At 41.5% G+C, this 53,746-nt stretch overlaps 3 protein-coding genes across 4 annotated transcripts; 2 read left to right on the plus strand and 1 right to left on the minus strand.

The window, feature by feature from the left end:
- The first annotated feature begins 12,196 nt into the window (after positions 1-12,196).
- LOC147854976 (F-box/LRR-repeat protein 3-like) lies at positions 12,197-22,299 on the plus strand. The gene is made up of 7 exons (XM_087331216.1): positions 12,197-13,098; positions 14,495-14,620; positions 15,059-15,163; positions 15,253-15,643; positions 20,944-21,073; positions 21,165-21,459; positions 21,559-22,299. Exons 1-7 carry the CDS (start codon positions 12,331-12,333, stop codon positions 21,805-21,807), a joined length of 2,064 nt encoding a protein of 687 aa, XP_087187342.1. The 5' UTR covers positions 12,197-12,330; the 3' UTR covers positions 21,808-22,299.
- A 6,858-nt stretch (positions 22,300-29,157) lies between these two features.
- On the plus strand, positions 29,158-36,221 carry LOC147854977 (putative glucose-6-phosphate 1-epimerase). The gene is made up of 8 exons (XM_087331208.1): positions 29,158-29,330; positions 31,728-31,802; positions 31,971-32,027; positions 32,166-32,326; positions 32,847-32,981; positions 33,088-33,190; positions 33,305-33,404; positions 35,844-36,221. The coding sequence occupies exons 1-8, from the start codon at positions 29,214-29,216 to the stop codon at positions 36,089-36,091; spliced, it is 996 nt and encodes a 331-aa protein (XP_087187334.1). The 5' UTR covers positions 29,158-29,213; the 3' UTR covers positions 36,092-36,221.
- Positions 36,222-37,044: 823 nt separating this feature from the next.
- On the minus strand, positions 37,045-44,438 carry LOC147854978 (Polynucleotide adenylyltransferase family protein). Of its 2 annotated transcripts, XM_087331251.1 has the most exons (15): positions 44,127-44,438; positions 43,077-43,207; positions 42,188-42,305; positions 41,432-41,484; positions 41,219-41,268; positions 40,857-40,955; positions 40,670-40,779; positions 40,463-40,590; positions 40,221-40,287; positions 40,058-40,141; positions 39,536-39,598; positions 39,316-39,448; positions 38,825-38,977; positions 38,635-38,732; positions 37,045-37,309 (listed from the first exon to the last, which is right to left on the minus strand). In XM_087331251.1, exons 1-15 carry the CDS (start codon positions 44,277-44,279, stop codon positions 37,205-37,207), a joined length of 1,545 nt encoding a protein of 514 aa, XP_087187377.1. In that variant the 5' UTR covers positions 44,280-44,438; the 3' UTR covers positions 37,045-37,204. The 2 variants fall into 2 exon arrangements, with proteins under 2 accessions (XP_087187377.1, XP_087187378.1); XM_087331252.1 differs by lacking the exons at positions 43,077-43,207; positions 44,127-44,438 and adding an exon at positions 42,558-42,953.
- Between the last annotated feature and the right edge of the window lie 9,308 nt (positions 44,439-53,746).

A 53,746-nucleotide genomic window follows, 5' to 3' on the forward strand; every position in this document is an offset into this window, starting at 1 on the left:
AAGCAAGGGCGATGACGAAGATGGGTGATGCTTCTAGTTGGAAGGGATTCAAACTGTCACGAACACACCAAGCGCGGACTAAGAAAAAACATAGATGATGGGGCTATGAACGTGGAACTTAAGGAGCTAGGAATGACACAAGAGCATGAAGACAGAGATGAAGAACAAGACAAGATGTAATGGAACAAGAATAATAGATTGATGTGTTAATGACTGGTGTGGAATCCCTTGAAAGGGACCAAGGAGGTTACAAATATTTATACAAGTTATGATATTGAATATCTCTAGAATATACCTGTCGAGATTATACTATGGCGGTCACATGGACCACACCCAAATTAGGCCCCTACCAAGCCCCATAATTAGAAGAGCTAATTGGAGCGGGAGAACACCCTCCACACTAAGAGTAGTCTATAAAATGTAGCTTAGAACGTAATGGAAAGAGAGCTATTCTTGAGAGCATTTCACATCTTGAGCATTTTACATCTTGGTGGAGAAGACGGGCAAAGCAACCCCAACTCACGACCCCAACAACACACGCCACGATACAACACAACAACAACGGCGGCAACGCCAACTCAATGAATCCGGAATTCCTCCAACAACAAATTCAAGACCATCAACCCACATCGCCAATCGACCAACTGGTTCAAGCCCTGTCCAACATTATTTTACAAGTTAACCACACTAACCAAGCCATGTTGTCATTTCTTTCAGCAAGATCCGAGCCACAACAAAATCTCCTGAACCCTTGAGTTCGCCCAAAACCATTCTCCGGCCTACCATCGGAAGACGTCCTCTCTTGGCTGGATCATTTCTAAATGGTGGCCAGTTACCACCAGTGGTCACACAGGCAATGGAAATGAAGACACTCCTCGAGAATATCGCAGCAACATGGCTCGTACAACAACCCGAAGAGACACGCAACGATTGGGATCTGTTATAGGCAGCCATGATTCGGAATTTTGCTCATCAAGACTCCCGTCAGACGGCCCTACAACAACTCGAGTCAATTGCCCAACAACCACACGAACCCATCACCCAGTTCGTGGTTCGGGTTGTGCATATCCTACGTCGGGCTGACGCCAACATGTCGGAAGACATGAAGTTGTTTTTCTTCTGGCCGCGTATCTGATATGACCTCCGCCGCTGTGTACACGATCAAGGCCCGACGACACTACACGAAGCCATCCTCACCGCCCAACACATCAAAGCTGCAGACGTGCACGACATGCACACACCAGGTAATCTCAATCACGATCATACAAACACTATGCCAGCCGCCACTCCCATGGACATCGACATCCAAAACGCGCAATTACGCACCAAGCATGCATTGCCCGAATGAGATAGCCAGGGACGCCCCAAATGTGTTGGGATTACGGTCCCTCCGGATGGGATGATCGGATGTCCGGGAATCGGGAGTGAAGACCCCGGCTACGGAGCCGGATGACAAAGACCCGGTTATGGAGCCGGATGATAAAGACCCGGTTACGGAGCCGGATGATGAAGACCCCGGCTACGGAGCCGGATGACGAATGTACCCGGAGAGAGATCCGGATGCGGGGACATATTTGTGAATATGTTTGCCAAGGGCCCTTGAGGCTATATTTGTAAATAGCCTGAAAGTCATATGTGTATAAATATGACTTAGGGCAAACAGTTTGTTGTTGCTCATTTTTCTGTTTTCCGCTTAGAGGGAGCGAAGTGAGAGCAGCCGAGAGAGAGAGAGAGAAAGGAAGAGGTCGACGCCTCTGTGTAATACCGCCGCCTGTGGCGAGGACAACGAGCTCAAGGTCGTCACCTTGCAGCTCGCCATTGTATATTCCCTGCGTATAGTGATAGTTGGAGTCTTGCACTCCCGTGGTTTTTCCCGTCTAGGGTTTTCCACGCTAAACCCTGTGCATTCGAGTCTCTCTCTGTGTTTTCAATTTACTACTGCATTGATCCGTGTTTCCTCGGTGAGCTGTGGCCGAGAGGTGAAGTGATTGGAAAGCGTCAATTTCAAACAATCTGGTATCAGAGCGACTGCAGTGCAGAAAATGGAAGGCGGCAGCAGCGGGCAGCCGGGGATGATGGTGCTGAATGCGCAGAACTACGCCAACTGGAAGATAAAGATGGAGGATCTGCTCATTGTTCGGGACCTGTATGAACCGATCGACAGGTCGGAAATACCCAAGGGGGTACTTGAGACGGAATGGAGGCTTCTGAACCGGAAAGCCGTAGCAACCATTCGGTAATACGTCGACGTGAGCGTTCTACAACATGTGGCGAACGACACCAACGCATATGAGATGTGGCGGAAGCTGTCGGGCCTCTACGAGAGGAAGAATGCGTTGAACCGGACCTCCCTGATGAGGAAGATAGTGAACCTCAAGTACCGGGACGGCGAGAGTATGGTGGAACACGTAAGCACGTTCATGGGATCCGTGAACCAGCTTGCGGCGATCAAGTTCCCGTTGGAGGATGCAATGCAAGCCATCATTCTGATGTGTACATTGCCGGAAAGCTGGGAGAACTTGGTGGTGACTCTCAGCACCTCCTGCACCGAAGATAACTTGTCCCTACAAACGGTAAAGACAAGTATTTTGAACGAAGAAGCGCGTCGGAGAGATAAAGAACCGGCCTCCGATCCGAAGATGCTGCTTACCGAATCGGATCAGGGAAGACAACGGAACCGGAGTCCGCAAAGACGGGAGAAGTCGGGGACCCGGTCGCAGTCAAGAGGAAGGCCCACATGCTTCCACTGTGGGAAGCCGGGGCACTTCCGGAAGAATTGTCGGCATTACCGAAAAGACAACGGAGCCGACGACACCGATTCGAAGAAGTCTTCGGAACGGAACGGTGCTTACCGGGGAGCCACGGACCGGAATGGTTCGGATCGGCGAGGGTAGGACCGGAAAGGAACGACGGCACTCGCGGCAAGTGAAGAGGAGATCATGCTCATCACCGAAGAAGGTGAACTAAACATTGCCGGCGATGAGACTACCTGGGTGGTCGATTCCGGAGCGTCGTTCCACCTGACCCCGGAAAGAAGATACTTCTCATCCTACACTACCGGTGAGCGTGGCTGTGTTCGGATGGGAAATGAAGGTACGTGCCGGATTGCCGGCATAGGAGACGTGTGGTTGACAACCTCAACCGGATGCAAAATGCTGCTGAAGGATGTCCGACACGTTCCGGAGGTTCGATTGAACCTGATTTCAGCCGGGAGGCTAGACGATGAAGGCTACACAGGTAGCATCCGGAACGGCGTAATGAAGTTCAGCAAGGGGAGCCTGATAGTGGCTCGGGCCCGGAAAGTCAACACATTGTACCTTATGAATGCCTGGTTGTGTCCGGAAGAGTTGAACGTGGCAGCCGACACTGCCGGTGAGCTGTGGCACAAGAGACTGTGCCACATGAGTGAGAAGGGGATGAAGAGGCTTGCAGAAGACAACCTTATTCCAGTGAAGCATGTGCACCTGGAGAAGTGCACCGATTGCCTGGCCGGTAAGCAGAACCGAACCTCCTTCCACTCAAGGCCACCGACGAGACGTAGCGCACCATTGGAGTTGGTGCACACTGACGTGTGTCAAGTAGAAACGAAGTCACATGGCGGAGCCCAGTACTTCGTGACATTCATTGATGATCACAGCCGGAAGCTGTGGACAACACCGTTGAAGACAAAGGACCAAGTGTTGTGCGTCTTCAAAGAACTCCACGCGAGAGTGGAAAGGGAATCCGGCAAGAAGCTGAAAGCGATACGAGCGGATAATGGAGGGGAATACCGGGGGCAGTTCGAGGAGTACTGTCGCTCGAAGGGAATCCGGCTCCAGTTTACTGTGCCGAAGACGCCGGAACTGAACGGGCTGGCCGAGAGGATGAACCGGACCATAATGGAGAGGGTCCGGAGTATGTTGGCGCATGCGAAATTACCCAAGGGGTTTTGGGCTGAGGCAATGTCGACGGCGACATACGTGATAAACAGATCACCCTCAGTACCTTTGGACGGAGACACGCCGCAGAGAGTGTGGACCGGTAGGGAAGTATCCTACCGGCATCTGAAGGTGTTCGGGTGTCTCGCATATGTGCATGTGGCAAAGGACCGGAGAGGAAAGCTAGATCCAAAGACCCGGCCATGCATATTCCTCGGTTACGGCGATGACGAGTTCGGCTACCGAGTATGGGACCCGGTCGGCAAGAAGATATTCCGGAGTCGTGATATCATCTTCATGGAGGACAAGACACTCGCCGACTGGGAGTCGGAGAAGAAGATGAAGAGCTCCAAGTCGACCGGTGAGGATCAACTCTACGAGGAGCAGTCCCGACCGGCAAGGGACCGGTTAGCACTCGAGGATCCGGCCGAAGACGGTGAAGAAACAGAACCGGCTGAGGAAGATGAAACTGATACCGGAACCGGCCCCGATCCCGAAATGGATTCGGATGAAGAAGAAACGGAGGAGCCGGTTACCGAAGCTCCGGAACGGAGATATCCTCTAAGAGAGAGAAGGCCCCCCCGGAGATTTCCGGAACCAGAGCACGTGTTGCTAACCGACGAGGGGGAGCCGGAGAGTTTTGAAGAAGCAAAGCTTGACACCCATAGCCGCAGGTGGTTAAGTGCCATGCAGGAGGAGATGGATTCCCTGCATCAGAACCACACATATGAACTTGTGGAGTTGCCGAAAGGAAAGCGGGCACTTCGAAACAAGTGGGTGTTCAAGCTGAAACCGGGAGATGCCGGAAAACCCCCGAGATACAAAGCCAGGATCGTGGTGAAGGGGTTCCAGCAAAAGAAGGGCGTCGTCTTCGACGAGATATTTGCCCCGGTAGTGAAGATGACCTCCATCCGGACGGTGCTGAGCATAGCGGCAAGCATGGACCTCGAGGTAGAACAGATGGACGTGAAGACGGCATTCCTTCACGGTGACCTCGAAGAAGAGATCTACATGCAGCAACCGGAAGGATTCGAGAAGAAAGGGAAGGAGCACCTGGTATGCCGGTTGAAGAAGAGCCTTTACGGACTGAAGCAGGCTCCCCGGCAATGGTACCGGAAGTTCGATTCTTTCATGACCGACGAAGGGTACCACAAAACGCAATCCGATCACTGCGTGTTTGTTAAGAAGTTCGAAGGAGGAGACTTTCTAATACTCCTCCTGTACGTGGACGACATGTTGATCGTCGGACGGGACCAGGTCAAGATACGGATGCTGAAGAAAGCGCTTCACCGAACCTTCTCAATGAAGGACCTGGGTCCGGCGAGGCAAATACTAGGGATGCACATCATCCGGGACCGGAAGAAGAAGCAGTTGTGGCTGTCACAGGAGAAGTACGTGACAAAGGTGCTTCACCGGTTCAACATGTCGGAAGCAAGACCGGTCGGGTCAACCCTCCCGGCAAACTGCAAGTTGTCCAGCAAGCAAAGCCCCAAGACAAAGGCTGAGAAGGAGGACATGATGAAAGTACCATATGCCTCTGCCGTCAGAAGCTTGATGTACGCAATGGTGTGTACAAGACCGGACATAGGATATGCAGTCGGAGTGGTGAGCCGGTACATGAGCAATCCCGGCAAAGAGCACTGGAACGCGGTCAAGTGGATACTCCGATACCTGAAGGGCACGGCAAATGTGTGCCTCCGATTCGGCTCCGGTAAGCCCGAACTCGACGGCTTTACCGATTCAGATATGTCGGCTGATGCAGATACCAGCCGGTCCACATCAGGGTATGTGATGACGTATGCAGGGGGAGCTGTTTCGTGGCAGTCGAGGCTGCAGAAGACGGTTGCGTTGTCAACCACGGAGGCGGAGTACATGGCGGCTGTTGAAGCCGGCAAGGAAGTGATATGGATGAAGGACTTCATTAGAGAGCTCGGTATCCGGCAGGAGGAGTACCGACTCTACTGCGACAGTCAGAGTGCCATCCATCTTGCGAAGAACGCGGCCTATCACTCCCGGACGAAGCACATCCACCCAAGATATCACTGGATCCGGGAAAGGATAGAAGACCAGGAGTTCGTGCTGACGAAGATCCACACGGACGAGAACGGGTCAGATATGCTGACCAAAGTGCTCACACCCGACAAGCTGGAAGCGTGCCGGAAGAGGGTCGGACTGGAAAGACATCCCATGCCGAAGTGAAGGGGGAGTTTGTTGGGATTACGGTCCCTCCGGATGGGATGATCGGATGTCCGGGAATCGGGAGTGAAGACCCCGGCTACGGAGCCGGATGATAAAGACCCGGTTATGGAGCCGGATGATAAAGACCCAGTTACGGAGCCGGATGATGAAGACCCCGGCTACGGAGCCGGATGACGAATGTACCCGGAGAGAGATCCGGATGCGGGGACATATTTGTGAATATGTTTGCCAAGGGCCCTTGAGGCTATATTTGTAAATAGCCCGAAAGTCATATGTGTATAAATATGACTTAGGGCAAACAGTTTGTTGTTGCTCATTTTTCTGTTTTTCGCTTAGAGGGAGCGAAGTGAGAGCAGCCGAGAGAGAGAGAGAGAAAGGAAGAGGTCGACGCCTCTGTGTAATACCGCCGCCTGTGGCGAGGACAGCGAGCTCAAGGTCGTCACCTTGCAGCTCGCCATTGTATATTCCCTGCGTATAGTGATAGTTGGAGTCTTGCACTCCCGTGGTTTTTCCCGTCTAGGGTTTTCCACGCTAAACCCTGTGCATTCGAGTCTCTCTCTGTGTTTTCAATTTACTACTGCATTGATCCGTGTTTCCTCGGTGAGCTGTGGCCGAGAGGTGAAGTGATTGGAAAGCGTCAATTTCAAACAAAATGTTTCTACTGCAACAACTATGGCCACATTCGACGTCATTGCCGAAAGTGGCAAAATCACCAACAGAAGCAGAACGTCCAATTAGTCGACACTACCTCCCTCTCTGAGCTCCCGGAAAACTAATGCGCGGGGTGCCGCAGGGAGAGCGGCCCCCGCACGTCCACGCCTCCACATCATCAACTTCTCCCGTTTCTCCCACGATCGAGCCGCCCCCGCACGTCCACACCTCCACGTCATCAACTTCTCTCGTTTATACCACGATCGAGACAACCCCGCATGTCCACGCCTCCACGTCATCAACTTCGCCCATTTGTACCACAATCACCCGCCTCCAACACACGACCCAAGAAGTTCTCCTCGACTCCGGCAGCAATTAAAATCAGCGCAGATTTAGTCACCCAATTACAACTTCCCACGACCCACGCACCGCCCATTAAAATCCTCTTCGGCGACCAACAACAGGTGTACCACTCACATATGCAAGTCATGTGCATGCTCACCATCAGTTCCGCCCAGATCCAACATCGTTTCTACATCCTCCCGCGCCAGTTGTTCCCAATCACCCTGGGCTGTGATTGGTTCCTCCATAGTCGAGCCTGTCTCGATTTCTCCTCACAACAACTCATCCTCTCCAATCACCTTCCGATCGCGCTCTCATTACTCCGCGAGATACCACCACATCAGCAACACACAGTACCTAGTATCACCAACAGAGCACATCCACGACATCCGACGGCTCCTAGCCACCTTTCCCTCGTTGTCTACACCACCTGCAAAACCTCCCTCGGTCCATTTTCCAATCCACCACACGATTCCTACAGGCAACGCCCGCCCCATCCACGCGTCTCCTCGACGTCGCTCGCCTCTCAACCACGAGCGCATCGACAACGCCGTCAAAACCATGCTACAACAAGGGATTATCACACCTTCCAAGAGCGAGTGGATCTCAGAGCCACACATGGTAAAGAAAGGGGATGGCTCTTACCGTTTTTGTGTCGACTTCCGACAACTAAACCATGTCACCACCCATGACCGATATCCTCTCCCTCGTATCGACGACCTCCTTGACCAGCTCGGCAAATCAAAGTACTTCACCTCCCTCGATCTGGCCTCGGGATATTGGCAGATCCCTATGAATCCTAAAGATGCCCACAAAACTGCATTCCGCACTAGGAAAGGCATTTTTCAGTTCACACAGATGCCCTTCAGCCTATCTGATGCTGGGAGCACATTCCAGCGAATGGCTAACGCCATCTTCGATGATCTCATCACCCGCCGCGTTGTCATCGTCTATCTAGACGATATTCTGATACATACAAGGACTTGGGTGGAACACCTTCAAGTCCTTCGGGAGGTCCTCACTTGTGTTCAACACTATCGATTGCAGCTGCAATGGAAGAAGTGTCGATGGGGTAGTACGCGCCTCCGCTTCCTCGGGTACGTCATCTCCTCCGACGGAGTACAGATGGACCCAGAGAAGACGGAAGCAGTCCAAAAATTCCCATGCCCCACCACAGTCAAGCAGCTTCAACGCTTATTCCTCAGCCTGCTCATGTTCTCTCTCTGCTTCATCCCACGGCTAGCCGACCTGTCAGCCCCACTACGCGCGCTCCTGCAAAAAGGCACACCCTTCCTATGGACCGAAGCCTGCGAATCCAGCTTCCTACAGCTCAAGCGAACACTCCAAGCCTCTAACCTCCTCATCCACCCTGATTTCACGAAGCCTTTCCATCTGCAGACGGATGCCTCCAATGTCGGCCTCGGTGCGGTCCTGCTCCAATCCGACGACAATGACCAACTACACCCGATTGCCTACATAAGTCGGTTACTTACCAAAGCCGAACAAAATTACTCGACAACCGAAAAAGAGTTGCTCGCCATCGTCTGGGCATTCCATCGTTTCCACCCATACCTACACGGATCAAATACATCAGTCGAAATCGACCATCAGCCATTGCTCTCCCTCATAAAGAAGGCTCATCCACCCGGCCGCTTACTCCGTTGGGCTTTGGCGCTACAGGATTACACATTCACGTTGCGCTATCACCGTGGTCCCCAAAACATCATCGCCGATGGATTATCCCGCATATCCTTTTAGGCGAACCAGGTCGCCTCTGACACAATCGATTTCCCCATATCCTCGTCCCAAATAGCCAACATGCAACAACACAACAAAAAAATCCAAGACATCTGCCACCGCCTACGAGCCGAGCCCACATCATCCCTCACCAAGCAATTCATGATCCAGGATAATGTCCTGCTTTTTTGCCAAGTAGGCAAGAAACCCCGGGTCTACATGCCTAAGCAATTGCGCATGTCTTACCTTCATTTCTTCCACGATCACCCGTTGTCCGGCCACTTGGGTTTTCATAAGGTGCTATACAAAATCCGTTGCAAAATCTATTGGTCGGGGCTACGGCACGAGGTCGCCTCCTACATCAAAGCATGCAACTTATGTCAGGCCATCAAATCACCTCAAGTGGCTCAAGGCCTCTTACATCCGATACAAGTTCAAGATCCATTTGAAATTGTTGGATGGGACATTATGGGCCCCTTTCCCGAGTCACAAGAAGGGAACAAATTCATCCTCGTCATAATCGAGTACTTGATGCGTTGGGCTGAGATGGCCACTATCCCAGATGCCAAGGCTATGACCATCGCCTCCAAACTATTGGAGAAAATCATCTTCCCCCATGGGTGCCCACTCCAAATCTTGTCCGATCGAGGACGCCAGTTCAACAGTGAGCTCCTACGCCTAGTTTCTACACAATTAGGAATCCAACAATTATTCACGTCACCCCACCATCCGTAGACGAATGGATTGACGGAGCGCCTCAATCGAACCTTAAAACAACAAATCTCGGCCTACATCGATCCGCTGCACTCGACTTGGGACCGGATCTTGCCCTTCGTTACGCATGCCTACAACACAACTGTGCAAAGCCTCCACCCACATTAGCCCATTTCGGGCCCTTTACGGAAGGGACCCTCGCTTACCCCCAGAAGTGGCAGTCCCGCAACCAATCACACGACTCCACTCTAACACAGTGTCTTGGTGGTCCCACCTACAACAACTCCAGCCCCTCCTCTGCAAAGCCATCACGAGCAACTTGCACCAAGCACAGCTACGCCAAAAACGACAACACAATGCAGGCCGCGCCAACCATCAATACCACGTCGGCGACAAAGTCCTCGTCTATTTCCCCATCCATCGTCGCAGCCTCAACGAGTCACTCATGCACCGATGGATCGGTCCCTTTGAAGTTCAAAAGCAAATACGCAACACTACATATCTGCTTCGTCGCGATCCGGCCGCACAATAACTTTTTTTTACAAGGGGGAATTGTGGCGGTCACATGGACCACACCCAAATTAGGCCCCTACCAAGCCCCATAATTAGAAGAGCTAATTGGAGCGGGAGAACACCCTCCACGCTAAGAGTAGTCTATAAAATGTAACTTAGAACGTAATGGAAAGAGAGCTATTCTTGAGAGCATTTCACAATACCATACAATATTTCTAGAATATACTAGCAAAAATATATGCTAAACTATACAATATTAAACCATATTCATGTTCACAAGAGTTTCCATAAGGTCTAACACAACACTATGTACTAGGTGTGTTATAGGTCGGAGGTTTTAATCTAGAATGTCATGGTCTAACACAACCACTTTATTTTAGAATCCCAATGTCATGGTCCTTCGGCTTTGGAGGTTCCAAATGAAGGGAGTTGTAAGGAAGGAGTTGGGAGAGATGTTGGTATGTCAGATATTGTGGTTGTTATGGATGAAACGAACATAGTGTAGTGCAGATAATAATAGAGGCCCCACTCCAAGGTTTTGGTCCTAAGAATGAGGGAAATCAATATATGGATATGAAAAATCAAAGTTTAGTGCCAACAAACAAGGAAAAAAACCATTTGGTAGGCCTAGTATCAATGTTGTTATTAATAAAGATTGACATTATGCAACAAGCAAGTCGAAGGGGAAATGAATGAATATGCTATATAATAGTTTGCCCACTACTCGTGATACTACTTGGCAAGGTAGTTCTGGAACAAGGGAGAGTTCTTGAAAAGCTCATTGGCAACGACAATTTAGAGATACAGGATTACCCCTTCAACTTCAATTTGATTAATTGGGACAGGTTGTAAATCAATTGAACCCTTGAGGTTTTTGTCATGTAGAAGGACCTAAACAAAAGTTATTTGTGGATGGGCCTCGGGATGTTGTGCATGAAAATTGACAAGCGACCTTGGAACATGCTTTCGACTAGTTTCATGGGTATTGGATGCTCCAAAGGAGCAAGAGCACCCATAACATTGTTGATTGAATGAGCAAGGTAGTGATGAGCAACTCCTCCTCTCACGCCATTGTCTTAACAACAGATCTTATATGAAAACTGACATGTGACTTTAGAATATGCTTTTGACTAGTTTCATGGGTATCAGATGCTCTGAAGGAGTAAGAGCACCCATACCATTGTTGATTGAATGAAAGTGGTCACATGGAATGTGAAAGGGGCATAATGGTCTCCTAACGAGAAAGTATATATGATTGGGGGGGGGACTTTGTTGAGTAGAGAATGGGATATATATTATTCTCAAGTTGTGCATAATGATCCTCAAGTTATGGGGTGAGTTTGTTCGTTATAGAAATCACTAATTCTGATTGATTTATGTCCCTAACCAATTATAGAATGGGATGTATATTATCCTCAAGTTGTGCATAATGGTATTTATGGGGTCGGTTTTTCGGTAATAGAAATCATTGGTTCTAGTCGGATTTTGTCCCTAACCATTTATAGAATGAGATATATATTATCCTCAAGTTGTGCATAGTGATCCTTATGGGGTCGGCGTTTTGGTTATAGAAATCACTTATTCTAGTTGGATTTATGTCCGTAACCATTTATAGAATGGGATATATACACATATACATATACATACATACATACATACATATACATACATACATACATACATACATACCCGCATTTTGCATTTTATACTAGATAGTAGATATTACTACTAGTGCTCTCTCCACCAATTAGCTCCTACCACACATCCTTAGAAAGCAAAAAGCAAAAAGCAAAAAGCAAGAGGAAACAAGAAAGCCTGCTTTTTGTACTAGACAGTACACAGCTGAGCTTTCCTGCCTCTCACCAATCAGCTCCTGCCACACATGCTTAGAAAGCAAAAAGCAAAAAGCCAAAAGCAAAACGCAAAAAGCATGTCTTCCCTTCTTGTGTGGGCATAAGTAAGAAAGCTCTCTTTTCTCTGGTCTGCCATAGCCGTTGTCAGAGCCCGTATCAAAGCTTCGACTAACCAGGCAGGCAGGGATGAGCAACTCCTCCTCTCAGGCCACTGTCTTAATCGCAGATCTTATACGAAACTCTAACCCCACTCCAAATTCCTGCACAAAACCTAACCATAAGCATAACCATAACCATAACCCTAGCTCAAGCCCTAAATCTAATACAAACCCTAAACCTCATTAAAACCGTAACCTTAAAATCCTAGCCATAATCTTGATTCCAACCCTAACGTTAACCCTAAGATGAACCCTAACCCTAACCCTAACCTTACCATTATTCAAAACCCAGGCCCAAGCCCAAACCTAGACTCTGACCCAGACCCTATTTTTTGTCCGAGTTTGTCAAAGAAGCTCTGCCTGCCTCGATCTCAACCACTGTTTCAATACAACACATCATGTGAGAGCATTCTAGATGTTTTCAATGACCACATCTTGCTCAGTATCCTACATAAGCTTGATGATCATTTTGATCGTCAATCATGGAGATTATGCTGCAAACACTTTCGTCTCCTTGAAGCTTCATGCAGGACTCGCGTTTCGCTGCTCCGTGTACATATACTTCCTTCAATGTGGCCTCTTTGTCCGCGTCTACGGCACATCAACCTAACACATTGTACGTTCCTATCAGATGAAAATCTCCATTCTGATGTTGCCTTAACCACCCGATCACGTCTCCAATCGATCAAGCTTGTGAAACTTCACACTTTCACGGATTCTGGTCTTCTTTCATTGGCTAAAGAATGCTCTTCTTTGGTAGAGGTCGACCTCTCTCAATGTTACCAATTGAGTGATTTGGGTATCATGGCCTTTGCACATATCAAGACCTTGAAAGTGCTCAAGCTTAATGGTTGTAGGATTGTGACCGATGTTGGGATGGTGGCTTTATCTATTGGCTGTGAGAAATTAGAGGTTTTGCAGCTTAAATTGTGCCGCGGAATCACAGACGTAAGCATCATTGGCATGGCATCTCACTCCAGAGAACTTCGAGAACTCGATCTTTCTTATACCAAGGTGACAATTATGTTCCATTTTTTTTTCAAATTCCACAAATTATGTTTCTTTTAGTAAATTTCTAGACACATAGCATCTTTATTACCATCCATGTATTTAAAGAGGATCGAGTTTAAGGAAATACTTTGATAACCATGAATAGTTTTTCCAGCATTTTCAGTTTGTTGACTTGTTTTTTGGATAACCAAATCCCTTAAAAAAGATGATTCATTAGAGCCAATGCGTTTCGCAATTCCCAAATAACGTTCACCCTCTTAGACTGAGTCCTGCAAAAAATCTGTTGCAATATATAAAAAATTGTTCAGATCTGTGTATAATTGAATGTCACTCAATCAAACGTATCCTGTTCAGTCTTTGTTGTGTCACTATTATTGGATTACAGAATTAGTCCTGTTCAGTACACTCGACTGAAACTCTTGTGTTTTGAGATAGTGGTGAGTTTTTTATCTGATGTGGTGTTACGAGGCAACTAGAAGATTCATCCATTGAGATGGTTATCCCACTGGGAGAGAAAATATTTCTGGTTTTCCTTAGTCTCCAAGGCTTAATAAGGTGAATTTGCAGAAAGTTTTAGTGAGATGGGCATAACGCAAATGGTAAGGGTGTGATAAAAGCTGGTCAGACATCAAAATTAGCATTAAGTTGAAGAAATCAAGAGAAGTTGACCTTAACATGTTGCCCTGGATGAGTTTCAGAAATACAAGGTTTCAATGTTACTTGACAGTAAGGGGTTTGAAAAGCATACTGTTGATAGAGAGTTTGAAGAATGACACAGAGAACAAAGATTTACATCTCTTCTTTTGCATCAGCAGAGATAAAGGGTACATATAAAATGTTGGCCTTATGACTATGTAAAGAAATCAACTATGAGAATGCTAAGTATGGTGCTGTTTTGGGTCCAATTTTAGAAGATAGTTTAGAAGACTTAGTGCCCTGCTATGAACTCTTGAATCCATTATTTGGCGGTACACTCCCCATAGTAGCTCATCACATGCGCCTCTTCTGAGCATTGACTGGGCTACTCTAGCTGTAGCAGCTGCATATATACTGTTATAGGTGATAGTTAAAATGGCTTGTGTTGCTATTCATGTGCATCATGCTGTATGGTTGTAGATTTATTGTGGGTGGCCATCTTGGTCAACATCTTGGTTTCTTGTATCTAATTTTTGGAGTAAAAATTTACTTGGGTGCAGTAATGTAATTTCAAGTTCCTAGGCTTTGCATGTGGTAGGGAGCTTTTCTTTGTATTCATCCTTGTGACCTTAGAGGCAACCATGAAAGATTTACACCTAATGTGCATGTGTTTGCTCATGAGAGACACAGTAGTGATTATATGTTGTGTATATTTTGTCTCTTGGAAAAGTAGTTACTTGATGTATATTATATGTTTCTGCAGATTACAAATACAGGTATATCTGCAATAGCAAAGCTCAATCTTCTTGAGAAACTGAGCTTGATGGGATGCAACCACGTCGATGATGATGGTTTAGCTAATCTCAGGAATGGGTGCAAATCATTGCAGGTATTTAAAAATTCAGTAGTATTTATACACATGCTCTACGTATGCCTCGCTTAATCTCTCTATATGTGTGTGTGTTTCATCGCATGTATGTTAAAATGTGTGCTATGTACACAACTTTTATTTCTCTCTCTCTCTCTCTCTCTCTATATATATATATATATATATATATATATATGCATATATAGTTATTGTTTGAGGCTGCGATAGTTATCTTTGGATTTGCTATATTAGATGTTGTTGAGATTCACTCACTAAAGGTATTTTTCTGAATAATTGCATGTAATGTTTTTGCAATTTGCCATTTGCATTTAAAGGCTTAATCTTGATCTATTTTAGGTGATCCCATAACCAAATGTATGTTCTGTGAACAGTTCCTGTGCTCACTTTGTTTTTTTCAGGGAGAACTCATGCTCCCAAATTTTTGTTTGCTCCTTGCAGATGCTGGATGTATCGAGGTGCAATGGTGTTAGCCATGCTGGGATTATGGGCCTAGCACGTGGGGTCTTCTCGTTGCAGCACATAGTGCTTTCTTACTGTGTCTTGGTATTGTACATGTGTGTAAAATTGTTCACATATGCTTGAATGACATAATGTCAGTGACCGAGGTTGCTAATCAAGCTCACTGTGTGCAGGTGACAGATGAAGTCTTGCAGAAGTTAAAAAGATTTTCTAATTTGCAATCCATTCGGCTTGATGGGTGTGATTTGAATGGTTTTGAATTGGGGCTCATTGGGAAATTCTTCAAGAATTTGAAAGAGTTGAGCTTAAGCAAATGCAAGGGAGTTACAGATGTGGGCCTTTCAGCAACTGTGGTGGGTTGCAATCGTCTAAGTAGCATCGATCTGACATGTTGTCAGGAAGTTACTGATGTAGGATTGTCCTTCATTGCAAACTTTTGCAAGGATCTGATTACACTAAAGATGGAGTCTTGTTCCCAAGTAACCGAACTAGGGTTCTCTAAACTGAGTTCTTGCCAGTATCTGGAGGTGTTGGATTTGACAGAGACGAATCTTAATGATGAAGGTAAATTCTGTTGTCAATATATAAGCATGAGTTTCTCAGCTTAATGCTGCATTTATGTTATGTGATTCCAATTGTTGTTTTCGCTCCTTGCCTTCTGTAAGGCAATCCTGTTGTTTTCAGCCTGTTGTAAGTCATTTTGTTTTGTTGGAGAAAAGTCAAAATATGGATGCATTTTTACTGTCACGTTGTTGATAAATTGTAGATTTGTGCATGTCAAGATAGGATCGAGAGATGAAAAGGGAAGATCGTAAGCTCAAAGCTAAGTAAATACAGATAAAAATATTGATTAGAAGAGACTAAATAACCATTAAAAAGGAATCAGATACATAGATGAAGATTAAATATTCATTAGACATACGTTAAGTAGAAACCCTTGATTAGCTTGACAATTGATGATTACAATAAGAGGTGGCTTTGTAGCTTAGATTACTCAGTCGAAGAACCTAATCTCTCTCAAAGAAACTCTAATAGACTAACCTGTTTCTTTTTATCCATGTCTCTTTGGTTGACTTTCACTCCCTTCATTTACCTAATTTATGCTGAACTTCGAGCATATATGATTTGAGCACATATATACTTTTAGAGTGCATATGGTTCATTGAACACATTGGATTTCCTAGAGCATGCACAGGAAAAGAACAGCACATGGGTGGTAGAAAGAAAGAAAGATATATTAACGTCATTTAAGAGGCCAAAATGGCCTATAAGACCAAATAAGAGATTACATCTTGAGTGTTGTCTCGTCTTTGAGAACAAATCAAAATAAAATAAATACTACACAGTAAATATAAGAGTAAATAAGATGAAAAGAGAAGAAATGAGGGAATCTGGTTTTTGGCACATGTGAGATTCTCAAGTTAGGTATATTATAGCTTTTGTCTTTTTAAGATCTCTAGCATAGGTCAATCCAGAATTGAAATGTCTCCGAAGCGAGGGAAGCACCTACGATGGCGGGAGATAATAGCTTTTATTTGTCAATGACAATGGCGTCGAGGTCATGGTCCATGGGGGCGGGGCCTACGTGCACGACAAATTGCTATTGCCCGATCAATTGTAACCCCTTTGTTATGTCCTGGTTTGGAGCCCATTTGTGTATCCCGTGTTGGACTTATAGGAGGAGTGATGGGGCTAAAGAAAGTTGTGATTGTTTTTTGTGGATGAGCTTGTGTGGCTGTATTCTTCAACAACTTTTCCCAATGTCTCTTGAGCTCTAGCAAGAAAAGACCTAGGCATCATTGGTCCTCATATTCCATTACCTTGCTTAGTGGGCCAAAGCCTTGTTTAAAGAGGCAATGTTATCTCCCTCTGATTTCATAAAAGACACTACAATGACAAACATAGTGTTCTTCAGATTCCACTCCTTGATGACACAATTGGCAAATTCTCTCTTCTAGAGGTAGTCGTGTATATCTGTCTACCTCAATCTGTAGCTGATGTGATGAAGTTCTTAGCTGCCCTATCACACTACGCAGCGCATAGGATAGATGTATGTCCATATAAGGTGGCTTGATGATGAATCCATCCTCCGATGTATGTAAGAAGCGCATATTATAGTGGGTCATCTTTGTACCAAGTGGTATTTTGGGGCTGATCCATGTTATCTTGTTTTCCAAGTTAATAATATCAGTCCGGATCACTCTATTCTTTTCCGCTTTGGTCATATTTAGGTGGGGACAGTCCAAGCTATATTGGAACGGCGGTAGTGCATTTATACTCATGCCATGTGACTCGAACCATTGCTGTATTTCAGCATACCAACAATGAGTGTCTCCATTTTTAGCTAGTTGTTTTGATGACATAAGTGCCAAACTTGGGTACCTTTGTTTAGGTAGCTCCCAAAGACGTTGGATAAATGTCACTGATCGGAACAATGCCTCAGTTATTATAGGTGCTGCTCCCATCTCTGCCCAGATTATATCGTGGGGTACCGATGCTTTGCTCCTTATCATGCGAGCAATCATTGACACTAAAGGTCTCTCTAAATCTTTTGAATGATTTGCCTTGTTAAGAAGAGTTGGTGTGACAAGTGTATCAAATCACCATAGCTTAGTCCGTGGCTGTTGGAACTACAGATGTGCACATTGTCTCTCGAGAGCACCAAGGGTTGTATATCCACGAGTAAGTCGGGCACAAGCAGCCTCCTGTAAGGAGAACCTAGGTCCTGTAAATGTTACTCCTAGGTATGTGTAGGAGCGTGTGTATTCCACCTTTTCCTCTCCCAAGAAGAATTCTGGTTCTGATCTTGTTACCCATGCTTGAGTGGTGTTAAACACCATCACTTTAGTTTTGTCCATGTTGATTGACAAACCTTTGTCAGTACAAAATAGTTTTAAGGCATTTAGATGTCTTTGTAGTCCCTCCAGAGAGTTAGAAATCAGCACAATGTCATCAGCATATAGTAATATTTGTATAGCTATACCTGCTAGGCGTGCTCCAGAACCCCCGAATCTCTCTATATAATGTGATACCTCATCTATATAGAGACCGAAGAGAGTAGGGGATAGTGGGAATCCTTGCTTCACTCCAATTGTGCTAGCCATAGCCTCTGACAAGCCCTTGGGAGACCGCACTTTTCCTGACACGGATTCATAGATTGCATAGATTCCCCATTGCATATATGTAGGAACACCAAGGGCTTCTAGCCACTGCATAAGCCAAGCACATGGCACAATGTCAAAGGCTTTTCAGAAATCCACAAAGAAGCAATATATCCTCTTATTGTGGGCTCTGCCCTCCTCAATAAGGGCCCGGAGGGTGAATATATGATCCAAAGTTGTGAACCCCTTCCGAAAGCCTGCCTATCCAACTGAACGGCAACCATTCTGTTCTGCCCATATACTCAATTCTGATTCTAGAATCGATCCATATAGTTTAGCCAAGTAATTGCCAATCATGATTGTCCTATAGTTGCTTGGCATCATGGGGTCTCCACTTTTGAGAATTGGCACAATGGTATGCTGAATCCATATAGTAGAGAAACCTTCACACATGGCTCTATTAAAGATTGGTGCTAGCAATGGAAGCAAGGTGTCGCGGGCATAGATAAAGTGCTCACCCACCAATCCATCATGATCTTGGGCCTTCCCAAATTGTAGCCGATCAATGGCATTTCTTACATTTTGTGGTGTAAAGAAGGTTGATTCATGTGGGCGTGAGGCATTCGGGTGGGGAAGAGGAGGTTGCCCCGGGATATCATATAGAACCTTTGCATATTCATGCCACACCTGAGGTGAGGTCAGTTGTGTGGTGGGTTGCCTCTCATTAAACATTTTCCATGCTCTTTTACTCTCTTGTCCTAGGAACAAACGATACAAATGATCTTCAAATTTAGCCAAATACAATCTCTTCTTCTTCCTTACGAGGCGTTGGAAGGTTGCTCTTGCTTGATTGTGTGCATAAATGCCCCAAGTTACATCACGCTGCTAACATCTCCTTGTATCGCGACATTCCTCATCATACCAACTATTTTGTATTACTCTACCAAGTTTGGGGGGATTGGCTGTTGTGTGAGGCATTTGTGGCTGCTTTATGCAATGATTTGGACAATCCTTGGGTAAGTTCTTCAAGGGGTGCGAAAGGATCTAAATCTAGCATGCCATTGTATACACCACAGCTATACACATCAATTGTCTCGCGAGTAAATAGATACTTAGCCAGCCCACTCTCCTTAGCATATACATCCTTTGTGCATCCATCCTTTACCTCGAAGCGTAGATATGCATGATTTGCTGCCAAGCCAATAGGTCTACCCGATATAGTGAACACTTTTATTTCAGGTATAAGAGATGGAGATCCCATTAGATAGTTCACTGTGCTTGCACCCCCTTTTGGGTTCCAACATGTCAAAGCATCTGATCCAGGCCATTGTGACAAGCCATTATATATCACAAATCCATGCGCACCTCGCAAGGGTAGAAAGTGTTTTCCATATTCAGTTATAGCACTCATATCTTGAGCTTGTCGCTTTAGACCAACCTCTTCTGCCATAACTTCTCCATAAACAGCCTTGTTGGTGTTAAGCATAGTTGTTTGTTCATCCTTGGTTCGTGCATTAAAATCTCCTAATAGTATAATGTCCCCCATAGTAGCAAATCTTATGATATCATCATATAGAGGTAGATATGGTGATTCACCTAGAGGTGCAAACCTTGAGTAAGCAGGTGGAAAGTAGCAAATTGCAATATATAACTCCCTAAGATCCCCTCTTTTTATTCGTATCCACATGTAGTGTGCATCTACATCCTTATGGACAACATGCACTCTATCATGGAACTCCTTTTTGTATAGCACAGCCACTCCTCCCGAACCTCTAGTGCTTCCTCGTGTCCGAGGTTGGGGGCGACACTTAAAAATTAAATATACATGTAGGGGAGAGCGAGAGAGAAAGAGAGAGAGAGTTATTTTAACGTCTTTTTAGAGAAAAAATTGGCCTACGAGACCAAACAAGAGATTATATCTGAAGTGTTGTCTCGTCCTTGAGAATAACAAATCAAAATAAAATAAATGTTAGTAAGTAAACATAAAAGTGAATACGATAAAAAGAGACTAAAGAATCTTGTTATCGGTGCATGTAAGATTCTCAAGTCAGAAATATTGTAACTTTTGTCTCCCAATGATCTCTAGCATAGGTCGATCCAGAATGGAGAGATCTCCGATGCGAGGGAAGCACCTGCAGTGAGGGGAGATAATGGCCAAAACCTTGCTTAGAAAGAAAGGAAAATATATTAACATCTTTTAAGAGGCCAAAATGCCTCTAAGACCAAACAAGAGATTATATCTTAAGTGTTGTCGCGTCTTTGAGAACAAGAACTCAAGTAAATGAATGTTACTAAGTGAAAAAAGTAAATAAGATAAAAAGAGACTAAAGAATCTTGTTAATAGGTACATGTAAGATTCTCAAGTCAGATATATTGTAATTTTTGTCTTTGAAATATCTCTAGCAATGGTCGATCCATAATGGAGAGGTTTTCTGAAGAGGTAGAGAGAGGGCATTTGAAGATTATAGATACACGGGCCTTTATATCCCAAACATTAGCATGTAATTTCCTCTATATGGGATATAATTACTTTCCCTTTTCTGACACACCCTTAACAATTACTACATGTGGTTAGGTTTAATTACAGTACACACTGTGCTAAAAGGATCATAACAATGTAAGACTTAGATCCATTGTGTTGGTTAGAATTGTACCGATAACCTTGAGGTTATAAAGCTTAAGCTTTAGTGAAACACCAGCACATATAAAAGGCAATTCATTTAGCTTTAGCACGTAATATATCGTTGTTTCCTCTTTTTGCAGGGCTGATGGCTGCAGCTAAATGCAAATATTTGAGAATACTTAAGATGGGATTTTGTGGCAATGTGCTCGATGAGGGGTTATGCCATATTGCTTCAAATTGTTTGAATCTTAGGGAGCTGGACATTTACAGGTATGATTTGATTATAAACAACATAACTACCCAAGATCTTGGATTTTTTCATATTATGTAAAAGTAATGATTGTAATTTATTCATTGTTAGGTCTTCAGGAATCGGCAATAGAGGCATTGCTGCAATTTGTATTGGATGCAAAGAATTGAGATCATTGAACATTTCATATTGCACCAATGTAACAAATAGTGGTCTAATTGAGATTGCTCAATTGCGGAATCTTAATAGCTTAGAAATAAGAGGCTGCACAAAGGTGACATCTCTCGGATTGGTAGCCGTTGCAAAAGGATGCAGCCGATTGGTCAAGTTAGATATAAAGCATTGTAGCTCTCTAGAAGACACTGTTCCCTTAGCATTGGCACATAGTTGCAACAATCTTAAACAAGTAAGATGTCATTCTGACTTATTTATTTTCACATAGATGTAGATATATATAGAGTGGCATGGGGGTGCGAAATAATTTTTTTGGGGTGTCCTTTTACAGATCAACATGTCATATTGTGTGGCTACAGATGAAGGGGTTATTGCTCTAGCAAGGCTTCAATCTATGCAAAACATGAGGCTGATTCATGTAAAGAATGTGAGTATCAGAGGGATTTGTGAACTCCTGGTTGTGGGTGAAAGCTTAAATAAAGTCAAGTTATTAGTGGAGTTTAAAGAAACCCTTCCATGGCATATAATTGAGCATGCAGAGAAGCGCGGTTGTCGTCTTCGATGGATGGACAAAGACTAGTAACTATTTAGTCTTTTCCTTTTCATTCATTTTGGTTTAATTCTAATTCTTTTTGGGAATTATCACCCACAGATCAATATATCCTTTTATCCCCCACTCTCACCCCCATTACTCGTGTTTCCTATAGTGTGATTGACTACTACTACAAGACTTTGTTGTGGTAGAGCTCATTGAATGAGATGTAAAAAATAATTCAATTCAATGATAACTTCTTGAACCATAAAGTAGTGCCCTTGCAAACCAATATATAATGGTTCTTTTTTTAGGCCCTTCACATTGTGGCACCTTGAATTTGGTCTCGACCAGGTTTCTATGAGATTTATATCCAAAACCTGAGGATGGCAGATCTTCTAGGTAAGGAACTAGTGGTAAAAAACGCGACAAGCATTACATAATCCTAGACATCAGGTGGCCATCCTCAAAATGTGCAATAACAAAGTTATAAATTCCCTTGTTGGTGCTAGTCAACTATTGCAACATCCACAACGCCTCAACATAAGTGTTCCCACCAATGCCATGATAGAAACCATACACTCACATGCTCTCGCTAACAATTCCCATTTATCCAAAGGTTGCTCGATCGCTATTGAGTTACAAAGATGTTTCGTTGAAATTTTCAAGGTGGTACTTTTGCCAAGCTACTCTTTTGGGATTGTCTAGTTTGCTGAAGGCAAATGCTGGAATTTTTATTAGCATTAGTGTCGAGCATATTTTGCATGTGCATTGGCTTGTTACTGCTTTTTGTGAGGCACAAAACCAAGTTGTACAATGCTAGATGCTATACAAAAACTTTAGGTTGGCATTGTACTTGAATATTCAAAAATTGTCAATTTAATTAGATTTCATTGAATGCCCAATAAAGGCAACTAGTAATTTGGTTAGTATATTTCCAACCTTGGGATATGCCATAAGAGTTTGCAAAAATCCCTCTCATTGTATTCATCGACATTTTAAATAGAATCATGCAAATATTACCCAATGACGTGATAATGTTATAAGCACAATCTTAGTGACTAATTCTATAGATAATGTCAATGTTCAAGAGTAGCAAAAGTGAATCACATTGGCAATCCCCAAGTGAGGGACAATATATGCTCATAAAATACCATTGATGTTCAATACCGTTGAATTCTACCTTATGTTATACCTTGGTTGTTGAAAATAATAAATCTAAAAGTAGAGAGCTTCACCTCGTCAATAGAGTATTGATGTCTCCAAATGTTATAATGAAGGGGTAGCTAGTCCCCTTTATATAGCTTAACTCCTTAGGCTCCTACAATATGTATCATAGATTCCCCCATATAGGTCTTTATAGGTTTGTCCTAGGTCCAAGGACAACTAATTTCCCACTTATCCTACCCTAAAACCATTGAAATGTAAAATGTGAATTTGCACACCTTCTATCAATTTTATTTGAATTTCATGTCTAGGTTACATAAGAAATACAAGCTCAAATTTAATCATGGAGATAGAGACAATGGAGAGATTGAAATGCCAATGAAGAGAGTGAAATGCCTTCTTGATTGATCATTGTTGTGTTGATAACATTGTGGGTCATATATTTTGACCTTTCTCCTACACACAAGATATGATTGTTTTGCAATTTTCGAGGTTTGTAGTTGTTTAGGTAGTAATAATATTTCTATCACGGAATCATATTGTAATGTGCTCTTTTGTTTGTGTTACATTTTTAATATTATAAGTATTTTGATATGCCGAAAGTTGTTCTTGAAAGTATTGATTTCTTGTGTGACATTAATATTATTGTAGTTCTCATTTCCTTAATGTCGTGAGGGTTTCAATAAGTTGTTTTGGAGCTTACGAACTTCCATCGGAACATTATCTTTTTATGTTTATGGAGTATCTATGTCCAAAAGTCTCGACACAATTAGTCTTTAGCTCTTTATGGAGTATCCACAAAAGAAAGCCTCTACACAATCATTCTTAGTTCTTGAGGGCATGTGCATTAAGTTTGAACATAGACTTATCCAAATATTGTAGGGAGTTTATAACCATTTAAAAATGTCACATTTAAAATGTGAATCTTCATTGTTTAAGATCCTTGAGTACTAATATAGACTAACTCATATGTACTCATTGGGTATTGTATGCCACCATTGTTTTCTAATAATGTATTTCAAAATATGGGCATACACAAGTAACAAGATGCATGCATTGCATATCAATCTCAATAGTCAAACATTCACATAATAATTCATTGGTCATGCAGATATTGAGGTCAAAATGATACTCTTTTGTTAATGTGTCGTCAGATACATCGAAATCGCAAAACATTGTACATTCATCCAATTTCCAAACAAGTTAATAGAATATTATGGTTTTTTTATCTGATATAATGCGACAAATGAGTAGGGACATAAAGACTTAAATAAATTATAAAGTGTAGAATCCATATCACGCATTCATGTTGATTACGTTAATGGGATCATACTTTATGCATAAATGGATAAAGTATCATCTAACAAAGTTTTAGATACCATCTACATTATGAATAGAATTGTTTTATCATACCAACCACTAGAGCAAACTTGATGTCGTACGTCACACATTTTCTTCTATACATGCACTTTTCTTGTATCCTTAGATAAAGGGGTTCAAATTTTCAATTTTGCAAGTTTCTTGTCTCCTTGCATCAAGTGGTCACAATGTTTCCTTTCCTTCCATGTTTTATTCAAAGCATTTCCAAGTAGACTCTTTGCCCTTCTCCTCGTGTTGGTGAGGTTTTGGATGTTTCATGTCTCCATTCACCAACGTTTTTAAATTTTGTTACCATACACAAGGATGATGGGGGATCATTCCCACTCCACGATATGGTTCTTATTCTAGGTATTAATTAATATGATTTCAATTCAACAATCACAATTAGGGTTCAATTCTCAATTGAGATTGGTGGCAACACAACAAGTGCATGCCATGATGCTAACATATTATCAAATATGTACCCCTCATGTGTGTATGCCATATCAATAGTTTAGTCTAGAACTTAAGTGTCCATGTTTCGATGATCATGTCATCCAATCATTATATATAACTTTTCTTTATACATATCAATGCATTCTAGAACTAGCCAATCTCCATTAGGAATTACTCATAGAAGTTACTTAATTTGCATCTACCTTTGTCCCTTGGTTCAAATTCTAATCTATTGACCTGTAAATCCGTCAACTCCCTAATGTATTGTCTTTGCCACACAATTTGCTCTACAACTAAGCATCACTATCATAGTCTTGACAAAAATGGTGAGGTTAGGCCTACTTGGCCAGTGTGGTCATTTATGTTAAAAAGTTAATTTATATACCTTATTAGATAATACACTGCATAAATTTGAAGATTGGTTTATTAGTACTTAAAGAACACACATATCTTGTGCAACATCATAAAAAATGATCAAGTTACACAAGCGTTGTCAAGGTATTATTTTAGATTTGCTTCACATTGGTGGACAACATACAACGCCAAATTCGTGAAAAGCCAAATACGATCAAAAAAGCAAGATGAACAACCATAAGGTTATAAAAGTGGATTTCAAGTGAGAGGGGTATTGCATGATTTGTGCTTTGATTTATGTTTGTGCATTTGTTCATTGTGTATGTTAGTTATGCTACCTCTAAACCAATTAAAAGTTTGATAAGTTTATGAAGGTCCAACATGTATCGTTCTCATAAAAGGATTGTAATTCTCCTCTATACCAAAGACCTTCAAAAGAGACCATGAACAAGCTCTTCTTTGATGATGTTAGTGGATTATAACTAATGTGATTGGAGTTAATTAACAAGGCAAGCAATAAGAAAGCTCCACTATGCAAGGTTTCTAACCACCTATATATATATATATACCTCATTACAATAATACATATTTGTAAGATGACCTTGGAACTAAGGTTGTAAAGTCAAATGTCTTGCTCCAGCCTCTCGTCATGGTTCTGGTGTTTCTATTGCATCATGTTTTGAAGTACATCCACGATGTTAATGAATTGGTGTTCATGCCTTTGCGCTCATAATGTAAAGGACACTCCAAGCAAAACACATTGGTGTGGCCCTTGTGGTAGTAACTTATTGATCGTAAGGATGCAAGGTTGATGTCTTGAAGGGATTGTAATTTATTTGTGTCTATTGGAGGTAGTCAGAGGTGGGTAGGGTGCCCGTGAAGGGGAGCTTGGTGATGCTAGTACTAATTGGGGCATTTGGACAAAGGTGTCAACTTATTGAGTTATTCCTAGGGGTGCTTGGTGCCAAGGCAAATTGTTGGGGTAACAATGATGAGACTCATGGTCATACCACCTCGATGATTCACAATCATTCTTGTGTTCATGAAGATTATTTCATGCTCGACAACAATCATCATGGCAATTGTCATCAGGATAATCCAATTGATCAACTTGTTTGTAATCCCAAGGGGCACTTTATATACTACTATTTCGATTATTGTAGTAACATCGATGGTCTGTATGGTCAAAGTCTCGATTCTAATGTGGGATAAGTTGGTGATCAGGTTGGTCTTAGTGATGGGGTGTCAATGTTGTGTATCCATCATGGATTGGTTCTATAAAGTATGTTTTCTTTTTCTTTTTTGCGATTAAGTTATATTCACACCTTTAAATGGTGTGTGTGCATGAAAGTGGCAAAGATTGTGCAATTCAATTGAATGTATGGTTGCAATTGAGGCTGATTGTACATTGGACTACACTGTGGAAGGAAAATGATTTGTCCATTGGCAATGACTAGTTGACCAATGCTTCAAATGTCTTAGTTGAAAATTTGACCACCCCAAACGTTGTGTGCAATTGGGAGGAACATGCTCATAAGGTCTTCATCGTAGGGTGGTGTGGTAGTTTCCTAACAAATACTAGAACTAGATGACAAATTATGGCAAGTCCTTAATCACAATTGCCATGTAAAAGAATATAAGGGTTTTCTTGGGTGAGTTTTGATGCTAGAATATCTGTAATAAGTTCATTTATATTGAATATTAGGAAATAGAAGTGTGAGATATAGCTATACCAACTTATGGCATGATTTTTCACTCATATGCTAAACTTTAGTATTTTGGACACGTGTGTCCATCAGACCAAGATGTTGGGAGACATCATTCACCTATGAAGTTGTAAGAAAAGAGTTCAGATGTACCTTGGTGTCATCTTTGTCGTGGTACATTACGAATTCGGAATAGGTACACCATTATCTTTTTGTCGATAAAATAATGAATGGATTTCAAGAAGGAAAAGTATTTTATGGAGGCTATTGGCTCAACCAAATGTAGTTACTAATCGTTCCTCGCCAAGCATAGTAACTAAGTGTCATGTAGTGCCTTTTTGGTGAGTAAAGGGTTTGTCTTCCAGATATTGGTCAGTTGCGGAGACTCTTTATTAGAATTATCATAGCAAATTATGTGATAACAATGCAAGATTGCTAAGTGACAACACTAGGCTCAACACAAATATTCAATTGAACCTTCCACCTCTTGTTCATCTTATCTACAAAATAAAATTCTTTTTCCTTGGAGTATTTTCTCAATTTAGTATTGTTTCTAGTTTCATCCCTTGACAAGAACAACAAATTATTGATAAAACTTGCATGAGGTCAACAAGGATAATACTGAAGGAACACATCCATTCCACCATCATGAAGGTATGGGGAGAACAGTTTGCACAAGTAGTGGACCTCTACATAGATATGATCTATAGTTCACCATTAAGACTTGTCGAATTGACTATCAAATCACCAAAGTTGTTATAATCAGCAATGCTTCCCACAAGGTGCACACTAGATGAGGGTGTGTTTTGAGTATCGATCGATGGGAGGTGGGCTAGCTTCCTTACTTGAGCATGACTTAGCATGTAGCTCTATGACAAGGTTAGTGTGAGTCTTCTCCAAGGCACAGGGGAGGTGGCCATTGTGGTAGTGATGGCACTAGATGTGGTGGTGGTGGTGGTAAATATATAATTGACACATCTATGCATATAATGATCATATCTTAATAACATGTTGTCAAAATAAAGTCCATGCATGAGTGCGCTTGAGAACACTTATTTAAGATGATAAATGCACACAAGATATGCAATAAACCAATCTCCTAATCACATCTTAACGACGACATTAGTTTCGTCTTCCAATACATATACTTAAACATTTGAGGTGACAAACTCTACAATTTGAATGAGGGTTCGGGATCTTCGTTATAGGATTTTGTTAGGGCCCCTCGTAGTAGAAGATGCATTCACACTAGGCATGCATGTCACAACACGAATGAATCAAATCTGAATATGTAGGTCCCAATATCTTAGTACAAGCTTTTCACATTGCATGTACCCATCCGAATGTCTAGGCTTGTATGTATGCACCATGAATGTATAAAGGCTAAACATGCAGGTATCTTAGTACAAGCTTTTGACATTGCATGTGCCCATCCAAATTGTATCAGTCAATCAATAGTGGATAATGTGCGGTTACTATTCCTCCCTGTGTATGGGTCTTCGAAAGAAAAGACACCCATGTTTTATTTATTATTATCATAGTAACAACACCAAGAGAGATGAAGTGCCCTAAAAAGAGCAGGACCCCTCCTCACGATCCGATCGATTCAACCGATTGGTGGATAGACGAACTAACGAACTAACTACCTTCTATTCCTTTCGAGACGCGGGAGGGTCGGTATTTAAGGATGGGAGACATGTGAGATTAGTCGTGATTCCGAGACCCGCCATGGGGTTATGTTTATATTTTCTTGCCGATTCGCTCCATGAAGGCAAAATTGATGAAATGAACATATTATACAGAGACAGACAAATAAACAGATAGACAGAGAGATGTTATGGTATGGTATGGTATGGTATGGTATGTTATGTGTATGGGATGGTGGTGGGTTCAATTCTGGTGTCCCTCCCATTTCCTTCTTCTTCTCTATTTTAGTGCTAAAAGAGGGAAAAACAGTTGTTTCAAAAAAAGTTTCTCTCTCTCTCTCTCTCTCTCTTCACCACTCAGGTTTTATATGCATTCATTCATTCCATCTCTCTCTCTCTCTCTCTCTACTTTTGATCGTTTTTTTTCTTGCTTTTCCACAATCGCCCACATCCTTCTTCTTTTTTATTTTTGGGTTCTCTTCATTCTCTCCCTTCCCTACTGCTTGCAGATACCCCCCACGTCCCTTTTGCAGACCCAAAAAAAACCCCTAAATTCAAAGTCATACATCCTCATTTTCTTCTTCTTCTTCTTCTCATGATCTTGCATATGTTCTGAGCTCACTATTAACACTTCATTTCTTCTTCTTCTTCTTCTTCTCATTTTCTTATGAAATCTTGTATATAAGCTCTGAGAATCCGTCATTGTGTTATTGATCTTCGAAAACGGACAATAGTTTGGTGTTTCTTCTTCTTCAACTTTTTCATCATGAGTGTTTCAGTGAATGAAGAGATGGCGGAAGGAAAGCCATCCGTGAAGTTTATAAAAGATTCCAATGGGCTTGATGTTGTGATGATGAAAGATTGTCGTGGTTTCTCTGCACAGGTAACCCTAAACTAAGTATTTTTATCATTGCGGAGTTTCCCATGGATGCATAATGCTTAAATTATACCAAAGAATTATTAGCATGCATATATTATTTAATCGAAGATAAAGAAATAGAATGCCACTCAATTTTCACGAAATTCCCTACATAGTTATAGTGTTTTCAATACATTTGTGGAGTTCTGGTGAAGTTCTGATAGGTAGCTAATAACAAAATCAAGATGAAGATGTTTTCTGGAACCATTCGTGGTCATGTAAACATATGGATAGATAAGACATCTTGGAGTTTTCATAGATACTTAAACCTTTATACGATCTTCATGGATAATTAAACACTTCTAAATGTTGGGAACAAAATCCTTGATAGACAAGAGTTTTTCTATGGAATTTTCATAAGATTAGCCTTAGTAGGTAATACATTTTGTGGGGTTTTCTTGATTAGCTGATAAAAACTCAACCGAAGAGGTAGAAAAATGGCTTGCCAACAAGGTTTTCTTACTTATGAGAGTTTACAGGTTTTTAGAGGTGTCTAAAATCTTATTTCGTAGGAAGTTCTTACATAATACCACATCATCTGCTCCTTTTTGCCAGAACACACTGTGAATCCGGCCTTAGAATGACATTTTATATAGAAGACTACGTTTCCAATAAGGCAAGTGATTTTTAACTCGTTATTTGACGTATTTGGAAAATGTATAGCTGTCAAATCCTTTGAATGTCCTACACTGCTGGTAATTGTTTGCCTTTTTTGATGTCCTTCTTGCTAAGATCATTATATGTCTTTTGTACAAGTTGGTATGGTGACAAAAGTTGGTCATAGCAGTGAACACCCAAAAGTCCCATCACGTGATAAGAACATGAGCTTAACCTTATGCGTATGCTAATGGTTTGCACGGATAATCTCATTTTCTATTCAGTTATTTTTGTTCACATACTTTCCTATGCTCATTTTGGAAGTGCTTGAAATTTTCATTCCAAACTTTTGAAGTTCATGCATTGATGCAGAACCTTACACATATATATTGGCATGTATGTATGTATGTATGTATATCCTATTTATGCATTTATATGGATTTAACGTGTATGTATGTCTCATTGAATTGGCATGGATGCATGTTTCTATGTATGTATGTACCATCGTTCATTTTATATATGTATCATTTTATTTTTTTCAAATAAAAGATACTACATTAGTATTAAGTAACGCCCCAATGCTGTACATGATAAACGTATATATAAGTAATTAGCCCTGTTTTTCGACCAAAGTTAAGTTCTAACCATCGGCTTAAATAAATACTTTGGTGTAGAGTAAAACCATTCCACCTTGTCAAAAAACCACCTATAAAATATATCTTTGTCCCATATGTCACGAAACTCCAAACGTTGTAAATGTGCCTGTTGAGTATGCATCATCTTTGTCCAAATCCTGGTAATTGTCTAAGCAGATCTTTTTGTCACATTTTGGAATGCCTTCAAGCACCTGGCCTTCCAAATATATAAAATCATAATACAAGTGACCAATTGCGATTTCAGTTTTTACCATCCACTATTTGTGGATTTAGGGGTTTAGTTTTTTTTTCCGCATCAGATCATATCTCAGAGAAAGAGCATCTGCAACATCCTCCAGCTAATACAACACTGGTTTCCCTTGTACTTTCCATACTTCCATTGCAAAATCACAACTCCACAAACAGTGCTTAGCAGACTACATTGGATGCATACAAAAATGACACATAATGTCTGAATTCACCCCTTTTCTGCACTCGTTAACTGATATAGATCTATGAATCAACAAGCATCTAAAACAAACAATTCTCCAACGCATTTTTATGCCCCACAACCATCACCAAAATTGCTTGTGTTGTTGTGAGGAGATTCCATTGTCTCCAGAAAACATTTGCAGCTGGTTCCTTCCGAAACCTACCACGTAATATATATGTATCATTTTGAATCAAGTTACACGAGACAACAAGTTTAGCAAAATTTATTTTTGCATTCAGCTTTATAAGCAGAACTTGTACAATCATAATATTATAGAAAGAAACTAACAAAAACTGAGATAGTGCAGTGGAATTGTTTTGGTTTCCAAGGAAGCAAAGTCTATCTTAGAAAAAGTATAGTAGCAGGTTGTATATGTGGACAATTCTGAGTGTGATATATATGGGGTAATCCATATCGAGAAGTTGCATTGCTATTTATCTGTGTAAGTAACATGTTATTCCTGGTTCTAGGCTTTGGAAAAGGGAGGTTTATGAAGCAATTTCACTGAATTAAATATTAACTATTAACTCAGTAATGTGCCATTGTAATAGCCTAGGCTTTTCCTAAATGAGGGATAACTTTTTCTGAAAATTCTTGATGTCTGTTAAGAAAAAACATGTCTGTCATATTGGTCAGGTTCACTTGTATGGTGGTCAGGTTACCTCATGGAAGAACGATCTTGATGAACAGCTACTTTTTCTCAGCAGCAAGGTGGGTTCTCTTTATCTATTGAAAGCTAGATAAGCTGTAATGTCTGATTCATTAGACATGTGATCAAATGTTTTAGACTTGTAGTTATGTAACCTTTTGTCAATGAATCAGCAATATAGGCAGGTTTTAACCGATACTGAAATCTGATTGCCAATGCATATAATATAGGCTATTTTCAAGCCTCCAAAAGCTATCCGAGGGGGGATACCAGTTTGCTTCCCACAGGTGTGCATGAAGTAATTTATGCCACATTTTTCCATCCAATATGAGACTCTTTTCATGCAGTAATCAATGTGATGGCTCTGTTATATACTGTCTTGTCATGTGTCTCTGTCCTGATCATGACGTTTTCTTCTTTTGCAGTTCAGCAACCTTGATGCAATGGAGAAACATGGTTTTGCCCGAAATAGAGTCTGGGCTGTTGATAACTGCCCTTTGCCATTTCCTTCCAGTAGTGATGACAAGGCTGTTGTCGACCTAATTCTCAAACCCACCGAAGAAGACTTGAAGTCCTGGAACCACTGGTACCCTTTCTGAAAAATTTGAGGTTGCATTGTTTTGTGTGTGCATAATGGCTTGATTGGTTTTGGCTGCAATTAGCTTGTGTTTCCATTTTGAGATAGGCCATCGCCTACGTGGTTCCCACATGTAGAAACGTGGTTTACGCTCTTTTTAGATTATGCTTATGACCATTTTTGCCAGAGGTTTTCCCTTTTGCTGTATAAATTTGACATCGCACTGTTTGCATGCTATGTTCGCTTGACTGTTGTTTGCAGTTGATTAATGCACTGTAACCTACACTTATTTTCATTATGTTACTGTTAGGAGGTAATCTCTACCATATTGATATGATATACTCTTCCAAAACAATTTAACCTTTTTTTGGGTCATAGATATGATATATTTATTGATATATATATATTACTCTTCTTATCTCATGACACTTTCTTAAATCTTTCTTGTCACTCTTCTACTCTACTTCCCACACCATTAAATGGTAGGATTCATTACAAATGAGAAGATTTCAATGTTGTTAAAATGCAGCTTTGAGTTTCGGCTACGAGTTGCACTAGGTCCAGATGGAGAACTGGGGCTGACAGCACGCATACGTAACACTGATCAGAAATCCTTCTCTTTCACAATTGCCTTACACACTTATTTTTCGGTCTCTGATATCAAGTGAGCTTGTGTATATCCTGATAATGATGTCAATAAGCTTTCTACATTTAGTTCAATTCACATATAGATTATGAACAGTTGTCCATTCATGAAATTTTTTGTGTAGTGAGGTGAGAATAGAGGGATTAGAGACGTTGGATTACCTTGATAATCTGCAAAATGGCAAGCGATTCACTGAGCAAGGAGATGCGTTGACATTTGAATCTGAAGTAAGAAGCGTTATTTTTTAGCAAAAAATCAAAGCAAGATTTAAAGATTTAAGAAGTAATTTCTGATTTTTCTATGCTTACCAGAATTAGGAATTTACATGTTTTTTCTCATAGGTGGATAAAGTTTATCTAAATACTCCGACGAAGATCGCAATTATCGATCATGAACTAAAACGAACATTTGTTGTACAGAAAGATGGGTTTCCTGATGCAGGTGAAATTCCATTAAAACTTGATAATATTTTTTGTTTAATTAATGATGCTACATATACATAGATGAACAAGGTGACAGGAGGCTTCACATACCTACCCCAAGGACTAGAGAGAAAGAGAGATAGTGACGGCTTTTAAGAGTCCAAAATGACCTAATAAGACCACAAGAGATTACAGCTTAAAATGTGTTGAGCACACAACAAGTGATATTCATCCTCAACTAGGTTTTCATTGCATGCCTTGCATATCTTCATGTTAGGGTGATGATGCCATGACTCTACCTCAACTCCTAACTTGTGTGAGCGAGTTTGGAGGAGTGTTAAGGCTTTTCGAGAGCCAAGGCACATGGGGAGTAAGATGTGGTTGGGAACGTTCTGACATTTTTAGCTAGCATTGGGGCCAATATTGGGCCACTTCATCCTTAGTGCGTCTATTAATCTATCCTCGTTGATCACATACTTCATAGCATCACCTTAGAACTCCGATAGATCATTTATCCCCCCCATCTTTCAAACCATTTCATAATGTCAAGCACCCAGCCAGACGAGAGGATTGTGCACTTATTAGTCTTCAGTAACGTGCATTCTATTTTCCCAGCCTGTTTTGGCAAACTATGATCAGGCATATTCTATAAGACCGAACAAGACATTACATCTTAAAATGCTGTCTCGTCCAAACCAAATATAGAGTAATAATGTTCTGAAATTTGATAGACTAAAGCTTTTTTGCCTTTGAAAAATCTCAAACATGGGTCACTCCAAGTTGGAGACCTTTATTTGCAAATGACATGGGTAATAGGGCTGTGATCCAGATGGCTGTGGCCTATGTGCACAACACATTGCTACTGCCCAATCTATTATAACCCTTTTCGAATGTTCTAGCTGGGACCACACTTGTTTAGCCCTGGGTTGACTTGTAGTAAGGCAAGTGATGGATTGCTACAAGTTGTAGACATCTCCGAAACAAGGGACACCTTTATTTGTTGATGACAAGGGTGATGGAGCTGTGGCATATGTGCACAATGAATGATGAAACAAACCAATTAAATGAAGGGAATATAGAGATGAATGAAAGGCCAAAATAAATCAAACGTAGGAATATAGAAATCACAGGTAATCAAAGAAGTAAAAAGAGAATCGATACCCCTAAAGAAATAATATTTCGGAATTTGATAAAGAATAGAAATCATTGAATAGGACTGTGGGACCCCCTTCCCATAAAATGAGCAATTCAATAATTTGAAAAGGTTAGAGAAAGAAAGAAAACTTACTTTGACATCTATTAAAGGCATGTTTCACTAGGTGACAAAGATGTATGCTTGCCTGTTCACTATTGAGAACAGTACAAAAATTACAGCAATGGAATGTAAAAGATGCTTGAAATGATCTCTTTGTACAAGGATGATGAGGTGTAGCGATACCCAGATTTAAGTGAATGCATATATGACAAAGATAGTACAATAATGAAATGCAGCTAAAAAGAAAAAAACAAACAAGGATTAATTCCCCACCCCCCCCCATATATATAAGTCCAGCCGCTAAAATCAGGAGGGCGTCGATGGAATGAAATACATGGGAGGGTGTGGGTGAAGAAGGCTCAGCTCAGGTCACATGAGTACCCAAGGTCTATGGTCATCTAGGGCTGTTATTGTGGCACTCACCCTGTGTTCAGATTGAAGATCATTATCTCTATATTGCCTTACATCAACTGAAATGCTCCTCTTTCCACCTTGGTGCACATAACAATATCCCTGCTCTGGAAATGCTGACAGCTCTTAGCTGAACCTTTGCTACCCGTGAACTGGGGACTGGTACACACGCACGTATACCTCCATTATAAAGGTAATGCCGAAGGATTACTACATATTTTTCACTGAGAAAAAGACCACCACTGCCTAATGGCACTTTGAGCAGGCATAAATAAAACCAGATTGATCATTCTCCAGAAAACACACTCTGCACGCACACATCACCTTACAAAACAAAGACAGACATACATACATACATACATACATTATATATACATATATATGTATGTATGTATGTATGTATGTATGTATGTTTTTGTATATGCTCAGATCACATGTATATAAAAACATATGGATATAACATCCTAAAGCATAAATATGACACCATTGACTGTATCCCACTTATCGCGTTTCTTCAAACATTTGGACACGGTGTAATAATAAAGCGTGTGCTTCCAAAGCTTAATGTGATGGTCTGTTATTATTGTACAAATTCTTCACATAGGTTGAGATGATGCACAATGTAGTTTGGTCCTGAAAAATGGTTTTTGAAAATCACTTTCCACAACTTAGGGCAGAAAAAGACATCGCTGCCTTGTATCGATGCTAACAGAGAAATATGGAAGAAAAAAAAAATGTGAATATCGTATTGCTTTCTGATGAATCTAATATTTTATTTTGGGTTCAATGTAGTCGTATGGAACCCATGGGAAAGAATGGCTCGAGCCTTGCCCGATTTAGGGGATGATGAATACAAGCACATGATTTGTGTGGCACCGGCTGGCATTGAGAAGTTAATTACATTGAAACCTGGTGAAGAATGGAAAGGACGCCTAAAAATATCAACTGTGTATTCAAGCTATCATAGTGGGCATCTTGATCCCATCAAAGTTCAAGAGAGCTTGGCAGCATTTGAGAAAAATCTAATAAAACACCCCTAAGTACCTCCTTGTCTTATGGCACAACAACTTTTACCTCTTTCTTTTCTTCTTCCCACTGATCATTTATGTGTATCACATGCTTTGATGTTTCCTAAGCACCTTGCGTTTTCTGGTGGTGAAAGAAAGGTTTATATGCAAAAAAGGAATGGTTGTAATGTAGAATTTTACGAAATGAACTAATTTTCTTACTGCTTTGAGTCTAGTATAATGAGAAATAGTAATTTTACATTGTAGAATGCATGCTAAAAAGAGTTACATTAAAATCTAATGAATTTGCAACTCAGCTAACATTCCTGCAGCTTTGCCATAGTAATCAAAGTTGGCATTGATTCCATTTTTTATATTGAAATGTTTCTCTGTATATTGCACTCAAGGAGGTAGGAAGACTCTATGGGATTTGCTGTTTCTCTGTTTTGAGTGTCTGATAACGAACTCTGTACATGTAAAGTGGGGCTATTCACACCAGGTGCCAAATCTGAATCTCTATTTTGTAGTCCTATCACCAAACTGATATCATTATACAAACAATAAATTATATTTTATGTGAACAAAATATGCAATGCCCCAGCAATTCATATATGTTATAAAGAAGTAAAACTGTTTTTGTTAGTGCTTGGCAAAACAAAATTGATGAAGAAAATGAAATTTGTAGGGCAATTCATGTGACATACTCTTAATTGAAATTCGTAATGCTATTGATTGAAATAATCTGCATTCGTGCACAAAACCTCTCGGAGCAAACATTCACAGACATTCTCCGTGAATCCAGTTTCAACACTGGATGACAAGACTATAAGGACAATATTATCTCCCGCATTATAGCAAGTATTCATTCCCAGCTAAAAATATCACCACTTTCAACCCTAATGCCTTATGTATTACCATTGCATGCAAAACTAGTAGATGAACCCACTTTATTTTGGCTTAATATATATATATATATTTGATTGAGCTTTTGAACAAATAGTAACCAGATTCAATTTATATTGTATCATCAAACGTCTTGCTTTACATAAATTTAATTGTGCAATTGTATAAATTTAACCATGAGAATTATCCCATCTGTATAATTTTCTTCTTTTCCGTAATGATCCCTTGTAGGTAGGGTTGTCACTAAGAGTCTTTTGTTTCTCTTAAACATTCTTCCTTAAACCACTCAAGACATTCATCAGTTGTAGCTTCCAAGTGGCACAAATGCCATTTCCGAAGTCGATTTTGCTGTTTTAGAGATGGAAAAAAACAATTAATGATTAAGACTATCATTTGTAGTTGATGTCTTATATATGTTACTGTAAGTGCACTGATGTAAACATCATTCCTATGCACACAACCAAAAGGCAAACACAGTCAGCATCCATACAGCAGATATCTACAAGATAAAAAACAGGTAAAATGCTTCAGCAGATTATTCTTGAAACAAGATGGCTTTTTATCATAGCGAATGACACGGATGCATTGTGTTTGGTGGAATTGTTGAACACCTCGGCATTTTTTAGAATTAAAGCAGAGTTTGACCATTTCATCAATAAACCCAAATGTGCGCAATCATTAATACAAGTTCAGTAGAATCCATAGAGAAGGAGAGACATTTATTCAATGATCTAAAAATGTTCATGGGTTAGATAACAAGTCACTTATACTATGTTGGTGTAACAAAGAAGATTAATGTCCTTTTGAATAACAAGATCAACATTTCATATTTCAAACGATTATACCTCTATTTGGGATAAGTTGCAAGCTTATGAGCCAATTCCTCCTTTAGATGGAGAATATCAAGAGCTTGATTGGACATTTGTTGAAAATAAGAGATTGACTATGATCTTAACAAACGATACTTATCACAAGTTTATTGACAAACATAAGTGGATAGAAGCAAGGGTTATAAACATATGGGGTTTTCATACACCCATTAACTAATGGTTCATGTGACCAAGGCAAGTTGATATTCTCATTTGATGCTACAAGCTAAGGTATTTATTTAGAGAGTTAAGGCAAGCAAGTTGATGTTCTCATTTGATGCTACGAGCTAAGACATGAAACATTGCTAGAAGAATGTGTTTCTTTTATTTGATGGAATTGGAACATAGTGGGCATTGATTTCTTTCTTTACTCAATGGCTAGGGTGGTTTCGAGGCGTACCAATTTAGTGTGGATGTCTCCAACTGGAGTAAGTCTATCCTCTTCATTTCAAAATTATATTTGAGTTCTTAAGGTATTGGGGGCTATGGTTGAATTGGAATATGAAGAATGCTTTCACTTTTGATTCGCAAGTTGGGGTGAGAAAATATGTTGTAAAGTTAAAATAACTTTTATTGCAATTGACAGTGCTAGAGAAGTCATGAAATCTTAACCATGAAAGGAAAGAACTCTGCAAGGTCACATATCATCATATTCGCAATTTGAATTGGTGTAGGGTGGCATTGAGTAGCTCCCTAAAAGGGTTCTATACTTGTAATAAGTTAGTCATGGTGATGTTTCTTCTTTTTCATAATGAAAGCCATTATTTACGAGAGAGAGAGAGAGAGAGAGAGAGAGAGATTTACCCATTCCTTGATCTTAGGCCCTCCTTTTGTAAGTCCAAGTTCTGCCATAATTACCTTCCCATCAAGCAAAGGCTTTTGATTCCAAACATTATCTAAACCTATCAAATAACCAAAAAACGACTCCACAACTTTATGTCATTTCAAGACCTAATATATATAACTATTTAATCAATTAAAAACTCACACCTACCTAGATTCACAATAACTTCTTCAACAGCAGAGCACAAATCTGCCCTTTTACAAGCTTCCTGGTCATCGTCATCTAGGGATAAGGGTATCTTCAAAACTGATGAGAGAAGCAGCGCCACTCTCCATAAATCCTTTACTTCCCATAAGAGCATCCCTATAAAATGATCGGAACATTTATCTCATTAAAGCTTTCAATTAAAAACTGAAAAGAACTACGGAAAAGCTGAGTTTGTCTTATTTTCTCAGAAAACCCTAAGTTTTTCTATATTTCCCGAAATGTCCTTGGTGTCCTTGGTCAACTCCCTCCTGGAGCAATTAAACGTGCTACTTGGGTAATTATACAATCAATTCATCCCCTTGACAATGTTTCACAATGGCTTTAGGGAAAATAAAGAAAACTACATGACATTCAGAGAAATAAATAAAAACTCAAGGTTATTTTATTTTGGACTTCTTTCCAAACCCTAAACCATATAATTATAAGCTTGGCACCTGCACTAATCACTTTCTTTGAGTGAGTAGATTCTTCCCAATCCGTTTCCTCTTTACAGGAATCTTGTGTTTTCTCAAGTAAAATGTCTGTAATTTTCTCAAAATCTTCTGCAGCCTTGTGTAAAGAAGCTACCTGAATTTTATTTCCAACCATTGAAACAAGTGCTCCATGAATGTGACATAAACGAGAACTTTCTTAGTATGCATAAACAAATCATGCCTGCTCTGCATCTTTGGCTTTCAGTTTCAATGACTCCCTCATTATCACACTCGCCACTGGAATCTGTGTAAAAAAGAGTCGAAAAACAAATAAAAATTTCTCTAGGCTTAATGCCTCTTCAAAGAGTAGTAAACACTAAATATAGATTAGAAAAAGATGGAGACCAACGGAGGGAAAAGCTTGCTTAGTCCACAAAAACTCCTCATTTCCCCCAATGAAAGTTTTCTTTATTCTCCAAATAACATTGGCCAGCCCTCAAAAGAGACAACGTCATGAATTAACCATATGATGGTTCAAATAGCCCATACAATTGAGATGAAGGGAATGGGGTAGATCGTATAATTGCTCAAATAGCATACGAACTGCTAGCAGCATTTGGGGAAATAATGAAAGCGTACAGGCTTTTGGAGAAATAGAGAAATTTTCTGCCATTTTCCTTAAAATTAATGATGATCAATTTCCCAATAGATCATGTATCGTAAGTTCATATTTTGACTCCAATTGAAATTCTGTAAAGAATACCTGCTTCTTCCTCCGATCCTGATACATGATTGCCCTTAATGGTAGTAATATTGCTGAGAAATAGCTAATCCTTCTCTGTTCTGCCTGTTTTTTCTCCAGGGAAAATCCAATTTGAAATTACAGTAGATAAAGCCTGACATAAGTTAGTAAAAGACATACGTACAGTCAATTTCGAGAATCCAAAAATATTCAACACTTCAGAGACTCCCTTCAGTGTAATCAAACAGATCCTGATCACAATAATCATCATAAATAGAATGAAAATCTCCCACGGCCATAGGAATCAAACAATATACTAACAAAGTTATAAAAGCTTTGCAGCCACACTAGCCAAGACAATAATCTTCCAGCAAACATAAACAATAAAAGAAACTTAATTAGCATTATTTTTGCAGAAATCTTCACCTTTGCATCTCTTCAGGCACATGAGGTTTAAGGTCTAGCGGCAATCGGAAGACAGTCCAAAACACATTAAAATTGACTAGCTCTTGTATAGCTCTAACAGGATGTGCACACATGATCATTAAATCAGCCTACAACCATAAAAATCTATGAAAAGGCCTCTATTTGAATAAACTTTAAATTTACAGAAGAAATTTTTTTAAATACTACCTCCACTCCAATCCTCTCTAGACTGACTTTATTTGCAAGTGCAATTTTGACCTCCTCATCAGCTGCTGCTTGTTTCAGGTCCTCGTCAATCTTGTAATTGAGCCTTGCAGCTATTTGGAAAGCAAAATTATTTAGTGATTGATAACATAGTTAATTTACGAGAAAATAAAAAAAAGCTGTCACATACCAAACCTAATTGCTCTTAAGACACGGAGAGGATCATCTAAAAAAGTGGTTTTTGCAGGCAATGGAGTTGCAATTGTGCCAGTCCTCAAATCCACCAATCCTATACAAAGAAAACCCAGTTGAAGGTCCCCACAATTCAAAACAAATGAGCAGTTTAAAGGGAAAACTCTGAACCCCTGAGTTAAACTTTATTTCCCCAAATGCCAATCTGTTTTCATTATTTCTCCAAATGTCCTTGGTCAATGGTGAATGAGAGAAAAAGAAGATGTATTGAATATAACAGCTCAAGAGAGTTTTGACCACAAGAATTTAGGGAGATAAAGAAAACATCGGGGGTTTTCCCCTTTTAAGAAAGGAAAATACCTCTTCTTGTGAAATCCTCCACCGTACATGTGTTGATATTATAAAACAGACTGCAATCAATCATAAAGGTATTAATGACAACCACACCACAATTTAGAAATGTGTTACAGGTCGAGAGTCTACTTTGGAATTAATTTGGCATACTAAAAGTATGTCAATTCAAAATAAAATAATTGCAATAACAGAAATTTTTAATCTTAGAATGTGGACTACCTATTTATTGTTAAATCCCGTCTGTATGCATCTTCTTCAGGAGAGCCAAACTTCTGCAACAAGAAGATACAAAATGTATCAGCCTTTGAGCATATGTTGATCCCGTATGGTCATACAACTAAGAGATATATAATCTCACATGACATGCTAAAACATTATTTCAAGATTCTTTTTAAAATACACTGGATGTAGGGCAAACACAACTGAAATTGAAATTGTGTTTCACTGCATAACTACATGACTGCCAAATCAGTTGCATTTCTTGAATTAGATGCAAGATGGGAAATGAAAAAAGGAAAAGCTCACGGTTTAACTGCAGACAATACCCGATATATGATATATGAACAGCAACATAGCAGTAGATCCCGACAGTTAGGACGCCCCAACAGGTCAACAGAGCATTATCACAAGATTCTTTTCAAATTTTAATCTCAGTGGTTACGAGCATAATGATCATGCATCTGATTGGATTTTAGCCTATATTCTGACTATTTGTGAAGTTCACTCTAACATGAGTGATTTCCTAGAGGACCTGATTATCACCACGAGCAAGTCACAAAATAGCACCTATCACACTGATGGTTTACATAAATGGAGATGATCAATCAAATGTTATCTTCCTCTATACAAAATATATAATGCATCAATATTTTACAATTAGATAAATATTGTGTTCAATTATTTCCTCAGGTTGAGTACATATTCTACAACCATTTAATATTACAACCATTGGAAATTGGAATCAATCAATCTTACTGCTGCAGGAATACGACTGTGGTTTGCATATGTCTCTGATCGCAAGTTAACAAAATCAATCCAAACTCCGAACATTCGCATTCGAGCAGTCTCCAAATGTTTTGATTGATCTGGGTTGCTGCATAGAATAACACATATAAGCTGAAAGTTTAATGCATACAGCTAAAACGCCATACCTTCCAGCCTAATGGTTTCAAAAGAGCATACTGAACAGCAATATGAAATGATGCATTTAATTTCTGTAATGCTCTGATAAATCACAAGCACAAGAATGTTGTCATCTAACTAAGTAGAAAGACTGATGTTCAAGACCCTAGTTCCTAGATAGTATTGAAAACGTGATATTGAAATCAAATGAAAGAGAGAAAACCTCTCCATCAAACCATTCGGTATAAATGTGAAACCAGCCTTTAGTCACCCCAAGGTTAGTCCAGAATACAGCTTCAAACATAATACACAAAATGCTAAAGCAATAAATACACCATAGGCATATATACATTAAACATTGATTGACCCTACTCGCATGAAACCATACTAGTATTTCTTTTTTATGCTGGATGAAGTATTGGACGTGTTTCATTAGTCATCCTTAATATGTGCTCTTTCTTCCCCATGATGAGATTCATCAATGCTTCTATGACTACTCAAAATTGGTGGTTAACGATGATTGTCATGTTGAAGAAGTTTTCCATAATTTCTAGTATCTTCTTGCATATCTTTAGAAAGGCAGCCCACCCATCATGGGCTACATTTTGATGATACAAATTGTGTCTTTTATGAAATGATATGCATGGGCCTAGATTTCACATAGCATCAACATGTGCTAGCACCAGGAAAACACGATTACATTTTATATGCACTTCATCCATCTACACAACTGGCCATGCACCTCAAAATTACACCAACACTGGAGACTTCTTCATCGATGCTCTTCAGGTATTCATTTACTTTATTGCAAAACTCTTCCCCAAGCATATTGTCAATCGCGATATCAATGTCATAGCTTTCTTTTCCTAATAGCTGCGCACAACAGAATCACATATTAATAGCCTGTTCAAGCACTCACAGATACAGGAGTTTCAATGGAATATCTTGCCAATTCACTCAGAACAAAACAAAACCATGTGATCCAAGTCCCCCAGAGTATAGAAACCAATTACAAACCAGGATATGTAACAGTAACCCAGGTTGTACACCCCTTGTTATGATGTCCACGTATCTAACTCCTAATGCTACATTTATAGATATGCAAAGAACCTATATCACATCCATGGCTTTCCATTCTGCGGTGGCATGTGCATTGCAATAGTAATTTTATTGTTAAGTCTTGGATACATTATGACCTCTTCAACTATTTGAATAATATTTGCTGTACATATAAGCTTGGGAAATTTTATCATACTATATAAACATGTTCTCTGGTTTTCTTTAGGACAATATCCTTTTCGCCTCATTGTTTTTGAGGGACTTAAAATGTATGTGATGATTTAAAGTGGCTTTCCATGCTTTTCGCCACATGCAAGAAATCAAACGCAGGAAACTTATGGTGTAAAACTGTTGCAACATCTTGTCACAAACACAAACTTGCAACTAACCATTTGGTAGTAAAGACAACCCTGATGCTAAAGATGGTAGAAAAAAAAAAAAATTTGTGCTTACTCTTCCATCGTCATAGCTTGAAATATGCAACTGTTTTGAGCACTAAGCCTTGTATGATATAGACACCAACGTAAACTTGATGTTAGAAAGATGGTACGAATTAATGCAATAATGATCAGAACTTCCATGCTTAGCCGTATCAAATCTACGGTCACAATTGCAAACGTGTCACTAAAGATGGCAAGAATTAAAAAAATTCAATCAAGCTTAAAATATTTGGCCCTTATTCTTATGATGCATTCAGTTATGGATTAAATTTTGCAAAGTAAGAGCCCCGTACCTTGTCCCTGACCCATCCACCAGCAACACGAAGCTGTGTCTCAAGATCAAACTGGTTTAAAACTGCCTTGAGAGTTCCAAAAATCTTATCCTCCACCTCAGAATGCTGAATAACGGAGAGGGAGAGAAGGTTTTCATTCTTCTCTTCATTCATGGAGACGGCTGCCGAAGTGAGGCCAAAGGAGAAGTCAACGGAAGAACACTTTGGCCTGATGATGATGATGATGGGACTGCAATCACTTCTCTTGAACGTGGTACGCAAGGAAGAAGAAGAAGAAGGAGGAGAGGGAGAAAGATAAAGACAAGGAACGGAAGAAATATGATTAATGGAAGGATTGATGAAGGAAATGGAAGGAAAGATTGAGGAAACGGGAGAAGAAGACGAAGAAGAACGACAAGGAGGAGGAGGAGGAGAAACGGGGGGAAACGGAGAAAAACGAGAGGAAACGGAGGAAAAAGGATGGAAGGAAGAAACGGGAGAAAAGCGACAGGAGGCAGGAGGGATGGAAGAAACGGGAGACGAAGTAGAGGAAACGGGGGGCGCAGGAGGGGAGGAAACGGGAAGAGTGGCTTTGAGACAGGGAAACGGAGCGAAACGGCGGGGAGCGTGAGGAAGGAGGAGGAAGGAGGAGCAGCCGCAGGAAATAGAAGAAAACGAAGCTCCCATATGTCTGTCTGTCTCTATTAGTAAGAAAGAAAAACGAAGAAGAACGAAGAACGAAGAAGAAGAAGAAGCTCCCATGTGTGCATGTAGTCCTTAATTCTGTGAAGCATACATACATAACATAACATAACATAACATAACATAACATAACATATAACATAACATATAACATAACATATAACATAACATAACATAACATAACATAACATAACATAACATAACATAACATAACATAACATAACATAACATCACATAACATCACATAACATCACATAACGTAGCATAACATAACATAACATCACATAACATAGCGTAACATAACATCACATAACATAACATAACATAAACTAACATAACGATTCTTTAGAATTTTTGCTAATTATTTTCCCCCATTGGTTTTCACTTGGGGCACGGTGGGGGGCACGGTGGTTTGGACATCACTTGTCCGTGATGTGTTCCATTATAACAATGAATCTATGTTATGTTATGTTATGTTATGTTATGTTATGTTATGTTATGTTATGTGTATGTATGTATGTATTAGTAAGAAGAAAAACGAATAATGAAGAACGAAGAAGAAGAAGAAGAAGAAGAAGCTCCCATGTGTGCATGTAGTCCTTAATTATGTGTAGCATACATAACATAACATAACATAACGTAGCATAACATAACATAACATAACATAGGATGGGAGTAGATTCTTCTACCTGTGCACGATGCCATTTACAAATGGAAACTCAAAAACATTGCTTATGGGAATGTACTGAGTCTCAACTGATATGGCAAACGTCTCTCCTTTGAATTTTTGCTAACTATTCCCCCCCCCCCCCCCCCCATTGGTTTTCACTTGGGGCATGGTGGTTCCGACATCTCTTATCCGTGATGCATTTCATTATGACGCTGAATCTATGGACCATGGATTTTTACACTAAATCTGGAAGCGTTCATACAATACCAAGGACCAAGGAGCTTAAGAATGAGTGGCATGTTGCAACTGAGTTTGCAGTGACCGATTCGGCCTGGGTACCAGAGGTCGTTTACTGAGCACAGGGGCTTGTAGAACCGTATTTGATCCAGCCCTGTCACTGGATTCTGGAAGATGAGCACACGGGCTCGTAGAACCGTATCCGTTCCGACCCTGCCACCGAATTCCAGAAGATGAGCACATGGGCTCGTAGAACCGTATCCGTTTTGGCCCTGCCACCGGATTCCAAAAGATGAGCGCACGGACTCATAGACACAAATCGGTAAGCGCAGAACAGAGGAGAGACAAAAACGACACCTCTCCGGACACAGAAGATAGAGAATCAATTGTGAACACAAATGGTTAGACCAAAGCAAAGACCGCACACAATACATCGGACACAACAATGCCAAGTAATTGATTAAATACGGAGAAAGAATACAGGGTTGGCCTTAGGCCAGAAAACTGAGCTTCAAGCTTAATAAACACACACTAGTGAGCCTCTGGGCAGGAGCATACGTGTTACCTACACAAGCAAAGACCTCACACCACCTAACCGAATAAGCATAACAGGAAACCTATAACACTCGACGACACAATCTGACAACACATTCCCCTCCCAAAACAACCAATCCCCAAAATAGTTTCCATCCCCTCCTTCTATAGCTCAAGGAGGGTCAATTACATAAGTAGTTAAGACAACAATTTTTGTCAGAGATTTCCCTTGATTCTCTTAAATTCCTCCCATCACGTCCTATTATTCTTTCCCTCCTTTCGAGGGCCCATAAATACTAATAAAGGCTATATTGTTTGTACTTATTAATACTAAGTTATTTATAATTGTTTGTACATAAGACCTAGTTCATGTGCGTACATGCACTGTTACCGGTCGGCAAAGGAGTCCAGGGTGGGAAACGGAGAGTTATTTAAGTAGTAGGAATGTGGTTGTAATTAAGCTATGAGTGTGGACGGACGGACCGGAAACGGTATGTCGTTCCGGATCCGGACCGATCCCGAACAGGTGCAGATGGCACCGTTTTGTAATACAGACCGGAAACCTATATTAAGGCCCAGATACAATGTAATAGTTAGCAGTTAATTAATGAAAGCTTAAGCGTTGTTATCTCTCTGTGTTAATTGTCGTTCTGTCTTAATTGTTATATCTTACACGTGTGTTATGAAAGACGATCATAATAAGTAACTTAATCAAGTAGGATTAAGCGTTGAGGCAGATCCGGTTGCCGTAACACCCTTTGGGGAAGTGTCTTCCGTAGACACCCTATGTTAGGCCATTGTCCGGCCCTAGGAGTTACAACACCTTTTGGTGACCACTAAGGCGACCCCCCTTTGGAAACGAAGTCGAAGAATGATACGCGGATGTGCAAGCCATAGCGACTAAGTGCAAGAAATGGCGAAACGCGAAAATGACAATGAAGATGTTGGAGGAAGTCTATGGAGGAATGCATGAATGACAACAATGTTTGTGCGAGGTTGCGATTAATGTCCATGTGTGTGTTTCCGAAAGTGGTTAGCGACAATGTGCGTGTTCTCAAAAGTGTGGTGCAAGATGCACGGTTGGACAAATAGCAACACAGAGGGAACCGGTGCCAGCACAACCGGAAAGACAAGCCCACCAGGAGACTGCGGAGAAAGTCGCAGTGTGTGGAGCGGAGACCGGCAGGATGTGCTGAGAATGCACGGGCAATGGTTCCAGAAGAAGAAACGCGCAGAGAGTCGGAACCAGAATCGGAACCAGAACCCAAGTCGTTTAACACCGAAGGGTCAAAGAAGACGGAGATGGAGATGCAGACGCAAACCAGACATCAACCAACAGCGCCAGAAAGATACAGACGGATGCACTAGACAAAGGCGACCAAAAAGACACAAGACACAATAGGATGGGACAACACAGACGGATGGACCGGACACGCAACCAGAAGATAGCAGGGCCGACAAGGCCAGCGAGCCAGACATCTGGAGATGGACCGGACAGACATGGCTAGTTGAGCTAGACAACGGAAAAAGTGGCCAGAAGGGCCGGAAACTGGTCGAAATTGCCGGACAAGGCCGGGGAAGCAGACAGGCCCCCGGGACGACGGACCGGACGCACACGCACGAGCGGAAGACGATGGATGGTGCCGGACGATGACGGAACCGACACGATAGCGACAACGACGGCCGGAATACAATGACGACACTGAATGGCGGCAGAACGTTCATTGAGAATGACGACGAAAAAAAAAAAAAAAAAGCTACGGACAGCAATGAAAGAGAAGCAGGTGTGGCCGGATAGGAGCGGAAGAGTGGTCGACAACACCCAGAAGGGCAACACCGATACCAGAAAAAGTCAGTCGGAGTGCGACCGAAGAGCAGTCAGAGTGACCAAACTGCGCCAAAATGAAGGCGGCAGAACATGACGACACCGGACAACGACAAACATGGAGATGACCGGAACGGGCCGGATCGATGCCCAGAACGGCGACACCGACAGAGACTGACGAGAGGCCGGAAAAGCGCCGGCCGGAGAGCGGTCAGAGTGGCTGAACAGCGCCAGAACGAAGACCGAGACGGCAATGGCACCGGAGATAGAGATGGAGTGGCAGGAGGAACTTAAATGGTTGGAGTGGCCAAACAACCAGTGGCTGAGCAGAGAGACAGAGACCATGGACAGAGCCGACAACCACCGAAGGCGGAATTAGAAAAGAAAGAAGAAGAAAATAAGAAAATAAGAGGAGAGATAGAGCAGAAGGAAGAAAAAAAGAATGAAGGAGAAGAAAGGACAGAACAGCACAAACAGAGAAGAAGGAAAAGAAAGACAGGAATAGGAGAAGAAGCAACGGTTAACACCAAGAACGAGGAAGAAGATGTAGACAACACGCGGGAGAAAACGTAAGAAGCAAACAGAAAAAATAAATGAGAGGGAAAAAGAGAAGAAAGGGGCATGCGAAGAAATTTTAAAATGTTGAGGGTAGCAGCCTAAAATTTCAGAAACTTGGGGGTACTTAATGAAATTGTGAAACCTCAAGGGTACATATCAAAATTTTAAAAAACAAGAGGGCACCACTAGAATTTTGAAAATCCCCAAGACTACTCACACACACTCAAAACAAAGGAAGAACACACATACATACGACATGATTTTGGACCCATGACGAAGTTCGTAAGTCGACAGAACGAGAATGTTTGTGTCGCGGACGATTTGCTAACCGACAAAGATGTTCGAGTCAAGCATTCCGATCGAGGGAGTCGATCGTTGAAAGGACCGATGGAAGTTCCGGTCGAAGAAATATCATCATCAAGGCATGTGGGATCGACGTGCAAGGCACTCTCCCACAGGCGTGCCATATTGTGTTACCCCGTATGAGATGTACGGAGAGTCAAGTGTGATGAGCGAGGGTCGAATGTTATCATGATGTTGTTGTGTATGTGTAGGGGGCATAAATGTAATTGTGAGTCTATACGTATGTGAACACATGCACACGTGTGTGCATGTGGATGGATACGAGGAGGTGTGAGTGAGTGTCCAGTATGAATGCTCGAGGGGGCTTACACCCCTATATATCTACCCCCTTTTGTACCTATTTAACCCCTTATGGGGAATGAATGAATGGAACAATAACCATTTCTCTCTCAATCTCTCTCTTGTCATCTCTCTCTCTCTCTCTTCCCCCTTACGTTGAACCCCCTTGGGAGGGGGGTGGAGCCATTCTAGGCACCACCCCCCACCCCGTAATTCTTCTCAATCACTTGTCAACATCGTCATGATCTCTCTCACCATCATACTATCCATCGTCATCACACCCACCATGTCTATTTTTATCATCAATTGTCATGATTATCATAAATGTTAACCCTAACCCTAAAACCTACAACACAAGACTTGGATCAGGTCACGACAGAGATGGCCAAAATGGCCTTATCGGCAACACAAATCCAATCACCGGTGACTTCGGTAAGTGTACAGAATAAAGAAACGGAACGACCTGTACATAGCAATAAGACCCCAACAACGGAAACCGTTCCGGCGAGAGATGCGGCGCAAGCCCAGGAGCTTGCGGAATTGAGAGATGAACTTGCCGCACAAGAAGCGCTAAGGAGCCGTGAACGAGAATTGAAGACGGCGGCCGAAGCCGAATTAAAGAAGACTGCTGAGAACCTCCACCGGGCAGAGGAGAGCCTCCGAAAAGGCCATCAAGCGTACGACCGGGTAAAGGAGGAGAAAGACAAAGTGCTGCAGGAAAAGGACAAGCTGCAGAAAACAGCGGAAACAGAGATTGAACGGCTAAAGGAAGAGCTCCGCCAGTAGAAGGACCGCGAGGACCGGGCCCGTCGTCAGATCAACGCACGACTCAAGCAAAAGACGGATGATTTTAAGCACCTGCACCGGGACTACAAACGGCTGGAAACGGAGCATAAAGAACGAATGGCCGAGCTCCAGCAGGCAGTTGATTGGGCCGCGACGGCGATCGCCGACGAACGGGCGGAAAATACAAGACGCTTGGACGAGGCGGAGAAGGTCCGGATGGAGCTCCAGAGGCAGCAGCAGGAAGACAAAGAGAGAGTGTCAACAATATTGCAGAAATTACAAAGCACATATCAAAGGCAATTGACGCATTACAAGGCGCAGGCGGAGGACAACGTCAAAATCATAAAACAACTGAAGGAGGAACGGCAAGCGGCGGAAACCAAATCACAATTGGGAACGAGCCGGATTCAGTCCATCCTCCGGGCATGGCTAAATCAGACAAAACACTTGATTGATGAAAGCTCCGTAAAATGGTGGACAAAGTGGGCACAAAACGCGGCGGAACTCCAGTTGCTACGGGCAGATGTGGCAAACCGGCGGAAGGAAGGAGATGATTGTTATACGTTGACTTCCGAGGACTTCACCGCCATACGGGACGAGCTGGCCGACAACTTCCAAGTCCTGGCGGATGAACAACTGGCGCAAGTTAGGCAGCTCGTAGCTCAACTAGACGATGATAGGCTGGACGCTCAAATTCAGTTTGAAAGCTACGAGCGATCCCGGGTTCGGGAAGAAAAAGCAAGAGAAGCGGCAACGGTTAACCTTAGTGATGAGGAACCGTCGCCGGCTGAGGGCCAGCCCGGAACCAGTCAGCCGGAGACCACTACAACGCAGAGAGCAACGACGGAGACGCCGGTGTCAGAGCAACAAACGGAGGAGCAGCCGCAGCAGCCACCAACGTCGCAGCAGACATCAACAGAGCAGCAACAACAACAACAACAACCACTTCCAGATGAACCATTGGAGCCTCTCGAACAAAGCATTCTGGACATTTTGGACAAAGAATAGCAAGGGTTGGTTGTGGATTCGACGTACAAGGTACTGTCCCACGGGCGTGCCATGTGTTACCGGCCGGCAAAGGAGTCCAGAGTGGGAAACAGAGAGTTATTTAAGTAGTAGGAATGTGGTTGTAATTAAGCTATGAGTGTGGACGGACGGACCAGAAACGGTATGCCGTTCCGGATCCGGACCGATCCCGAACAGGTGCAGATGGCACCGTTTTGTAATACAGACCGGAAACCTATATTAAGGCCCGGATACAATGTAATAGTTAGCGGTTAATTAATGAAAGCTTAAGCGTTGTTATCTCTCTGTGTTAATTGCCGTTCTGTCTTAATTGTTATATCTTACGCGTGTGTTATGAAAGACGATCATAATAAGTAACTTAATCAAGTAGGATTAAGCGTTGAGGCAGATCCGGTTGCCGTAACACCCTTTGGGGAAGTGTCTTCCGTAGACACCCTGTGTTAGGCCATTGTCTGGCCCTAAGAGTTAACATGCACCACCCTTGTTCCTGTGCATTTGGCGAGTTTTTCTCCTAGTGGCCGGAATCCTCCATGACAACGCGCCATCATAAAATCTGGTTTTGGGTAGCCCGAGTAACCCGATTGTTCAGGTCACAGTTGCTTGGCTCAAATCGGTACCTCGACTTGACACTTTGCAGTTCCCCGACTCATGGGTTAGTCGGACTTATAATTGGCGTTGACTATTGCACTTTTGTGAAACTACGAGCAGGGAAGAACTCAAACCACTTGCACTTGCCAACCACCTGCTCATGCATCTACATCGCCACCTGCATATTTGCCTAATGCGTATTATTATTGGTTTCTACTGTCATTAACAACTTTTCTAATGATTTTGTGAGTGTTTGGAAATGGATGGTTAAAGGGTTCTTGAAAATAAAAAAATGGTATTAGGGTTTAGATCCTTGTGGATGCAAAAAGTGTACATGCATTGGATGATTTTTAAAACTTGCATGTTGGTGAGGGAAAGGAAAATGTTGGGTTGGGTAAATTGAACCATTTGATGTGGAATTAGGGTTTAGATTCATGTATTTGTTGCATTGGATGATTGTTGACATTTGGGTTCTGTTTGCTTTTGAATTCTGAAAATGCTTGCATGATTGTGAGTGAAATCCAAATGTTGGGTTGGGTAACATATGGATTGGTTTAGAACCTTGTAGTGGAGGAGTTTCATAAACTGTGGTATTTTGTCTTGCTTGCATAGGTGGCAACTAGGTCCAAAGAGTTCCTAGAGTTTGATTTTGATTGGGGTGAAAGCAAACCTAGCAAAGAGAGGTATGGCACGATTCATTTTTCAACAATGCATACAAGACTATAACAATGATGCATGTGTGCAAACTCTGGTTTTGGTTGCATGGTTTTTGTAAAAACTTTGGTTTTGGTTGTGCACAATGCACATGGTTTTCGTAAGAAGGCGTACCGAAAGCAATGTATCCACAAGAGATTGAGGTTTAGAACAACATGGAGGCGACAAGGGCAGAGACTAATGAGGTTGCGAACCCCATGGGAGAAAATGAACCATCAAATGTTGATGCTCCTCCAAAAGGTGAGCTAATGTACATCCTTGTATTCTGGCTACAATTATGTATATATATTTGTTTAGTCTAACGCATATGTCATTACCAACACTTTCACACTAGATTTACTCTTGCTCTTCAAGTGTGGACGAGATTGATGGGGATCAAACCTTAGACATGTATAGTGTCAAGAGTCTTGTTGGCAAAATTGTTGAGCGGCAAGCTCAACTGGAGCCGGATCGGCTGGATAAGCCTGAGCCGATGAGCAACTGAGCCGGTGAGCCGGTTTACCGGATCCAATCGGTAACCGGAAGCCTAGTATTAGTTTAAACTACTAGGCAGTTATAGTCTCGTAGTAAGTGTCAGATGCTCGTGTGAGCATTGAAGTACGCAATACTTTTGTTAGTCCCACGAGGACTTGTATAAATAGTGCTACTAAGCATAGTTGTAAGAACAGAGAGTGTTTATATTGTTTTGAATATAGCTTTTACGTTCTGCTCTCTCTGTCTCTCCCGTGTACTCTGTGTATTCTCTGCTTTCTCTGTTTTCTAACGCTTCCACAAGTAATTGTTTACATGGTATCAGAGCGCGAGGGTTGAGAACCTCTGCAACCAACAAACGCTTGAAAGCAAACCCTAACAGGTCGTAAGAACAACAGACAGAGAAGTGATGGATAGAGGAATGGCTAGCTCGCTCCCTGTGGAGAAACTCGACAGATCCAATTATGCATCTTGGTCGTACAAGATGCACCAGTACCTGCTTGGGCATGGCTACTGGAGTTTCGTCGAAGGAGCCAACGAAACAACACCTGATGCGGCACATAAGGATTTCCCAATGTGGGAATAATCGCCAAGCAGAGTGATGTACTACTTTGCGTCCAGTGTCGGAGACCAGCTGTTGAGCCACATCCGAGACGCCAAGACGCCGAAGGAGGCTTGGGGAAACCTGAAGAAGGTTTTCGCCGGGAGCACTACAGCCCGGAAGCTGCAACTCCGACAGGAGTTGAGCAATGTCCGACAGAAGGACATGTCAATGGCGGATTACATGGCTCGGATCAAAGAGATCTGTGACTCGCTTGCCTCTATCAACGTTACCGTAGAGGAAGACGAGATGGTACAAGTCTGTCTTGGGGGCCTGGCGTCTAAGTT

Source organism: Azolla caroliniana, unplaced genomic scaffold (genome assembly GCF_043228905.1).
Source record: "Azolla caroliniana isolate FFs.n. ecotype wild unplaced genomic scaffold, voAzoCaro1.0.p SCAF_15, whole genome shotgun sequence".
Taxonomy (NCBI): domain Eukaryota; kingdom Viridiplantae; phylum Streptophyta; class Polypodiopsida; order Salviniales; family Salviniaceae; genus Azolla; species Azolla caroliniana.

Excerpts from the sequence above, each read along its gene's own strand:
- LOC147854978 (XM_087331251.1), bottom strand. The coding sequence starts at position 44,279 with ATGAATGAAGAGAAGAATGAAAACCTTCTCTCCCTCTCCGTTATTCAG. Across the intron at positions 40,288-40,462 it reads GTGCCTGAAGAGATGCAAAG|GATCTGTTTGATTACACTGA; the intron begins GTGAAGATTTCT and ends TATTGTGATCAG. Across the intron at positions 38,978-39,315 it reads AAAGAAAGTGATTAGTGCAG|GGATGCTCTTATGGGAAGTA; the intron begins GTGCCAAGCTTA and ends ATCATTTTATAG.
- LOC147854976 (XM_087331216.1), top strand. The coding sequence starts at position 12,331 with ATGAACCCTAACCCTAACCCTAACCTTACCATTATTCAAAACCCAGGC. Across the intron at positions 14,621-15,058 it reads ATGGGTGCAAATCATTGCAG|ATGCTGGATGTATCGAGGTG; the intron begins GTATTTAAAAAT and ends TGCTCCTTGCAG. Across the intron at positions 21,074-21,164 it reads AGGGAGCTGGACATTTACAG|GTCTTCAGGAATCGGCAATA; the intron begins GTATGATTTGAT and ends ATTCATTGTTAG.
- LOC147854977 (XM_087331208.1), top strand. The coding sequence starts at position 29,214 with ATGAGTGTTTCAGTGAATGAAGAGATGGCGGAAGGAAAGCCATCCGTG. Across the intron at positions 29,331-31,727 it reads GTCGTGGTTTCTCTGCACAG|GTTCACTTGTATGGTGGTCA; the intron begins GTAACCCTAAAC and ends CATATTGGTCAG. Across the intron at positions 32,028-32,165 it reads TACCAGTTTGCTTCCCACAG|TTCAGCAACCTTGATGCAAT; the intron begins GTGTGCATGAAG and ends CTTCTTTTGCAG.